At 37.1% G+C, this 72,089-nt stretch overlaps 3 protein-coding genes and 1 non-coding gene across 12 annotated transcripts; 3 read left to right on the forward strand and 1 right to left on the reverse strand.

Moving 5' to 3' along the window:
• The first annotated feature begins 6,535 nt into the window (after positions 1–6,535).
• Positions 6,536–14,292, forward strand: LOC107623653 (superoxide dismutase [Fe] 3, chloroplastic). 9 transcript variants are annotated; one of them, XM_088483613.1, is made up of 11 exons: positions 6,537–6,731; positions 6,781–6,979; positions 7,569–7,756; positions 8,438–8,579; positions 10,215–10,292; positions 10,593–10,784; positions 12,365–12,536; positions 13,509–13,582; positions 13,659–13,685; positions 13,811–13,834; positions 13,911–14,292. In XM_088483613.1, exons 4-11 carry the CDS (start codon positions 8,487–8,489, stop codon positions 14,034–14,036), a joined length of 786 nt encoding a protein of 261 aa, XP_088339739.1. In that variant the 5' UTR covers positions 6,537–6,731; positions 6,781–6,979; positions 7,569–7,756; positions 8,438–8,486; the 3' UTR covers positions 14,037–14,292. The 9 variants fall into 9 exon arrangements, with proteins under 9 accessions (XP_088339726.1, XP_088339730.1, XP_020968839.1 ...); XM_088483623.1 differs by having other exon boundaries at positions 8,473–8,579; XM_088483600.1 differs by having other exon boundaries at positions 6,536–6,979; positions 7,525–7,756; positions 10,212–10,292.
• Positions 14,293–14,430: 138 nt separating this feature from the next.
• LOC107623460 (putative disease resistance protein RGA3) lies at positions 14,431–22,691 on the forward strand. The gene is given in 10 exon segments (XM_088483592.1): positions 14,431–15,751; positions 16,467–16,573; positions 18,202–18,279; positions 18,579–18,770; positions 19,650–20,675; positions 20,677–20,929; positions 20,932–21,588; positions 21,591–21,736; positions 21,739–22,600; positions 22,603–22,691. Coding segments are annotated over 9 exon segments (3,396 nt in total). The 5' UTR covers positions 14,431–15,751; positions 16,467–16,480.
• Positions 22,692–29,197: 6,506 nt separating this feature from the next.
• LOC148581816 (small nucleolar RNA R71) lies at positions 29,198–29,305 on the reverse strand. Its single transcript, XR_015896603.1, has one exon. It is a non-coding gene; the product is annotated as a small nucleolar RNA R71 (small nucleolar RNA).
• Positions 29,306–42,478: 13,173 nt separating this feature from the next.
• Positions 42,479–49,637, forward strand: LOC148581817 (uncharacterized). Its single transcript, XM_088501450.1, has 3 exons — positions 42,479–42,800; positions 42,901–43,596; positions 49,588–49,637. Exons 1-3 carry the CDS (start codon positions 42,479–42,481, stop codon positions 49,635–49,637), a joined length of 1,068 nt encoding a protein of 355 aa, XP_088357576.1.
• Positions 49,638–72,089: the final 22,452 nt, after the last annotated feature.

Here is a 72,089-nt window from a genome sequence, read left to right on the forward strand (position 1 = left end):
TTAAGTTCTAGGGTTTTGGCTAAATATGAATATATGTTATTAGATATGTATTAATTAGAATATTAAAAATATTTATTTATTTATAACTGAAAAAATATTATAAATTCAGCTTGCAATATTACAATTTTAAACAAAAAAATTTCAACAACAAATTCTATTAATTAATTAATGTTAATATCAAAATCTTACACTTAATTTCATACTTTTGATTTTCAGTTTTATTATACACTTTTAAAATAGTAATCAATTAGTTTAATTTTTTTATTAGACACATTCAATAACATACAAGTCAATGTGTTTAATGATGATATATAAAAATTTTTGTGACTGAGTTGTAACTTTTCTTAAAAGATAAAAGATTTTTTAATATTAATAAAAAAATAATGTATAATAATACAAATACTATATATATATAACGAAAAAATCATCACAGGTATAATAGTATTGAAATATTGAAATATATTAATATATTTAGGAATGATCATCACAACTTAATTAAATATAATAATACAAGAATGTATATAAAAAAAATAAAAATATTCTAGTATATAAGAAATTGATCACGATTTATATATAATAAGTTAATAACACAATAAGATTATATATAAGGAATGAAATAATTATTGAAGTACTAAATATAACCACCGCTTAAATGTGCATTAATATTAGTTGATAATATATATATATATATATATATATATATAACGTAATAATTATCATGGTATAATAATATTAAAATATAAAAAAAGTTATTTGTACACTAAAATTAGTCATTAAAATCAGTCACCAATGTATTTGTATATAAATATATGTGTGGTTTAATTTATTTTTAATGTGTATTTATACTCTAAAATATATTTTATACTAATTTTTAATTTTGGTGGTTTATTTTAATGTACACGTAGCATAACCCTAAAATATAATAATATGCAATGAAATAATTATCTCGGCTTAAATAATTATGTAATTTAAACTATAATAATTTTACTAAATGAAATATAATTATGAAACACTAATAATATAAACAAATAATTTTATACTATTTTAATATTTTATAATAATTTTTTTAAAACTAAACTATAAAATAGAAAAACTAATTTTGCATGATTTATTATATAAGAAGCAATTTTTTTTCAAAGATATATTTTTTATTGCATAAAAGAACTTTATACCTGAAGTACATTATGTCAAGACAAAGGAATTTTTCAATCGAGATGTTAAATAAAAATTATCTAATGGATAAATGAGAGAATAAGGGTGGCAAGCGGGGAAGCCCGCCTTTTTTTTTTTTTTTTTTTTTTTTTTTTTACTTTTAACTATTAAATAATATATATAAATGCATAAAAAATCTCTTTTATTTTTTACATTTAACTATTATAATTTCTAAAAGTATAAACAAATTATAATTTTTATATTCACAAACATTAAAGTCTTTGTAATTATAAATATCTAATAAACATAATTATAAACCAAATTTTTATCCAAAACATAATTATAAATATTGTTCCCAAAGTAAAATAAACATAATCCAAAACATAATTATAAATATTGTCTCTAAAACACAATAAACATAATCCAAAACACTCAATTTTCATCTTCATTTTCTTGTAAGTTGGGTTGGAAAAAGATGGATTTTGGTAAAAAAAATTGTAAAAATACTCCCTTGCTAAAAAATACTAAGCCCAGCGGAGAAGCCCGTCCCGCCCCGCCAAAGCCCACGGTTTAGGCGGTGTGGGTTAAGCGGGCTTTTGCTATTTGGCGGTCCCAATTTTTCAGCCAACCCGCCTTTTTTGGCAGGTTACGCGGCCCGACCCGGCGGGTTTAGGTCCGTTTGCCATCCTAGGAGAGAAAGCAAACAATTAAGAGAGAAAGAAGTTCCAAAGCGCTAGTTACTGCTGGGAAGGTGGTTTGAGGAAATGATGTCGCTGGTATTCCTCCTCCAACAATATCGCCTGAGACAGAATTTCGCAGGTTCCTGGCGTTGGTCCTCAAAGACTAAAGCGTTCCGCGCCAACCAAATCTGCCATAGAAGGTAGGGGTGTTCAAAACTGATCCGGACCGATCTAAACCGACCAACCGAACCAAAAAACCGAAAACTGAAAAAACCAAAAAAAAACATTTTGCTGTTTTTATTGCGGTTCGGTTCGGTTTTTGATTTTGACAATGAAAACCCTAACCGAACCGAACCGAACCGGTATATTAAAAAAATCATAAAAAACCAAACCCCCCTCCCCCACTCCTCCCCCAGACTTGACTCTTGAATTGTGACCTAACCCCCCCCCCCCCACCCCCAAATGCAAACCTAGCTCTAGAGGTGGGCAAAAAAATCCATATTTTGGATTTTAAACCACATCCAAACCAAACTATTTAAAAAGAAAAACAGTTTTTAATAAAGAAAACCCAAACTAAATTGGATCCTTTTTATAATTTGGTTTTCAAATCCAAACCATTTAAACAAGTTTAAATCCAGATCCAAATCCATATCCAAATTAAAATCCAAAATAAAAAAAACCCTAATCAGTGAATCCAGTCCACAATCCAGTTTCACACACAACCGTGTCTTTGTCGGTCTTCTCTCTTCGGCTCTTCCCTCTTGGTCTCCGCCGCAGCCGGCACCAGAGCAAGCACCGTGTTGGCTCTTCCCTCTAGTGTTCACCTGCCGGTTGATCATCGTCTGCTTGTCCAAAATCTTACTGCTCAGGTAATAATTTGTCATTCAATTTGGTTATTTGCTTGCGTTCAAGATGCTTCCAAAATTACTCTCAGTTTCATACTTGTTTAGGTCGTTAGTGTTATGAACTGATGCTTCTAAATGATGTAAATGGTGGAGACCCCAAGAGTTTAGGTCAATATTGGGAATATGGTTTTTATTTTGAAACTGAGAATTTCAAATACTCCAAAAATTAGTTTGTGGTTTGGTCAATGATAGTTTCAAATTTTGGTTGATTTTGACTGAAGTTTCAATCTTTTCCCTATTTCTGAATTTTGATTTCTGCCTCCAAAGGAGAAGAAAAGGTGGGTTTCTCTTCCATTTTTTCATTTTGCTTCTTTGAGTTTCTAAATCAATTTTGTTTTAGTAGAATTTAATTTCCCGAATCAAAACTCTTGAGGAGGAAGTGTTCACTGATGATGATAAAGTGTGGGTTGGTCTAATCAATCTTTTATTTATTCATGTCAATTGGATTATCCAGTTATGTATTTTCATAGTTGTTAATGCTCTTGACTGTCTCCCAGGAAGGCATTTCACGATGAGCTCATATGTTTGTTGAGGATATTTCCAATATTGCTTCTGGAAATCCATCATTAGATAGGAGCTCATGTATTTCCAACAATTGTTTCCTTGAGCACATCAATGTATGTTTCAGCTAGAAGCCATAAATAGTTTGCTAAAGGAAGTTATGTATCAATGGCAAATGCCACTTTATATGTACTCATTTCTTGATATGTGCCCCTCCCTGTATTAGGCTTTGTACAGAAGTTTTGTTTCTTTATATTTGTGATTCCACTTCATCTTTGCAAAGTTTTGATTTGAAATTGACTTTAGTATTAATTTTACTTTTAAAAATATTATGGTTTGAAAATTGAATTTCTAAAAACTGGTTTTAAAAGTGGATTTTTTGTTAAAAAATCTGGTTTGGAAATTGGATTTTTAAAAACTAGTTTTAAAACTGGATTTTTGGTTGAAAAAACTGGTTTTAAAACTGGGTTTTCAAAAACTGGTTTTAAAACTGGATTTTTGGTTAAAAAATTTGGTTTTAAAACTGGATTTTCAAAAAAAAAAAAACTGGATTTTAGATTTGGATATAAAAAACCGGATTTAAAATTGGTTTATAGATAAAACCGGATTTAAATTCTAAAACCGGTTTAAAACCGGTTTTTGTTTTCTCAAACCGATTTAAAACCGGTTTCTCTCTTCAATCCAGTTTGGATTTTTAAAAATCCAAACCATGCCCACTCCTACCTAGCTCTAGCTGCTCTCTTCTCTCAGTCTCACACTCTCGCTCTTTGCACTGGAGTCTCGAGTAGGAAGCCCTTCCTCCCATCACTTGGCAGCGCCGCCGAAGACTTCTTCCCAGCGAGCACTGACCCAGCAGCTTTCTTCCCAGCAGCGCCGAAGCCGAAGCCTTCTTCCCAGCGAGCACCGACCCAGCAGCGCCGAACCCTTCTTCCCACCGAGCCACCTAGCACAGCACCGCCTAGCAGTGTTTTCGGCCACCCACAACACAGCACAGCACAGCACCGACTACCAAGCCACCCAACCACCGATTCAAGTGAGACATGGAGCCCGAGCCTCTGAGTCAGGTATGTAATTAAGTAATTTGACTAATTTCTGTTCAATAATCATTGTTCAGTGATTCATTGTTGCTGGCTGTTGTTAACTTGTTATTGTTTTATTTGTTTCTCATTGTTTAGGGAAATTTATTGTTTTATTTGTTTTATTGTTTTACTTGTTATTGATTCACTGATTATTTGATTTCATTGTTGCTAGTTGTTTTCTTGCTGGTTCAGTGTTCATTGTTTTATTTGTTGTTCATTGTTTAGGGAAATTGCTTCTGATTGTTAGTTCATTGATCATTGTTTAATTTATTTGTTGTTATGTTTTTGCTCTTGAATTATTAGACCAAAGAAATTGGATTGATAGATAAAAATGATAGTAAAAAATGATAGTTTGTCCTGTTTGTTATAACCCTTGTAGCTTTGGTTATGATGTATTAGGAAAAAATCTGCATGCACGCTTCCCCTTCCCCTGTATTGGAAGATATCACTGGATCACAACATGCACAAAAATGATATCACTGTATTGTTGCTACGTGCTGTTTACTGGTGGGTGCATTGTTGATTTGATGAATTATTTTATTGTTGGTTTTGTTGCTGGCTTGCTGCCTTGCTGGTTGCTGTTTATTGTTGGTAATTTACTGGTTGCTGTTTATTGCTGGTTGCTGAATTATTTTATTGTTGTTCTGTTTATTGTTGGTAATTTGGTATTACTGGTTATTGAATTATTGTTCAGTGTATTGAGATCAGTGTATTGTTCAGTTTATTGTTGATAATTTGGTATTGCTGGATTGCTGGTTATTGATTTATTTTTCAGTTTATTGCTTGATGCTGGTTATTGATTTATTGTTGAATGTTGATAACTTGGTAATTGGTATTGCTGGATTGTTGCTGGTTTATTGTATTGCTGGATTGCTGCTGGTTTATGGTATTGCTTGATTTATTGTATTTACCCTGTTGTGCTATATATATATATTGGTCTTTTCTGATTGCTGGTTCACTGATCATTGTTTAATTTATTTGTTGTTCTGTTTAAGGAAATTTATTTGCTGGTTCACTGATCATTGTCACCTCTTAATTTGAGCAGATTTGAAGGTTTTTTTTATGACAGTTCCATTGATGGAGTTATCAAGGAGAGCTTTACGGAATAGTTTGTCTTGTTTGTTACACTTGTAGCTTTGGTTATAATGAACTAGGAAAGAATATGCATGAATATGAATATCTTGATAAGAATGGAATAGTTTGTCCTGTTTGTTATATAACACTTGTAGCTTTGGTTATGATGTACTAGGAAAGAATATGCATGAATATGAATATCTTGATAAGAATGGGATGGATTGTCAATTCTTTGAATCAGTGACTGATTCCTTATTTTAAACTCAGTGACTTTGAGATCATGGGGAAAAACTCTAAAGGTGGCTTCAAGACTTTCCTTTTGTTGAAAATTATAGTTGCATTAGTAAAATGATCACAATTCACAAATAGGTAGAAAAGGATGAAGAGGCAATATTTTTAAAAACCGAACAAACCGAATCGAATCAAACCGATTTTAATTGGTTTGGTTTGATTCGGATGGCCTCAATAAAAAAATCGAACCAAACCGAACCGCAGTTTAATTAAACAATTGGATCGGATAACTTTTCTTTCAAAAACCGAATCAAATCGCACCGCGAACACCCCTAATAGAAGGTAAGCCACCTGAGCATTTCTGATTCTGAAATTGGGTTTGGATTTCTCAGCTTTCAGCTTCCATGAATTGACTCCACCAATCCCAAGCTTTTAGGTTAGGGTCGCGGGGAATAGCTGTTCCAAATTTGAAGAACTTTTGTACAAAAGATAATGGCATGCATCGGTGTCTCTGGCGCCGATTGAGGGGACAAATATAAGAAGCAATTATAGATATATAAATATTTAATATATATAATTTCATTTAAATAATATTACAAAATCTAAGTCTTATTCTGTTGTCGTACCAAAAAACACTAGATGAAGATTTTTGGATAATTACTATTGTTATGAAAATCAAATCGAACTGGTCGGTTTAACTTAATTAACTGAGAACTGATCATTAAACTGGTCCGATTAGGCTCGAAAATCATTTAAAAAATTTATCATAAAATCGGTGAATTGGTGGTTAATTGATGAACCGGTAGAACCGGCCAGTTTTTTCAAAAATTTTTGGGTTCGGTAATCCTCTCCAAAACGGTGCCGTTGTGGGCTTTAGAAAGGAAAAAAAGAAAAACGGCAAAAACCCTAAAACTAAAGAAGGAAAGTAACACAGCCACACCCACTCACCCAGCATCAACTATCCTCTCCTCTCTGAAACTACACAGCAATACAGCATCAACTAAACCTAGACCCCAGCCACCCAGCCCTGCAGCCCGCCGCCCGCAGTCACCGCAGTCTCTGCCGCCACTGCAGCCACGAAGCCCCCGCATCAGCCCTCGCAGCTCCCCGCAACCCCCACAGCCTCGCAGCTCCCCGCAACCCCCACAGCCACCGCAGCCCCCACACCCACGCAGCCTCCACCGCCACCGTAGAAGATCCGTCGCCGTCGTAGGAAGCTGTGTCGCCGTGATTGGAAGCTCCCTCGCCGTCGTTTGGAAGCTCGTTGGCCGTCTCCTCTGTTCGAGCTCTCTCTCTCTCTCTCTCTCTGTGTGTGTCGCCGTTGTGTTTCTGCCACTGCCCTTCCTCCTCGCAGCCGGTGAGTACTGTGATAAATTGAGAACATTGAATGCTGTGTAGTTTGTTAAACAGTCACTTTGCTGTTCATAATTTTGTTCATTTTTTTATTCATACTTGTTCATAAGCACTGATAATATTGAATGCTGTGTAGTTTGTGAATTTTGTTCATAAAATTTCTGTTTGCTGTTCATAATTTTGTTCATATTTGTTCATAAACAAATAAACAATGATAATATTAAATGCTGTGTAGTTTGTTAATTTTGTTCATAAAATTTCTGTTTGCTGTTCATAATTTTATTCATAATTTTGTTCATATTTGTTCATAAGCACTGTGATAATTATGTTGCTGAGTTAATTGACTTAATTCTATTCATAAATTTTTTGTTTGCTGAGTTAATTTTGTTTGCTGAGTAGTTTTGTAAGCACTGTGATGAAAGTTTGTAAGCTGAGTTAATTTTTTTTTGGTAAGCACTGTGATATTTAATTAAACCGGTTGAATTCCGATTGAATTCCGGTAGAACCAGTGAACTGTTGAACCATTGACTTTACCGGTTTATTGACCAGTTTGGTTCTCGCAACCTTGGTAATTACTCTTGGTTGTTATCCAGTACCCAGACCCAAGTCCCAACCTTAGGCTGCTGCACTGCTGTGACTTCATCTTCTCCCCTTTTCCTTTGCCAACTTCGCTGCTCCGTTCAACTCCTGCGCCGCCGCCGTCCTGCATTGCTACTCCACGTCTCTGCTCTTCTCTTCGCCGGCGTCTCTCACCTCTCCGGCCATTTCTCCCCTGTCCCTGGTAAGATCTACTGCTCTCTCCTTTTCTGCTTGGATTTTGGCATTTTACTTTATTAATTTGATTTCATGCTACTTAATAATCAGTTTCTGATAATGTAATTTTTCATATTTAAAAATTCTATTTTTTCCCCATGAATTTGATTTTGATTTTTTGATGTTGGTGGCTGTTGTTTTTGTTAATGAATGCGGTTCTAATTTTGTTGGCTATTCTGTTTACAGATATATGATTGTATTTCCAATTTTTCACCATATCTCCCTTTCTGCCATGCTGCGTTCATGCCATTCCTCCTGTGCAATACAAGAAACTCCCATGGCTGTGTAGTGTGTGGTTTATCATTAATTAGAAGAGGCCCTGTTTTGCTTTTTTTTGTTGTTTATCATTAATTAGTGATCTTTTAAGTTATGTGCGTTTAGTTAAGAACTTTGATGGGATGAACTTGAATGTGAAATTTTAGGAATGAAATAGACAAAATATTACTTGGGAATGTGAAATTTTGAATTTTATTGTTATTGAATCATTGAATTTAGATATCTAGAAATTAATATTGATATGTTTTAAAGAGTTTTATTTTATATTTAATTAAATTGGTTTGATGACAGTTCACATGGTTAGACCATTGAACCTTTGAACTAGTCACTTAACCAGTTCACTGACCGATTTGGTTCTTGCAACCTTGGGCAGAACCATATTGATATGCTGTGTGTGTAAATTGCTAGGCAACAAAGTAGCAATGACTTCTTGTTACTTCAGCCCTCTGCATACTACTTGTCATCTCACTTCTACAGGCTTATCTACAAAGTTCAAGATTCCGAAGCTTCACATGGTAAATTTCTTGGGCTAATACTTTATTGTCATCCTTATTTTTAATTTCTCCCTTTAAAATTACTTTAATCACCCAGTATAGCATGTGTTCACACATTAATTGTCAACATCTAGTTTCAGGTAGCATATTTATCTTTTGATTGATGTTTGAAGTTACACCACTTGAACCATATTCACCTTTGATTGAAAAGATGTTTCAGATTATCCACATGAACATGCTTAAACTATTAATCATTTTCTACAAAAATAGAAGGTTAAGAAACCACCATTTTGTGTTCCCCCAAAAGATTCATTTTTTGACAAAATAGTCTCTGGAAAAAAAATTGCCCTTTTGACCCTCCAAAGATGATCTTAATTTTAGAAAATGTACTATTTTTTCCTAACCAATTCATGCATTTGATCCAATTTTTGTAAAAACATTTGCATAATTATTTAAAAGGTATATATAGAAAAATTGAGGTAAAATACTAAAATTCGATTTTTGTACCCTTTTTAAATTTCATTTTAAATGTTTTGCCATTCACATAATAGAAATCGTAAAATTAAATCAACTTAATGTAAAATCACTAAATTTGGAGAATCGAAATATATCATTTTTCTTTCAGAGTAAACTTGAAAAACTCTGTCGGAATTTGATCTTTAGAGCCATTTTAGAGCATGTCTCTTCATATTTGGTGCATTTTGTTCGATAGAGATGATCGTTGAGGAGCCAAGATGTCATTTCCTTCTTTCTGGGTCCATTTTGGAAAGAACTGAAGTTTTTGGGGACCAAAATGGTAGTTTAGTCTCTCCGTTTTATTTTTTGAATAAGTGGTTGACACTTGACATTCAAAATGAATGAAGCAAACTTGCAAGCTACACAAGAAAAGCCTTTAAATACAAAGACTAAAGAAACAAGTGAAAGTAATTAAATTACCAAGCACCCACCAATTTATAATAAAAATGAAGTCAGTTTTATCTAGTTTGTGTCTTATTATATAACCTTCATTAATAAAACCCAATAGAAAACCTAATAATGGAAAAATAGTACACTTCCTATATAATTTTAACGGTAGATAAACCAAAAAACCATATATTTTTCCTATCCTTGTAAACTTTGGTAAGATTTCTTAAGAAGCCTGCGGAATCGCCTAGAGATTCTCAAAAATGCAAATCTCAAACAAGAAACATGACCAACAGAATCACCCAAGGCCTAACATCATCTTATCCAAAGTCTTGCCAAGTAGGACTTATTGCATACTTTCTGTTGGTATTGTTTGGTTTCCAGTCATGGAATTCATGTAAATATGACTTTTTTCTGTGGCTTTGTAAAATTGTTGGCTGCTTGTCGTCTGTCGACTATGTTTCTTCAAATCTCTATATTTTCTTGTGTGAAATGGGATAGGTTGATGATAACTTGTAGACACTATTGGGTAATATCATTCTTTAGGCTAGAAAACTATGAATTGTTAGTGAAGGTTTACGAATATTGTATACTTGGGCAAGCTAAATAGGTATTGGCAATTGCCAAATACTTCTTTTGTATTAATGAAATTGATTTCATGTCATTCCTGATTCCACATGAAGAGCTTCTTCAGTAAGGCAACTTCCTTACCAATTTGTGCTGATATATTCCCTTTCAATTGTATTTAAGCAGAAAAAGAGGTGTCAAGTCTCTTCAAGATCTTCGAAAGTGACTGCATTTTATGGCTTGAGGACCCCTCCTTATGAACATGTAAGTGAATCACTTAGTTACTGGATTTCATGTTTCTATATGAAGATAAATAGGATTTTGGTGCAACATTTACCAAAAAACTAAAAACTAGAATTTCGCCACATATTATACAATAATGAAAATCTCATAATTTACATGAAAAAGAATTAAAAATCCCGAAAATCTTTGTGGCTCTTAGAAATTGGAAGCTTTTAAAACATTTTTCTTCATTTCAAATTACAAATTTGATTTTTGAACTTGTATTTTTTCCAAGTTTTGTTTATTTGTCTTATACTTTTGCACTGCTTCATGCTCATCTAGGATGCACTAGAGCCGTATATGAGTAAGAGGACAATTGACATGCATTGGGGAGAACATCATCATAATTTTATAGAAGGTTTGAACAAACAGCTGGAGAAGGATGATATACTATATGGTTACACCTTGGATGAACTAGTCAAAGTGACTTACAACAATGGCAATCCCTTATCTGAATTCAACAATGCTGCTGAGGTACTGATTAAATTGGTGTCATTTACTCCAAAAAAATTCCCTTAACTTATATTTATCCATAAAAAGGAAAGAAATTTAAGGAAATTAAAAAGATCTAATACGAAGTAGCTATGATAATATACTACATATACAAATGGGAGTATCCCTGAGTAATTTACTAGCACTTTCAGAAACACCGATAGTTTCAGTTTGGAGCTACATAGGTCATAAAGGGACTTCATTCTTCATTCTTCAATACTTGGTCATAAAGGGACTTCATTCTTCATTCTTCTAATTCGCGTTTAGGTGAAATCTTTCTTCTAGAGTGTCACTTTGCAAGCTCGGTAGTGTTCTCTATATTTGGAAATAGGAAATAAATTATAGATAATCAAGTTAGCTTTAAAATGGACCCTTAAACCAAGTCAAATGTATCTGTAGTTGGAGATATTTATAACTGATCATTTGTCAGATTGGTTGGTTATAGCGTGATTTCCTACTCTTACCTTGCTACTATTTTGTCTCCCTAACATAATTCAAAATTGATCTTGTGGTGAACTGAAAGAATGAAGGAATTGTTCTCATCTTCTCATAGTGTCAAAGATCATTTAAATTCGATAAATATGGAATGAGTTATGACTATATTTTGTAGAGTTGTTATTGCCGGTTAAGAATTTACTTAAGTTTGTGTTGTCATACTTTCAAATTTTAAATTAGGTAACTTAGTTTTCATGTGCATCATCTAGGTTTTTGCCATAAATTTAATTAATTAATAATGAATTAATTATTGAATAATTAAACTTATAAATAATCTTATGAAATTTGAATTTCTTTTGCATCTTAAACTTGTGGTTATTAATGATCATTAAACTTTTATAATAACTTTTAATTTTAAATATCTACTTTTATTTATTAAAATTTTATGTTTATTGTGATATTTCTTATTTTTCCTTAAGTTTATCAATAGACTACCTTATGACTTCTAATTTGTTTATTATCATACCAAACATTACAAAATGGGATAATTAACATGGTTCAAAAATTTAGGATGTTACATTAATGGTTTTGGTGGGGGGCATTATTCGATGTCTGAGTCGTTTTCTCAAATCTGTGTCTAGTCCATATTTAAGTTTTTTTATAGATATTTTGGAATATACATATCGTACTTCAAATATTAAATATTTTGTCTTGATCTATATATGATTTTAAAGATTTTCATTCAGTCTTTGTAAATTACACCAGATAATCGACGGACTAATACAACAAAGACAACCTTACATTGAAAAAGAGGGACGAAATGATACCGGAAAAAAGAAACTAACAACTTAGGGGGGAGTGAGGGACCAAAAACATATTTAAGCCAAAATATGCAAACCAAGCAGACACTTAATAATCATTCTTGTTCTTGTTCTTGAACCATTTTCTTTTTGTGGCAACAAATAAGTTGTCAGTCCTATCTGTATGATTAAGCTAATTTTGTTTGTTCATATGATTGATAATAATGAAGAAGCTGCAATTGTGACTGTAAATACTTTTTTTATTTAAACAGAAAAACACACATCATAGCAGTGTCAGGTAATTAATTGTGCCCCTTTCCCGCGCAGGTTTGGAATCATAACTTCTTCTGGGAGTGTATGCGACCAGATGGGGGTGATATGCCCGAGCTAGGTCTTCTTCAACAGATTGAAAAAGATTTCGGATCATTTACAAACTTTAGAGACAAGTTTGTAGAAGCTTCCCTCACACTATTCGGTTCTGGCTGGGTTTGGCTAGTTTGTAAGTCTACTTAATGCTTAAAAAATAATGTGTTGGTTGCACAGAATTCATAAATGATCTTAATATGTTTATATAACCATTGGAGTTCCCCTATAATACATGGGTGGCTATGGAAGGACACAGGTTTTTTAGAAGATTTCAGTTGACAGTAAATAAAGAGAAAAAAAGGATTAGTTTAGCTAGGATCAGTGATATTTTGGAGAGTTGGGGGTCTCTTTGATCATGCTAATCAAGATCCTTAGTCAATAAAAAAAAATAAAAAAAGAAAGAATAAAAAGGAAATATTTCTGATTCCAGTCTAACATTATCAAAGTAAATCAATTTTTTCAAAAAGTAAGATGTTCAAATTGTTTTACTGGTGTGGTTCTTAAACCCTCATTGCCATTATGTAGAATACTTTTGTTTATTATTCTTGATGCAGAGCTAAACTTTCCTTATTCCCAGTTCAAATATGGAACAATTGTTTGGATGATCTGTGTTTGATAGAACTATGTTCAAGTATATTATCCTAAACTATCGAATATTTATAATTTTAGGATTAAGGAATAATCAAAGGAGAAAGATTCACCAAATATTTATTATATGTATTGCTAGGTCAAATAATGTAGTCCTATTGATGTGAGCCCATGTATGCAAACTAAAAGAATAATGCCCTGATAATATGCATTAGGTATATGATAAAACAGAAATCTGAATTTAGAAATCCTAAATTTTATTTTATCAATTAGATGATTAATTGACTTCACATTACACTATAGATATTTTTTTCAATACCCTCTTCCATAAACGTAATGTCATTAGGATTCCATTATCATCCTCCATGCTTAAAATTGTCAAGGTTGTTTGTGAATATGCGTTGATTTAATCTTTTATTAGTTGTCTTTTTCCTATTCTGTTGATACAATTATTTTCCATATATTTTTTCTAATAATGTCAATGATTATTGCTAATATTCACATTTGATTGTTTTAGTGAGGCGAGAAGAAAGACGACTAGCCATAGTGAAAACTGCAAATGCCATTTGTCCAATTGTGTGGGATCACATAGTAAGCTAATTTCCACATTCCTCCAAATTGGTTGATTTATTATTGTCATTCGAACTGATAATATTTTATGATGCAGCCAATTATCAACTTGGATTTGTGGGAGGTATAATCTCTCTTTCTCTCTATCACAACAAAACTTGTGGTCATGAGGATGTACATACAATTACATCGCAGGAACCTTTATGTTTATCATTACTAACTGAAAATACTTTCTTCCCTTTTGTACAGCATGCTTATTATCTGGATTATAAGGTATGTTCATCATGGATTATCACTTAGTTTCCAGGAGAATATTAACTGAACAATTCTGATGCGATTTTTTGGACAGAATGACAGGGTAAGGTATGTGAATGTATTTCTTGACCACCTTGTATCTTGGGATGCTGCATCAATGCACTTGACACGGGCAGAGGCTTTTGTGAATTTAGGGGAGCCTAAAATCCCTGTTGCATGAACTGCTGAAATGGTATATGTGATCCTCACTACAAGGGATTCACCGTGTTCATGATCATGATCGCCCCGTGTGTTTTTTTGCAGTTGTCGATTTTTGCAATTTTAAGTCTACGATTAATGACAACTTGACATATCGGGGTGTATGCGACTTAGAACAGTATAAAAGGGTTTAGGCTACCATTCTATTTGTATGCATGTAATATCTTCTACATATATATATATATATAAGAGTAAATACTTAACCTGGTTGCTGGCCATCTTATTTCTTAAATTGCTGCACGATCATAAATTTGTTCATCCACCCCATAACTTTCTCAGTCTTCGGAATATGTTGAAATTAAGGAGATTGGAGAGGTAGTTTGTCTAATTTGTGTCTATAATATGAATTATGAAGAGTTAATTTTGTATATTAACGAAAAATCTGAGTAGTTGAAATTAGTAATAATTAACATGTGTTTTAATGTTTCCATAGATATTTATTGTAACTTTAAAAGTAAGGTTTTATTTAATTCTTTGTTAAAAATACGGTTACATGTTTTGTCTGGTAGAAATGTTCTAAATTTTGTTTGGTAAACGATAATGTAAAATATTCATAAATTGATAAAAAAAATGGCCACAGCACGAGTATTATTGGCTGAACCAATACTACCTAATGTATCATGCGGGCTCTGATGTCATGGCTTTGGTTCAATTTGCCACTTGAAAATAATATAATTCACACAATCATTAAGAATTAGGATATAACATATATGAGGAGTGCTATGGAGCCAGCAGAATTTGTAATGTGTAGCCATCAATTAGCCATCATCAATATTTTTAATGGTGTGAGATGACATCTAATGGTTAAGTGCTGGTCAAATTTCAATAGAAGTGCTGACCTTCTAGACTTTTCCAACATATATAGTACAAAAACAAAGCAATACCTAGAGCATTCCTCTCCACACTACACTCATGACTATTGCTTTACTTGGAATTGTCATTGGAAACTTGCAAAATTTTGTCTAAAATGAGCTTGCAACAATTTGGGGGGTTGAATCACATACCGTAAAGCTATCTAGTAACCTCAGTTCAATCCATGCAGTGCTTCAAGATGCTGAAGAGAAACAAATTACAGAGCGTGCTGTGAAGCTTTGGCTGCAGAAGCTTTCAAATGCAGCATATGTATTTGATGATATCTTAGATGAATGTTCAATAAAATCCAACCGTCTAGTGCTTAAGGCACATGTTATGTACTTTGCCCGTTTTGTTCATAAAATTCATGTTTGTTGTTCATAATTTTATTCATAATTTTGTTTATATTTGTTCATAAACACTGTGATAATTCTGTTGATGAGTAGTTTTGTCAACACTGTGATAAAAGCTTGTAAACTGAGTTAATTTTTTTTGGTAAGTGCTGTGATATTTAATTAAATCGGTTAAATTTCGATTGAACTCTAGTTGAACCAGTAAATTGTTGAATCAGTGACTTTACCGGTTTATTGACCGGTTTGGTTCTCAACCTTTGTAATTACTCTTGGTTGTTATCTAGTACCCAGACCCAAGTCTCAACCTTAGGTTGCTGCACTGCTGTGACTTCATCTTCTCCCCTTTTCCTTTGCCAACTTCGCTGCTCCGTTCAACTTCTGCGCCGCCGCTGTCCTGCATTGCTACTCCACGTCTCTGCTCTTCTCTTCGCCGGCATCTCTCACCTCTCTGGCCATTTCTCCCCTGTCCCTGGTAAGATTCACTGCTGTCTCCTTTTCTGGTTGGATTTTGGCATTTTACTTTATTAATTTGATTTCATGATAATTAATAATTAGTTTCTGATAAAGTAATTTTTCATATTTTAAAATCCTATTTTTTCCCCATGAATTTGATTTTGATTTTTTGATGTTGGTGGCTGTTGTTTTTGTTAATAAATGCGGTTCTAATTTTGTTGGCTATTCTGTTTACAGATATATGATTGTATTTCCAATTTTTCACCATATCTCCCTTTCTGCCATGTTGTGTTCATGCCATTCCTCCTGTGCAATACAAGAAACTCCCATGACTGTGTAGTGTGTGGTTTATCATTAATTAGAAGAGGCTCTATTTTGCTTTTTTTGTTGTTTATCATTAATTAGTGACCTTTTAAGTTATGTGGGTTTAGTTAAGAACTTTGATGGGATGAACTTGAATGTGAAATTTTAGGAATGAAATAGACAAAATATTACTTGGGAATGTGTAATTTTGAATTATATTGTTATTGAATCATTGAATTTAGATATCTAGCAATTAATATTGATATATTTTAAAGAGTTTTATTTTATATTTAATTAAATTGGTTCGATGACAGTTCACATGGTTGGACCATTGAACCTTTGAACCAGTCACTTGACCAGTTTACTGACCGATTTAGTTCTTGCAACCTTGGGCAGAACCATATTGATATGCTGTGTGTGTAAATTGCTAGGCAACAAAGTAGTAATGACTTCTTGTTACTTCAACCCTCTGCATGCTACTTGTCATCTCACTTCTACAGGCTTATCTACAAAGTTCAAGATTCCGAAGCTTCACATGGTAAATTTCTTGGGCTAATACTTTATTGTCATCCTTATTATTAATTTCTCCCTTTAAAATTACTTTAATCACCCAGTATAGCATGTGTTCACACATTAATTGTCAACATCTAGTTTCAGGTAGCATATTTATCGTTTGATCGATGTTTGAAGTTACACCACATGAACCATAATCACCTTTGATTGAAAAGGTGTTTCAGATTATCCACATGAACATGCTTAAACTATTAATCATTTTCTACAAAAATAGAAGGTTAAGAAACTACCATTTTGTGTTCCCCCAAAAGATTCATTTTTTGACAAAATAGTCTCTGGAAAAAAAAAATGCCCTTTTGACCCTCCAAAGATGATCTTAATTTTACAAAATGTACTATTTTTTCCTAACCAATTCATGCATTTGATCCAATTTTTGTAAAAATATTTGCATAATTATTTAAAAAGTATATATAGAAAAATTGAGGTAACATACTAAAATTTCATTTTTGTACCCTTTTTAAATTTCATTTTAAATGTTTTGCCATTCACATAATAGAAATCGTATAATTAAATCAATTTAACGTAAAATAACCAAATTTGGAGAATCGAAATATATCATTTTTCTTTCTAAGTAAACTTGAAAAACTCTGTCGGAATTTGATCTTTAGAGCCTTTTTAGAGCATGTCTCTTCATATTTGGTGCATTTTGTTCGATAGAGATGATCCTTGAGGGGCCAAGATGTCATTTCCTTCTTTCTGGGTCCATTTTGGAAAGAACTGAAACTTTTGGGGACCAAAATGGCAGTTTAGTCTCTCCGTTTTATTTTTTGAATAAGTGGTTGACACTTGACATTCAAAATGAATGAAGCAAACTTACAAGCTACCCAAGAAAAGCCTTTAAATACAAAGACTAAAGAAACAAGTGAAAGTAATTAAATTACCAAGCACCCACCAATTTATAATAAAATGAAGTCAGTTTTATCTAGTTTGTATCTTATTATATAACCTTCATTAATAAAACCCAGTATAAAACCTAATAATGGAAAAATAGCACACTTCCTACATAATTTTAACGGTAGATAAACCAAAAAACCATATATTTTTCCTATCCTTGTAAACTTTGGTAAGATTTCTTCTTAAGCCTGCGGAATCGCCTAGAGATTCTCAAAAATGCAAATCTCAAACAATAAACATGATCAACAGAATCACCCAAGGCCTAAATTCATCTTATCCGAAGTCTTGCCAAGTAGGACTTACTGCATACTTTCTGTTGATATTGTTTGGTTTCCAGTCATGGAATTCATGTAAATATAACTTTTTTGTGTGGCTTTGTATTATTGTTGGCTGCTTGTTGACTATGTATTTTCAAATCTCTATATTTTCTTGTGTGAAATGGGATAGGTTGATGATAACTTGTAGACACTATTGGGTAATATCATTCCTTAGTATAGAAAACTATAAATTGTTAGTGAAGGCTTACGAATATTGTATACTTGGGCAAGCTAAATAGGTATTGGCAATTGCCAAATACTTCTTTTGTATTAATGAAATTGATTTCATGTCATTTCTGATTCCACATGAAGAGCCTCTTTAGTAAGGCAACTTCCTTACCGATTTGTGCTGATATCTTCCCTTTTAATTGTATTTAAGCAGAAAAAGAGGTGTCAAGTCTCTTCAAGATCTTCGAAAGTAACTGCATTTTATGGCTTGAGGACCCCTCCTTATGAACATGTAAGTGAATCACTTAGTTACTGGATTTCATGTTTCTATATGAAGATAAATAGGATTTTGGTGCAACATTTACCAAAAAACTAAAAACTAGAATTTCGCCACATGTTATACAATAATGAAGATCTCATAATTACACGAAAAAGAATTAAAAATCCCAGAAACCTTTGTGGCTCTTAGAAATTGGAAGCTTTTAAAACATTTTTCTTCATTTCAAATTACAAATTTGAGTCTTGAACTTGTATTTTTTCTAAGTTTTGTTTGTTTGTCTTATACTTTTGCACTGCTTCATGCTCTTATAGGATGCAGTAAAGCCGTATATGAGTAAGAAGACAATTGACATGCATTGGGGAGAACATCATCATACTTTTATAGAATGTTTGAACAAACAGCTGGAGAAGGATGATATACTATACGGTTACACCTTGGATGAACTAGTCAAAGTGACGTACAACAATGGCAATCCCTTACCTGAATTCAAAAATGCTGCTGAGGTACTGATTAAATTGGTGTCATTTACTCCAAAAAATTTCCTTAACTTATATTTATCCATAAAAGGAAAGAAATTTAAGAAAATTAAAAAGATCTAATACGAAGTAGCTTTGATAATATACTACATATACAAATGGGAGCATCCCTAAGTAATTTACTAGCACTTTCAGAAACACCGACAGTTTCAGTTTGGAGCTACATAGGTCATAAAGGGACTTCATTCTTCATTCTTCAATACTGGGATGATGTATATATCTCCACAAAGAGTAAATACTTAACCTGGTTGCTGACCATCTTATTTCTTAAATTGCTGCACGATCATGAATTTGTTCATCCACCCCGTAACTTTCTCTCTCTTCGGAATATGTTGAAATTAAGGAGATTGGAGAGGTAGTTTGTCTAATTTGTGTCTATAATATGAATTATGAAGAGTTAATTTTGTATATTAACGAAAAATCTGAGTAGTTGAAATTAGTAATAATTAACATGTGTTTTAATGTTTCCATAGATATTTATTGTAACCTTAAAAGTAAGGTTTTATTTAATTCTTTGTTAAAAATACGGTTACATGTTTTGTCTGGTAGAAATGTTCTAAATTTTGTTTGGTAAACGATAATGTAAAATATTCTTAAATTGATAAAAAAAAATGACCACAGCACGAGTATTATTGGCTGAACCAACACTACCTAATGTATCATGCGGGCTCTGATGTCATGGCTTTGGTTCAACTTGCCACTTGAAAATAATATAATTCACACAATCATTAAGAATTAGCATATAACATATATAGCACAAAAACAAAGAAATACCTCTTGAGCATTCCTCCCCACACTACACTCATGGCTACTGCTTTACTTGGAATTGTCATTGGAAACTTGCAGAATTTTGTCCAGAATGAGCTTGCAACAATTTGGGGGGTTGAATCACATACCGTAAAGCTATCTAGTAACCTCAGTTTAATCCATGCAGTGCTCCAAGATGTTGAAAAGAAACAAATTACAGAGCGTGCTGTGAAGCTTTGGCTGCAGAAGCTTTTAGATGCAGCATATGTGTTTGATGATATCTTAGATGAATGTTCAATAAAATCCAACCGTCTAGTGCTTAAGGCACATGTTATGTACTTTGCCCGTTTTCATCCCAGGATCATTCTGTTTCATCGTGACATTGGTAGGAGGATGAAAGAGATTACCAAAAGATTCCATGAGATTGATGAAGAGAGGAGGAAGTTTGAGTTGCATGCAGGTGTTGCAGAGAGGCAACAAGAAGATGATCAATGGCGCCAGACGTGTTCTGTTCGAACTGAGCAACACATGTATGGAAGAGATCAAGACAGAGATGAGATTTTGAAGTTTCTTTTAAGCCATTCTGGCAACACTGACGAGCTCTCCGTCTATCCCATTGTTGGTATTGGAGGACTTGGAAAAACAACTCTTGCTCAATGGATCTTCAATGATGATTGTGTAATCAAACACTTTGACCTCAGAATTTGGGTTTGTATTTCCAGTGATTTTAATATAATGAAAATTTTGCAGTCCATTGTAGAATTCATCACCTTACAAAACCCCAACCTCTCTACTTTAGAATCAATGCAAAAGAAAGTTCAAGAGATGCTACTCCGCAAGAGGTATTTACTTGTTCTAGACAACGTGTGGAATGAGGATCAAGAAGAATGGAAGAAGTTGAAATGCATGTTACAATGTGGAAGCGGAGTAAAAGGTTCTGTAATTTTGGTAACTACTCGAAATGAAAGTGTTGCATCCATCATGGGAACATGCTCTATTCATCGCCTCTTACCTTTATCCGAGAATGACAACTGGTCATTGTTCAAACACCATGCATTTGGCAATAACAAAGAAAGTGCAGAGCTTGAAAAGATAGGAAAGGAGATTGTGAAAAAATGTGTAGGTTTCCCCTCTTGCATCCAAAGTACTTGGAAGCCTTCTACGCAACATAAGTGAGAAACAACAATGGCTTGATATAAAGGAAAGTAAGATTTGGAATATATCCGGAGGTGATGCGATCATGCGTGCTCTGAGAATAAGCTACTTTAATTTGAAGTTGTCGCTAAGGCAGTGCTTTTCTTTTTGTGCCATTTACCCTGAAGACTTCCGAATCTTGAAAGAAGAGCTAATTCATCTCTGGATGGCAAATGGGCTTATTAAGTCGGAAATTTGGAGGTTGAGCATGTTGGCAACGATGTGTGGGATGAATTGTGTCAGAGATCATTTTTTGAAGAAGTGAAGGATGATTTATTTGGAAATGTTACATTCAAGATTCATGATTTATTCCATGAACTTGCTCAATCTATTGTAGGGGAAGAGTGTAAGGTTTCTAAGTCTGCAAACTTGAGTAATCTGTCAAGTAGACTCCACCATATAAGTTCGGTAGGCTTGGATGGAGAATCCAAATTCAACATGGGTGCCTTCAAGAAAGTTGAATCCCTAAGGACTTTTATTGAGTTTGATTCGCTTGTTTTGTTTAATTCACATGGCTTGCCACCATTCAATTCTCTCCGAGCATTAAGCATGAGCTCTATGCAACTCTCTGCACTCAAAAGCTTAACACACTTGAGGTACTTAAATATTTGCAACAGTTTGATCATAACATTGCCCAAGTGTATTTCTATGCTGCGAAAATTGCAAGTTCTAAAACTGTATTCTTGCTTTTATCTTCGTTCCTTACTTGAATACTTTACATGCCTACAAGATCTTAGACATCTCTCCATTCAAAGGTGTCCGTCATTAGTATCAATGCCCTCGAAAATCGGTACACTGAAATGTCTCAAGACATTGAGTACTTTCATTGTGGATTCAAAAGCTGGTCTAGCATGGCCGAGTTACGCGATCTTAATCTTGGAGGCAAGCTACATATCAAAGGACTTGAGAATGTCCTCAGTGAAAGTGATGCTAGAGCTGCTAATTTGATTAGTAAGAAGAACCTGAATTGTTTATACTTGTCCTGGGGCGATAATAAATTAATAATGCAGATTCAGAAAAGGTGCTTAATGGCCTTGAGCCTCATTCAAATCTCAAAAGTTTTAGGATGAAGGGATATGGAGGAACACAATTGGCCCCTTGGTTGAGAAATACCTCACTTCTCTCGAGCTTAGTCAGTGTTACACTTCACCACTGCAAAAGTTGTGAGCAACTTCCCCCACTTGCTAAGTTACCTCATTTAACTTATCTTTCTATATGTGGAATGGAAGGTGTGAAACACATCGATGATGACTCGTATGAAGGCTTTGAGGAGAAGGCTTTCAAGTCCTTAAAGAAACTAATGCTACATGGGTTGCCAAACTTGATCTCTATGTTGAAAGATGAAGGAGCAGAGATGCTGCCTAATCTTCTAGAAGTTAGTATTTCATCTGTTCCCAAATTTAAATTGCCATGCCTTCCATCTGTCAAGAATCTTGAAATTCAAGACATGGCTTCCTTCCTAGTAGAAATTGTGCATAATTTGGATCATGTTGAGACACTATGTGTTGAATACTTCCCTAAACTCAAGGCATTACCGGATGCATTGCGCAGCCTCAGCTTGTTACAAACTTTAGAAATCGGATATTGCGATGAGCTCGAGTCTTTCTCATAAAATGTTCTGCAAGGTCTGAGCTCACTTCGAGCTTTGAGCATTCACCGTTGCAAGAAGTTGAAGTCTTTATCTGAAGGTGTGAGACACCTAACTTATCTCCAGTGCCTTGACATCTCATACTGTCCAGAGCTGGTGGATGTACAAAGCAGCATGAATGTGCTAACTACCCTCCACCACGTTACAATCTTCGGCGGGGACCATAATCGAGTTCTTCCAAAAGGCTTGCAGGGTATCCCTTCCCTACAAACTTTGAGTCTATACAATGTAGATTCATTGCCAGAATAGTTAGGAGACATGACTTCTCTTCAAGAATTACGCATCAGTTACTGCCCTGAGTTGAAATCATTGCCAAGTAGCTTTGGACAATTAACAAACTTGCACAAGTTATTAATTGAGAAAAGTCCAATGTTGGAGAAGCGATGCAAAAGGATAACAGGGGAAGATTGGCAACATATAGCTCACATCTCAGAACTCAAATTGGTTTCAGGACACAAAAGGACATTTTGCGGTAAGTTGATCAATATTTTCTTTGTAATTTTCCTTAGCTTTGGGTTAAAATAAGATGAAAATTTTCGTGAACGAGTTCGATAAGTAAATTTGCACTCTACTTTTAATTACTTCTTAATGTTTCCAAACTCCATACTATACACGTAACATTCTTTTGTTGGTCCTGCATACAGAGAAAATCAGGTTTAATTGGAATTCAAGGAAGATTTTATTTCATAATTTGATGAACGGTGATCAGTACCTTTATTTGGATGATGAATTTGACATGATAGCTGATGATCCAAAATTCAATTAAGTTTGCCAAACAAGGAAATATTCTGGTTAGTATTGAGAAGCATGTCTGTCTATTTGTTTATTTTTTTACATTCTGGTATTGAAGTTTTTTATTGTTAGGGAAAAAAAAGGAGAGAAATGGTTAAAAAGAAAAGGAATGATCTTAAGGATCCTCAAATAAAATTGAAAAGGATGACACAAAAATGCACAAAATTTTACATTCTCCACCATTTCAATTACAGCATAATGTGTATATCTTATGACAATGAACATGCCAATATGTGCAGGTCCTCAGAATTTAAATGAAACATGATGTCCTGCATCCTCTGAAAATGTCTTAATAAACCCACATGCTTCCAAAGGCTTCTTCAAGTGCCCTCTTCCTGCTTATTTCCATACTCCATCCTGCAGCCCTTGCACCTCTTTCGGCTCGTAGTCGCATTGTTTCTTCATCATCTGCATATCCCAACATGTCACCACCACCAAGCGGTAAAGGTTGTGGAGCCATGCCAGTGGGTCTTGGCTATCCTGCAAATGTAGGTGCATACTATCCCTGAGGAGCTGCACCAAATCCTGCTTGCAAATTTTGGTTTGCACCAAACTCTGTCATCCCATTAATGCAAAATCTTATGCACTTCACTTCCACTTCCACTCTCCAAATGCTAGAGCTTGTTAAGAAATGATTATTTTATTTTATTTTCACTTCATATTTCTCGACAATTGTTAAGACATAACTACAAATCAAGTGTTTCCTCACTTGATGGATTTGCTATTGGCATTTCTCAACAACCATATTCATTTCCGTTTTTTTATTAAAAAGAAAAGAAAAGAAAACTGATGGGGATTTCTTTATTTGTTTGGGATACAATGATTATTTTACTGTTTGTCAAATATCAAAAAGCCACCCAATTCTAACACAAGGGGAAATGGTCCAACGTCCTACGCGTGACAAGAAGGTGGGCAAAATGGGAGTTAGTACAAGCAATGTAGGTGGTAATGCGCTATATGCAAAAGATACTGCCATGACAGTGCCAGGTACGAGGTTCTCGATCCTTCAACAAGAAGAGAATGATGTCTTGCAAAACAATCATGAGAGACTACCCAATTATGTGGAGAAGGAGAATATTGTTATTTTATCACAATCTCAACCATCTTCTAGAACCTGCCCGAACTCCCCACGAAAGACAACCCAACCCAGAGTTTTACCAGCCCAAAACCAAACCTCAAAACAAGCCCAGAATGCATCTCCATCCCAAAACCCAAAAATGACACCACAACAGACTCCACCTTTGTGTGATGTTCTAACCCAGCCCAACTTTGCTCCTACACATAACCCCGTCCCTAACCAGACTACCTCTAGCCCAACTATGAAACAACATGGCCAAGACAATGACCATGTTCCTACCAACCCTCTCCTCTTAAACCGTTCAACCCTTCCACACCATCATAGTGTAAATTGGCAAATGTCTCAAGATACTTCCCAAGACACGGAAATGAAAGACACTTTTGTGCCAGATTCAGCTATGTTGGATGACAGAAATGAGTACCAGGAACCTAAACCACCCGACTTCAGTTCTGTTGGGACAGATTTTATGCTTGAAGCTATCAATAGTTATGAAGAAGAGGTACGACTGAAACTCCCTCAAATAGTAGACAAACCCATGGTGAATGGAAATATGGAATGTGAGACAGGCCCCACTCTTCAAGAGATAGGAAGTGATGCTACAGTCCCCAAGGGGGACAATGCCTAGTATATATGCTCCTTTTAGCGTTTTGTTGCTTCCTGATAAAGGAAGTTTGATGCTGTCTTGATAGATATTATGATTGTTATTGCGTGGAATTGTAGGGGAACAGTGGTGCATGAAATTGTGATCCTCAACAATGGCGCCAAAGGCTTGGTGCTCCCAAACGTGAATCACACTTTGTCACAACTTCGCACAACTAACCAGCAAGTGCACTAGGTCGTCCAAGTAATAAATCTTACGTGAGTAAGGGTCGATCCCACGGAGATTGTCGGCCTGAAGCAAGCTATGGTCACCTTGTAAATCTCAGTCAGGTGGATTCAAATGGTTATGGTGAATTGATAATAAAAACATAATTAAAATATAAACTAGGATAGAGATACTTATGTAATTCATTGGTGAGAATTTCAGATAAGCGTATAGAGATGCTTTCGTTCCTCCTGAACATCTGCTTTCCTGCTGTCTTCATCCAATCATTCCTACTCCCTTCCATGGCAAGCTGTATGTAGGGCATCACCGTTGTCAATGGCTACATCCCATCCTCTATGTGAAAATGGTCCAATGCGCTGTCACTGCATGGCTAATCATCTGTCGGTTCTTGATCATACTGGAATAGGATTTACTATCCTTTTACGTCTGTCACTACGCCCAGCACTCGCGAGTTTGAAGCTCGTGACAGCTATCCCTTCCCAGATCCTACTCGGAATACCACAGACAAGGTTTAGACCTTTCGGATCTCAGGAATGGCCGTCCATGGGTTCTAACTTATACCACGAAGACTCTAATATATCGGACTCGGTCCCCTGTATTAGATACCTAAGAGATACTCATTCTATCTCATCTTCATGTAGAACGAAAGTGGTTGTCAGGCACGCGTTCATAGGTGAGAATGGTGATGAGCGTCACATAATCATCACATTCATCATGTTCTTGGGTGCGAATGAATATCTTAGAATAGGAATAAGCTTGAATTGAATAGAAAAACAATAGTACTTTGCATTAATTCATGAGAAACAGTAGAGCTCCACACCTTAATCTATGGTGTGTAGAAACTCTACCGTTGAAAATACATAAGAACAAGGTCCAGGCATGGCCGAGAGGCCAGCCTCCCTAAATGGCATATGAATTCGAAAATATAGGGAAAAAGGAACTCCAATTACAATAGTAAAAAGTTCTATTTATGCTAAACTAGTTACTAGGGTTACAGGAATGAGTAAATGATGCAGAAATCCACTTCTGGGGCCCACTTGGTGTGTGCTTGGGCTGAGCATTGAGCTTTACACGTGTAGAGGCTTCTCTTGGAGTTGAACGCCAGTTTGTAACCTGTTTCTGGCGTTTAACTCCAGAATGCAACATGGAACTGCTGTTGAACGCCAGTTTGAGTCATTAATACTCGGACAAAGTATGGACTATTATATATTGCTGAAAAGCCCTGGATGTCTACTTTCCAACGCAATTGAGAGCGTGCCATTTGGAGTTCTGTAGCTCCAGAAAATCCACTTTGAGTGCAGGGAGGTCAGAATCCAACAGCATCTGCAGTCCTTCTTCAACCTCTGAATCTGATTTTTGCTCAAGTCCCTCAATTTCAGCCAGAAAATACCTGAAATCACAGAAAAATACACAAACTCATAGTAAAGTCCAGAAATGTGAATTTTATTTAAAAACTAATAAAAATATACTAAAAACTAACTAAATCATACTAAAAACTATGTAAAAATAATGCCAAAAAGCGTATAAATTATCCGCTCATCACAACACCAAACTTAAATTGTTGCTTGTCCCCAAGCAACTGAAAATCAAATAGGATAAAAAGAAGAGAATATACTATAAATTCCAAAATATCAATGAAACATAGCTCCAATCAGATGAGCGGGACTAGTAGCTTTTTGCCTCTTGAATAGTTTTGGCATCTCACTTTATTCATGAAAGTTCAGAATGATTGGCATATATAGGAACTTAGAATTCAGATAGTGTTATTGATTCTCCTAGTTCAGTATGTTGATTCTTGAACACAGTTACTTAATGAGTCTTGGCCGTGGCCCTAAGCACTTTGTTTTCCAGTATTACCCTCGGATACATAAATGTCACAGACACATAACTGGGTGAACCTTTTCAGATTGTGACTTAGCTTTGCTAAAGTCCCCAATTAGAGGTGTCCAGGGTTCTTAAGCACACTTTGTTTTTGCTTTGGACCTTGACTTTAACCGCTCAGTCTCAAATTTTCACTTGACACCTTCACGCCACAAGCACATGGTTAGAGACAGCTTGGTTTAGCCGCTTAGGCCAGGATTTTATTCCTTTAGGCCCTCCTATCCACTGATGCTCAAAGCCTTGGATCCTTTTTATTACCCTTGTCTTTTGGTTTAAAGGGTTACTGACTTTTTGCTCTTGCCTTTTGGTTTTAAGAGCTTTTGGCTTTTTCTGCTTGCTTTTTCTTTTTCTTTCTTTTTTTCTCGCTATTTTTTTTTATTTTTTTTCTGCAAGCTTTTGTATTCACTGCTTTTTCTTGCTTCAAGAATCAATTTTTATGATTTTTCAGATTATCAAATAACATGTCTCCTTTTCATCATTCTTTCAAGAGCCAACATATTTAACATTCATAAACATCAAATTCAAAAGACATATGCACTGTTCAAGCATACATTTCTAAGTTTGGTGTCTTGCATGTTTTCTTTGCATCAAAATTTTTTTCAAAAATATGTTCTTGATGTTCATCATGATCTTCAAAGTGTTCTTGGTGTTCATCTTGACATTCATAGTGTTCTTGCATGCATTCATTGTTCTAATCTAAAAATTTTCATGCATTGCATCATTTTCATGTTTTTCTCTTTCATCATTAAAAATTCAAAAAAAAAATATCTTTCCCTTTTTCACTCATAAATTTTGAAAATTTGGATTGACTTTTTCAAAAATTTTTAAAATCTAGTTGTTTCTTATGAGTCAAATCAAATTTTTAATTTGAAAACCTTATCTTTTTCAAAATCTTTTTCAAAAATCAAATCTTTTTCATTTTTCTTATTTATTTTCGAAAGTTTTAAAAATATTTTTCAAAAATCTTTTTCTTAATTTTCTATCATATTTTCGAAAATCACATAAAAAATTAATGTTTTGATTCAAAAATTTCAAGTTTGTTACTTGCTTGTTAAGAAAGATTCAAACTTTAAGTTCTAGAATCATATCTTGTGATTACTTGTGAGTCAAGTCATTAATTTTGATTTTTAAAAATCAAATCTTTTTCAAAACTAATTTTAATCATATCTTTCTATCATATCTTTTTAAATCATAATTTTTTTTCAAAAATTTGATTTTAAAATATCTTTTCTAACTTCTTATCTTCTTATCTTTTCAAAATTGATTTTCAAATCTTTTCTCAACTAACTAATTGATTTTTTTTGTTTGTTTCTTATCTTTTTCAAAACCACCTAACTACTTTTCCCTCTCTAATTTTCGAAAATACCTCCTTCTTTTTCAAAAATTCTTTTTTATTAATTAATTATTTTAAATTTTAATTTTAATTGTATTTTTCCTTTAATTTTCGAAAATCACTAACTCTTTTTCAAAAATTATTTTTGAAAACTTCTCTCTCTCATCTTCTTCTATTTATTTAATTACTTACTAATACTTCTCTTCATTTCATATCTCTGCTATCCTCACCCTTGTGTTTGGATTCTCCTCCCTTCTCTTTCCTTACATTACATTCTTTTCTTCTTCTACTCACACAAAGGAATCTCTATACTGTGACATAGAGGATTCCATATTTTCTTTGTTATTCCCTTCTTTGTCATATGAGCAGGAGCAAGGACAAGAACATTCTTGTTGAAGCATATCCTGAACCTGAAAGGACTCTAAAAAGGAAACTAAGAGAAGCTAAAATACAACAATCTAGAGACAACCTTACACGAATTTTCGAACAGGAAGAGGAGATGGCAGCCGAAAATAATAATAATGCAAGGAGAATGCTTGGTGACTTTACTGCACCAAATTCCAATTTACATGGAAGAAGCATCTCTATCCCTACCATTGGAGCAAATAATTTTGAGCTGAAACCTCAATTAGTTTCTCTGATGCAACAAAACTGCAAGTTTCATGGACTTCCATCTGAAGATCCTTTTCAGTTCTTAACTGAATTCTTGTAGATATGTGATACTGTTAAGACTAATGGAGTAGATCCTGAAGTCTACAGGCTCATGCTTTTCCCTTTTGCTGTAAGAGACAGAGCTAGAATATGGTTGGACTCTCAACCCAAGGATAGCCTGAACTCTTGGGATAAGCTGGTCATGGCTTTCTTAGCCAAGTTCTTTCCTCCTCAAAAGCTTAGTAAGCTTAGAGTGGATGTTCAAACCTTCAGACAGAAAGAAGGAGAATCCCTCTATGAAGCTTGGGAGAGGTACAAGCAACTGACCAAAAAGTGTCCTTCTGACATGCTTTCAGAATGGACCATTTTAGATATATTCTATGATGGTCTGTCTGAATTAGCTAAGATGTCATTGGATACTTCTGCAGGTGGATCCATTCACCTAAAGAAAACGCCTGCAGAAGCTCAAGAACTCATTGACATGGTTGCTAATAACCAGTTCATGTACACTTCTGAGAGAAATCCTGTGAATAATGGGACGCCTCAAAAGAAGGGAGTTCTTGAAATTGATGCTCTGAATGCCATATTGGCTTAGAATAAAATATTGACTCAGCAAGTCAATATGATTTCTCAGAGTCTGAATGGAATCCAAGCTGCATCCAATAGTACTCAAGAGGCATCTTCTGAAGAAGAAGCTTATGATCCTGAGAACCCTGCAATAGTAGAGGTAAATTATATGGGTGAACCTTATGGAAACACCTATAATCCCTCATGGAGAAATCATCCAAATTTCTCATGGAAGGATCAACAGAAGACTCAACAAGGCTTTACTAATGGTGGAAGAAACAAGTTTAACAATAGTAAACCTTTTCCATCATCCACTCAGCAACAGACAGAGAATTCTGAACAGAATCTATCTAGCTTAGCAAATTTAGTCTCTGATCTATCTAAGGCCACTCTGAGTTTCATGAGTGAAACAAGGTCATCCATTATAAATTTGGAGGCACAAGTGGGCCAGCTGAGTAAGAAGATCACCGAAACCCCTCCTAGTACTCTCCCAAGCAATACAGAAGAGAATCCAAAGAGAGATTGCAAGGCCATTGATATAACCATCATGGCCGAATCCAAGGAGGAAGGGGAGGACGTGAATCCCAAGGAGGAAGACCTCCTGGGACGTCCAGTGATCAATAAGAAGGTTCCCTCTCAGGAACCAAAGGAATCTGAGGCTCATCTAGAGACCATTGAGATTCCATTAAACCTCCTTATGCCCTTCATGAGCTCTGATGAGTATTCTTCTTCTTCTGAAGAAAATGAGAATGTCACTGAAGAGCAAGTTGCCAAGTTTCTTGGTGCAATCATGAAGCTGAATGCAAATTTATTTGGTAATGAAACTTGGGGAGATAAACCTCCCCTGTTCACCAATGAACTAAATGCATTGGATCAACTGAGATTGCCTCAGAAGAAAGAAGATACTGGAAAGTTCCTAATACCTTGTACCATAGGCACCATGACCTTTGAGAAGGCTTTATGTGACCTTGGGTCAGGAATAAACCTCATGCCACTCTCTGTAATGGAAAAACTAAGAACCCTTGAGGTACAGGAGGCCAATTTCTCATTAGAGATGGCAGACAAATCCATGAAAATAGCTTATGGACAAGTAGAGGACATGTTAGTAAAGGTTGAAGGCCTTTACATCCCTGCTGATTTCATAATCCTGGATACTGGGAAGGATGAGGATGAATCCATCATCCTTGGAAGACCCTTCCTAGCCACAGCAAGAGCTGTGATTGATGTGGACAGAGGAGAGTTGGTCCTTCAACTAAATAAGGACAAACTTGTGTTTAAAACTCAAGGATCTCTCTGTACCCATGGAGAGGAAGCATAAAAAGCTTCTCTCATTGCAGAGTCAACCAAAGCCCCCACAGTCAAACTCTAAGTTTGGTGTTGGGAGGCCACAACCAAGCTCTAAGTTTGGTGTTGAACTCCCATATCCAAACTCTAAGTTTGGTGTTAGGAAGTCTCAACAATGCTCTGAACATCTGTGAGGCTCCATGAGAGCCCACTGTCAAGCTATTGACATTAAAGAAGCGCTTGTTGGGAGGCAACCCAATTTTTATTTATCTAATTTTATTTTTATTTCTATTGTTCTTTCATGTTTTATTAGGTTCATAATCATGTGGAGTCACAAAATAAATCAAAAAAATTAAAAACAGAATCAAAAACAGCAGAAGAAAAATCACACCCTGGAGGAAGGACTTACTGGCGTTTAAACGCCAGTAAGGAGCATATGGCTGGCGTTCAACGCCAGAACAGAGCATGGATCTGGCGTTGAATGCCAGAAACAAGCAACATCCTGGCGTTCAGACGCCAGGAATGCACACTGAGGAAAGCTGGCGCTGAACGCCAGAAACAAGCATAGAACTGGCGTTCAATGCCAGAAACAAGCATAGAACTGGCATTCAACGCCAGAAACATGCTGCATTTGGGCACTGAACGCCCAGAACAAGCATCAATTCGGCGTTTAAACGCCAGAATTGCATGCAAAGGCATTTTACATGCCTAATTGGTGCAGGGATGCAAATCCTTGACACCTCAGGATCTGTGGACACCACAGAATCCCTACATACCTCTACTCACCTTACCTCCTCATAATCCTATATCACCCCTTCCCAAGAACCTTTCACCACTCACATCAATTACTCCCCTAAAACCATCATACAATCCACCTACACCCACCCACTCAAATTCAAACCATCAACTCACCTCCATATCTTCTTCTTCTTCTACTATTCTTTCTTCTTTTGCTCAAGGGTGAGCAATATTCTAAGTTTGGTGTGATAAAAGCATAGCTTTTTTGTTTTTCCATAACCATTGATGGCACCTAAGGCCAGAGAAACCTCTAGAAAGAGAAAAGAGAAGACAAAAGCTTCCACCTCCAAGTCATAGGAGATGGAGAGATTCATCTCAAGGGTCTATAGCTCAGTGGTAGAACATTTGACTGCAAATCAAGAGATCCCTGAGATACCTCAAGGGATGCACTTTCCTCCACAGAACTATTGGGAGCAAATCAACACCTCCCTAGGAGAATTAAGTTCCAACATGGGACAACTAAGGGTGGAACATCAAGAGCACTCCATCATCCTTCATGAAATTAGAGAAGATCAAAGAGTAATGAGGGAGGAGCAACAAAGACAAGGAAGAGACATAGAAGAGCTCAAGGACATCATCGGTTCCTCAAGAAGAAAACGCCACCATCACTAAGGTGGACTCATTCCTTGTTCTTACATTCTCTGTTTTTCATTTTTTTTATGCTAAATGTTTATCTATGTTTGTGTCTTCACTATATGATCATTAGTATTTAAGTGTCTATGCCTTAAAGTAGTGAATATGAATCCATCACCTCTCTTAAATGAAAAATGTTTTAATTCAAAAGAACAAGAAGTACATAAGTTTCGAATTTATCCTTGAACTTAGTTTAATTATATTGATGTGGTGACAATACTTTTTGTTTTCCAAATGAATGCTTGAACAGTGCATATGTCTTTTGAAGTTGTTGTTTATGAATGTTAAATATGTTGGCTCTTGAAAGAATGATGACAAAGAGACATGTTATTTGATAATCTGAAAAATCATAAAAATGATTTTTGAAGCAAGAAAAAGCAGTAAATAGAGAAAAGCTTGCGAAAAAAAAAGAAAAAAAAAAGAAAAAGCAAGCAGAAAAAGCCAAAGCTCTTAAAACTAAAAGGCAAGAGCAAAAATCCAATAACCCTTAAAACCAAAAGGCAAGGGTAAAGAAAAAGGATCCCAAGGCTTTGAGCATCAGTGGATAGGAGGGCCTAAAGGAATAAAATCCTGGCTTAAGCGGCTAAACCAAGCTGTCTCTAAACATGTGCTTGTGGCGTGAAGGTGTCAAGTGAAAACTTGAGATTGAGCAGTTAAAGTCAAGGTCCAAAGCAAAAAAAAAAAAAGAAGAGTGTACTTAAGAACCCTGGACACCTCTAATTGGGGACTTTAGCAAAGCTGAGTCACAATCTGAAAAGGTTCACCCAATTATGTGTCTGTGGCATTTATGTATCCGGTGGTAATACTGGAAAACAAAGTGCTTAGAGCCACGACCAAGACTCATAAAGTAGCTGTGTTCAAGAATCAACATACTGAACTAGGAGAATCAATAACACTATCTGAACTCTGAGTTCCTATAGATGCCAATCATTCTGAACCTCAATGGATAAAGTGAGATGCCAAAACTATTTAAGAGGCAAAAAGCTACAAGTCCCGCTCATCTGATTGGAGCTATGTTTCATTGATAATTTGGAATTTATAGTATATTCTCTTCTTTTTATCCTATTTGATTTTCAGTTGCTTGGGGACAAGCAACAATTTAAGTTTGGTGTTGTGATGAGCGGATAATTTATACGCTTTTTGGCATTATTTTTAGTATGTTTTTAGTAGGATCTAGTTACTTTTAAGGATGTTTTTATTAGTTTTTATGTTAAATTCACATTTCTGGACTTTACTATGAGTTTGTGTATTTTTCTGTGATTTCAGGTATTTTCTGGCTGAAATTGAGGGACTTGAGCAAAAATCAAATTCAGAGGTTGAAGAAGGATTGCTGATGCTGTTGGATTCTGACCTCCCTGCACTCAAGTGGATTTTCTGGAGCTACAGAACTCAAAATGGCGCGCTTCCAATTGTGTTGGAAAGTAGATATCCAGGGCTTTCCAGCAATATTTAATAGTCCATACTTTGGCCGAGTTTAAACGACACAAAAGGGCGTTGAACGCCAGTTCTACGCTGCAGTCTGGAGTTAAACGCCAGAAACACGTCACGAACCAGAGTTGAACGCCAAAAACACGTTACAACTTGGCGTTCAACTCCAAGAATGACCTCTCCACGTGTAAACTTCAAGCTCAGCCCAAGCACACACCAAGTGGGCCCCGGAAGTGGATTTATGTATCAATTACTTACTTCTGTAAACCCTAGTAACTAGTTTAGTATAAATAGGACTTTTTACTATTGTATTAGAGGGGGGATGATTTTTAGTTCATCTTTGGATCATATTGATCACGTTTGGGGGCTGGCCATTCGGCCATGCCTGAACCTTCATCACTTATGTATTTTCAACGGTAGAGTTTCTGCACTCCATAGATTAAGGTGTGGAGCTCTGCTGTTCCTCATGATTTAATGCAAAGTACTACTGTTTTTCTACTCAATTCAACTTATTCCGCTTCTAAGATATCCATTTGCATCCAAGAACATGATGAATGTGATGATTATGTGACGCTCATCATCATTCTCACTTATGAACGCGTGCCTGACAAACACTTCTGTTCTACATGCAAACAAGGCAGAATGAATATCTCTTAGATTACTAATACAGGGGACCGAGTCCGAGATATTAGGATCTTCGTGGTATAAGTCAGAACCCATGGATGGCCATTCCTGAGATCCGGAAAGTCTAAACCTTATCTGTGGTATTCCGAGTAGGATCTGGAAAGGGATGGTTGTGATGAACTTCAAACTCGCGAGTGCTGGGCGTAGTGACAGACGCAAAAGGATAGTAAATTCTATTCCAGTATAATCGAGAACCTCCAGATGATTAGCCGTGCCGTGACTGAACATTTGGACCTTTTTCACAGAGAGGATGGGATGTAGCCATTGACAACGGTGATGCCCTTACAGAAAGCTTGCCATGGAAAGGAGTAAGACTGATTGGATGAAGACAGCAGGAAAGGAGAGGGTCAGAGGAACGAAAGCATCTCTATACGCTTATCTGAAATTCTCACCAATGATTTACATAAGTATTTCTATCTTTATTTTCTGTTTATTTATTATTATTATTCGAAAACTCCATAACCATTTGATATCCGCCTGACTGAGATTTACAAGGTGACCATAGCTTGCTTCAAGCCGACAATCTCCGTGGGATCGACCCTTACTCATGTAAGGTTTTATTACTTGGACGACCCAGTGCACTTGCTGGTTAGTTGTATCGAAGTTGTGACAAGTTATGAATTAAGAGTAGAGCACCAAGTTTTTGGAGCCATTACCAGGGATCACAATTTCGTGCACCAATCATCCCCAGCGGCTCCTTCCTTCTCTGCCCTGGGTTTCATAGTTCCAAAATAACCACCAACGCCGCCACTGCATCTAACCCGCATCCATCTCTCCACAATGCACGCCAGTCGCCACTTCTTCCAGTCGTAATTGCGCTTGAAATAACTCCATCGTTGTGGTCCTACTTTTTCTCTGGGGCGATCTCATTCTCGTACTCCTAGGGAAACATCTCCGCCATTTGTGATGGTAGCCTAGCCATGATCAGAGAAATGGACCAGGACTGACTTGTTTCCGCCACGTTGCTCGTCTGTGATGCTTCTCTTCGAGCGGGGTCCTTCTCATAGTCGTTCCTCCTACAATTGCTGATGCGACCCCACCATTCCCTTCACTTGTCAAGCTCTCTGCCCGGTGCGGCGTTGCTTCTGCCATGATCTCTGCTGATGCAGTTTCTCCCAAGACCATCATGTGTGAATTCTGATTTGGTGGCTTCGGTGGTGGTCGAGTCACCCCTTCCTCCTCTGCCATTTCAAGATCTACGTCCTCCACCTTTCCCTTCGTGATGTCACGGCCTCAACGTTGCTACCTTTACTCAGACCTTCAATTTTTGACGATATTAGTTGCGCCATTGGTTCGCTGTCTTTGCTTGCTGGCGAAGGTTTGGGTTCTAATTTTGAAATTGAATCTACATGTGAAGTTTGAACTTCTGCGTGATCTATACTGTTTGTTAAAATTGGATCTGGATTTGGAAATTGTGATTAATCTATAGGTTTTTGTTGATTCTATAAGAAAAATATAAATAAGAGATCTTAAAAGGTCTTCACCGTCTTTCAGACAAATCACATCTCACTGTTGAGCACCTGGACCTGCATCTGAAAAATAAGAGATATATACGGAATGAGAACCCCCGACCCATGGGTTCCCAGTACGGTAAAAGTGCCAAATAAATACAATGCATTGTAATAAAAACTCACTAAGCATCCTAAACTTCCTTTCACCCAATATTCATCTTATATTCTCGCTAATCCATAAATAGGCAACTATCATAAGGGAATGCTAAATCTAATTCCTCTTCCTCATGCTTCCCAACTATCTATCTCTCCAACAAATCAAAATTAGAATCATAAGCCAAACCATCACCAGTTATTCTGTCTTAGCAATTCTATATCAATACTTTATATCCTCATCTGGAGCAAGTAAAATCACTTCACTGCGTCTACCCAGGGAACTCAAATTATCTCATTCAATAATCATAAGTTTAAATTAATCATATCATTATTCTATCTCAACAAGAACAGCCCTCTGCGTCAACCGACACTGGCATGAGGGACCTCTCAGTTGTACAAACACAAGCAATACAGACAAGTAATACATAATAAGGTACAAGTAGAACAAGTAGCACATAATCAGGTAACATAGTATATATGATATAGCAATCCTAAACAAATAGAAAAACCCAAACAATTCAAACATATGCAAATGATGTATACCTGCCCTATGGCTGATGATATTATCTGTCGGTTATATAGCCAACCCGACACGTCCTGGTAGCTAACCATGGACTGAAACACCCATTGCGGAGCAAGAGGGTTTGAGGTACAACCCCCTTGCTACTACCCGCTCAATCCTGAGCTAGTGGAATAACCACTACTACGGCTACTACCCAGGCGGGTGTTTAGAAGCTCAATCTGGAGCGAGGGGAATCACCACTACTGCCGCTACTATACAGGTGTCACAATCTCTAACCTGGAGCAAGTGGGACGAACCACAACCCTTGCTACTGCCCAGGATCTTAAAATATACATTCATTCCGTTTAAAATCAATCATCGTTGTTATAAAATCTCAAACATTAACCTGGAGCAAGCGGAACGAATCACAACCCTTGCTACTACCCAGGTATCACAAATACACATTCAATCATAATCACCCTTCATTATTACCAATTCTCAAACAATGACCCAGAGCAAGTCGGACGAACCACGACCCTTGCTACTACCCAGGTATTACAGACATGCATTCATTCAAAACTCCATAATTAAACTCATTGATGGAGGAAAATTGTCAGTAAAGAATTTCACAAAAATGTTACGTTGCAAGTATAGATCTAAACCAACAAATTATCCTCAATCAAATTTAATTTGTTTGTCACAAATATAAACCCAATAAAAGTAAACCGAAGTATTAAACCTCGGGTCGTCTCTCAAGGAATCGCAGCGAAGTGTAGTTATTATTTGTTATGGGAAAGTATATTTTTTTTGGGTTTTTGAAATAAGAAACAAGAAAGTAAAATAGCAAGAAAATAAATTAATAACTAAGAAAGCTCTTAACAAGAATTGATAATTAGAAGTCCTATCCTCATTATCATCATCAATTGTAATGGTAATTGCCTTTTGCTTTCACTTAGTTAACCTCTAACAATGAAGGTAAGTCAAGTGAGTAAAATCAACTTAGGTTCACAAGTCCTAATCAAAGACTAGATTTAGTGAAGCCTAAACCAACTAGCAAGTCTCAATTACCAATCAACAAAAGACTTTTTATAACTCAAGAGTCTCTAAATAATCAATCCAAGTTAAGAACATAAAAATCTAAATTAAAACCCCCCAAGCATTTTATCAAACACTTGGAAGGCACAAAATAAAAGCATAGAGAACTAATAAGAGATAATAAAATCTAAGATACCCAATTGCAAGACAATAATAACAATTGAAGAAAGAAGCAATAAACATAAAATACCTCAACTTGCATTAATAAGAAATTAAATGTAACATGAAGAGTTCATAAACTAAATTGGAGATATAAACAAACCAACAAGAGAAGATAAACTAAGATGCTAGAATAATAAAATGAAGAAGAGAAACTAAATTAAAGCAATATGAAAAACCTGAATTTGATGAGAATTAAAACTAAAAGAAACACTAAAACCTAGAGAGAGGAGAGAGTCTCTCTCTCTAGAAAACTATATCTAAAACCTCACTAATGTTGTATTATGATAAGTGAATGAATGATTCCTCCATCCAGCTCCACTCTGCAGCCTCTAATCTGGATTTTCGGGCCTGAAACTCGATAAAAAAGGAGCCCAGAAATCGCTCACAGTGAATTCTGATATCTGCAGCACCTGACGCTTTGTCACGCGTACACGTCGCTGAATTAAATACTAGGTCACGCATACGCGTCGTCCCACGCATACGCATCACTTGTGTCTTGCGTCATTCACGCGTACGCGTCATACCACGCGTGCGCGTCACTGCCAGCTTCCCAAAACCTCAATTTCTTGTGTTCCTTCCACTTTTGCATGCTTCCTTTCCATCCTCTAAGCCATTCCTACCCTATAAACCCTGAAAACACTCAGCAAACATATCACGGCATCGAATGGTGATAAGGAAGAATTAAAATTAGCAAAATTAAGGCCAAAGAAGCATGTTTTCAATCATAGTATAAAATTAGGAAGGAAAATGTAAAACATGCGAATTATATGCATAAGTGTGAGAATAATGGATAAAATTTGATAAATTAAGCACAAGATAAACCCTAAAAATGGGGTTTATCAATCTCCCCACACTTAAACATTAGCATGTCCTCATGCTAAGCTCAAGAGAACCAAAAGAGTGAAGGCAAAATGGTAGAAATTATGCAATGCAACCTATCTAAATGCAAGCTACCTACATGCATCATGCTATTCTAATTACTACCTATCTATATATATAAGCATATATGTGGTCAAAGTGAGTCAAATTTCCAAGAAATGATATATGCACAATCAAGGGCTAAATAAATCACATCAAGCACATTCACAGTTTAATTGAGTTATTTAAAAGAATTCACAAACTTGCAAGACAAGCAATGTTCAAATATGGACATATGAAAATGAGCAATTGAACTCTCACTGGATGTGTATATGCACTCTAATCACTCAGGTGTTTTGGGGTTAAACCACTCAAATCTTTTCTAATCATGCTTTCAAAAATTTTGTTCTTCATCTAACCAATCAACAATTATCTAGTGTACAAATGCAAATATCATGAGGGCTTTTTAAGGTTATAATGGGGCTAAGGTAAGGGTGAGGATATATATATGGCCAAGTGAGCTATCATATGAATCTTTGACTAACCTAAGTTCTCACCTAACACATACACACACTCTATACAATTCTAAAATCAAGCCTAGCCACCCAAAATCTCACTTTTGCATATTTTCACACACTCATGTATCAATTTTAATTCCACCACATATGCATTGATTTTCTTATTGAACTTAACAATTTTCTCTTTTTCTCTCTTTTTTTATTTTTCTTCTTTTTTTTATTTTTATTTTTTTTTCTATATATGAAAGCATAATACATCAATGCATATGGTTTATATAATTTCACATGAGTATAAACCTAAATTCTCAATAATTGTCAATAAAAACAAAGCACATTCTCATCAACCAAAGTTCTCACATTTTCCAACACTTAGTTGACACACACTCACTATCTTAAGCTAACCAAAGATTCAAATATGACAATTAATTATTTTTTCCGCTTAAGGCTAATGATGTGGTAATATAAAGAATAAAAGGGGGTTAAAAAGGCTCAATGTGGCAAACAAAGGTAAATGAAATGGTAAGCTATTTGGGATAAGTGAGCTATAATCAAATGATGGCCTTAATCACCTAATTACATTAAATACACTAAATAATGGACATATAGAATGGAACAAACCACAGATTGCAATCATAGAGAAGAAAACACACAAGAATAAAAATCATGGTTAAATAATGTAACCATACAATTAAGCTAAAAAACTCACAGATTGTGTGTTCTTAGCTCAAAAACCATATTCCAAACTATATATATATCATGCAAGTTTCAAAAAGTTTTAACTCAAATCAATGTGAGTGAAAGTGAAGGTGAAAGTAAAGGATAAAAATGGTTTCAAGGTCGGTAAAGAAGAAGATGATCAAGGTGAAAGTGGAAAGTGAGAGTGAAGGATGAAAGGTGAAGGTGAAAAGTGAAGGTGAAGGTGAAAGTAAAGGGTGAAAAGGGTTTCAAGGTCTGTGAAGAAGATGATCAAGGTGAAAGTGAAAAGTGAGAGTGAAGGATGATTTACAGAGGTGGCTTGAGGTCCTTTTTATAGTGTAAAACCATGATGAAGAGGACACCCCTTGGCCAATGGTTTTAGTCTGACATTTGGCTTACTGCTCTTTCCAAAATATCTTTAGGTACTCCTGTCACCTCAAGTCTTGTCAACTGAAAAGGTAGGAAGTTGATTCCCACACGTTAAACTAAAGCTCCTGACATGTGACATTAGTGAAGGGATATCTAGTTTGGTTTTTTTTCAACTAGATGACACCTTTACACTCCAAATCCAACCAATTCACTTCTACCAATATAGTTCCCACTGAAGAGAAATTCAACTCCTCAATGTGTTCTTTTGGGTTCCATCTTTTTAGCCCAATACCTTTAGGAGGAACTTAACTCTTTTTTGACCATGTTTGTAGGTCATTATAAAAATAATTATGTACAAAAAAGATTTATATTTTTAGTACACAATCATAAGCCCCCATGCAGTTTTTAAGGGTACAAAGTATTCTCTCAAGCTGCATTAAACTTTTTTGTACTCAACAGAACAAAAATAATTAAAAATTTTCTCTCTTTTTTTTTTTGGTTAACATATCATAACTCTAAAGAATCAAATCTCCCCTCTTTTATTGATTTTTTTTGTCATAATGAGATATGTATTTGTAAATATTATAATATTTAAATATAAATATTTCTGTATAATATGAATATAATTATGTACTCATAAAAAAAATGAATAAAAGAATGTTATTGTGCAAATATTTTAAGTATTAATAAAATAAATAAATAAATAAATAAGATTAATAAATGAATATATTCATAATTTATTTGTATGTATGTATTTATTTTTAAAAATAGTGTATGTATATATACATAATATTATTATTATTTATTTATATATATATATAAATAATAATAATAATATATATAAATTATGAATATATTCATAATAAATAATAATAATATTATTATATATATATATATATTATGAAAAAAGAGGATGATTTGATTTAATATAATAATTTAATATATAAGGAAATAAGAAGGGGAGAAACTCTTACCCTTTTAATTGGACGCCTTTTAAATTTGAATACCTGGATTTGGAGAGACACATAAGAAGGGGAGAACACCTGGGAGAATAGGGGAGAGCGTGTTCCTCATCATCTCTGTTAGGGCATTTTTTACACAGCAGCACCACCATCCAAACCCTCTTCTTCAACAATTGGGAGTTTTTCTTAGGACAAAGGACACTCTCATATTCAACATTGCTCTGTCTTCTCACTCTGTCTTCTTACTTGGTAAGACTCTTTTTCTTCTTTTCTTGCTTTTGTCTTCGGTCTTGCTCCCTTTTTTGTCATATAATGAGTACTCCTATTTTCTTGTATGAGATTCTGGCACTTAAATATCTACTATTGTGTATTTGACATTTTTTTTTTCGTATTGTTCTGAACTTTTGTTACTCTGAATTCGTGTCTGAACTCTGATGATCATTTTGTACTCTTTGTTAATCTGAACCTTTATTATTATGTTCTCTGCCTTTGTTCTCATGTAACCCCTCTCAGCCCCATGTATATTGAGTTGCTAATTTTGAAATTAGCTATAGGGATTCTTTGATAAAGATCTTTCACCTTACAACTTGGATGTTATATCCTCATTTGTACATGTTCTCATTTGTATATGTTTCCAATGGCATCACAAAATAAAAGAAATTGAGTTAAACATCATGAGCAATGTTCATCTGCAACTATAAAATAGATATTTAAGAATAAAAATAATTTAATTAAATTTTTTTTGTATAGTATAGTCATAAGTAATTTGTTTATAATTTTTTTCAATTAGAACAAATTATTAGTGTTCCATATTTATATTCTTTCAAAGCTATAAACGTATAATGTCTTGCAATATTTTCATATATGTCACCAAATAAAATATGATATTGTGAGGATATGAGGAGTTAGTGGCCTTATCGAGTAAAGAATATGATGAATGATTTTCATACCTTTGCTTTTTTGTTTCATTTGAGAACTCCTTGGTTGTTTTCTTGACATGCGATGCTCTTTGGCTTTTTTAGAATTTCTTGAGTGTTCTGCAATATTCTCCTTTATATTTTGAACATTTTTGTCATTGGTATTTGCGTGATATTGATGTTTACTCTATTTTGTTGTTGCTGTTCTCCTTCTCCCCCCCCTTTTTTTAGGAATTGCTTCTTTTTTGTTGTCATGCCTTGTGTGAAACTTGCTGAGATAATGGATAGTGACCCAGAGGACTCTAGTAATAGTTTAGGTACTGACTCTTCTGTGAATGATATGGACGATGTTCCTGAAGAATATGCAATGGGATTTTCTGAATCTATCCCCCAACCTTGGGTTAAACCATCAAATAAGAGGGCTACTTTTGTGGATCCTCCTCTGATGAAGAAACCTTTTTTGGACCCTCCTTCTTCTGGCTTGTTATTAGGTATGGATAAAACTATGAAACCCGCCTTTGATTCTTCAGATTGTAGAATTTTTGGTGAATTTGTTGAGAAGCCTTCATATCAAGTGGGTCCTGCTCTACTTTGTTCTCGGTTGAAGCGCCAAGAATTTCCATGGATGTCTTTTAAATCTGAGGCAGCTACTCACATAAATAAGGTTTGGCAAAAGTGGGTGTTCACAGTATTGTTTGAGGAGGGTGGTAGTTTTGTGAGGAGATTAGAATTAGCTGGTGTTGCCGAGGCTATTCGCACAACTACAGGTTGGTTGTTCTCTACCATCTATCCTCATAATTGATTCTTATAATTTCTTTACCTTGTTGCTATATGTTGAAGAAGCACTAATTGATTTCTTCTTGGCAGGCTTGGGTGTTCAGCGAAATGGATATGATATGAGTTTACTTTGGCAGAGGTGGTGTTCTCAGACTCATACTTTTCTGACTTCTTGGGGTGAGTTTTCACCCACTTTGGAAGATGTTGTGGTTCTTCTTCAACTGCCGGTGTTTGGTAGTGTGGATCTCACTCTTCTTCGCCCAGATTCTGATCTACTTAAGCTTGCACGACATCTTCAAATGAGTTTAAGTGATGCTGGTCGATATGCAAAAGAGTTGTCCAAGAGTAGGCATGCTAAGAAATCTTCCTCCAAGGAAGAGCATCCGAAGACTCGTCGGTCCTCGAGAAGAAAAGAGGTGGTTGGCGACAAGCAAGATTCCAAGAAGAAGAAGATTACTGTTAAGTATTCTTACTCTAATTGGTCTCATTATTTCTTTGGTGATTTCCTCAATGGTGAGTTTGTCCCTGCTCCTGCTGTTTCTTCAGATCTTAGGGAAGCTGCTTTTGTTGCTTATTGGTTAAGTAAATATGTATTTTTGGGACCGGCGGATGAGTGTATGAGCCATGGGGTGTTTCTTTTATCCTGCTTGATTGCTAGAGGAGAACGTTTACCATTGGCTCCTATGTATCTCGGCAGCTTATATACGCGGCTTGATCAATTTTTCCAGCAACTCAAGATTGCTCATGGTCGCTTTCCAGTTTTGTCTTTCATTGACGAAATATTTCTTCAACTCTTTCTTTTTGAGCGGTTCTCTCTATTTGCTCCCACCCGTAAGCCCCCTACAATTCTTCCAGATAAGAAGGCAAGTCTTCGTGCTTGAATTTGGGGTTCAGCTCATCCTTCGAAATCTTTGGAGGATGTTATTGACTTGGAGGAAAATTTTTGTTTTCGCCCGTACGTAACCTCTTACCAGCCCGATGCATCGGCTATTCATCGTATATATTCTGCTTGTCTTGAGCATGACCGCAATAATATTTTCACCAGCAAGGATGGGGTTTATGACTTTTGACTTTTGTGTACTTCTCCTACCCCCCTTCTTGGTTTGATTGTTATGGATAGGGATTTTCACTGTGGAGCTTTGATCTGTCCAGTGATCTACCGTCCTGATAGGGTAAGTCGCCAACTAGGGTGGGACCAGGACCCAAAAAATGTGGAGCATATTTTTTCTTCATCGGAAAATTTGATGAAAAAGGTTCTGTTTCAAGAAGAACTCCCGGAGTACAATCCTTTCTTGGTTGTTCCTCTTGACAAGGATGGGGGAGTTACAATGGAGTATGTGGATTATCTTATGTGTATGAAGGAGCATATTAGGCAATATGAGGGTAGCTCCGTCCCTGATATCAGATCATTTGTCCCGGTTTTGATCAAGGATCCATATTTCATGACTGGCAACTTTTCCCCTTCAACTATTACAAGTAATATTTGCTCTTTGCTGATTCTTATTTTTTGTTTCTTCATTTCTTTTTCGTCTCTCTCTCCTCCTTGTGTGTTTGACTGCTGTATTTTTTGTGCTGGTGTTTTGTAGACTTGAACGCTAGGTGTTATAGACATCCACCTTCTTCAAAAAGAAAACCAGATGATTCAGTTGTTACTGCTGAAGTGGTCAAGCGCAGTAAAGTGGAGAGTTCAAATTTTAATGTTTCGAAGAGGTCTCCTACAAAAATACCTGGGCCTTCCATTGATGCTACGCCTTCACTAATTTCTACTGGCTCAGGAATTTCTCCTTCTTCGACAGCAAAAGCTAAAGATTCTTCTGCTGCTGCTTGCTTTGTTAAATCATCGCAGTCTCCTGGTAAGGCTGTGGTTAGCTTATCTAGCAGTGTTGTGAAGCGTATGTCCCATCGTCTTTTGGGTAAACTGAAAATAATTCCAAATGCACCTTCTGATCTGGTAAATGTAGGCGATGAGAGCTCTCTAGAAAGGGTCAGTGGGGACTCTCCTAATTCATTTGTTGTTGGCGACATCCCTGACGAGGGTACTACCCAAGAAGTTGTGCGAGATGGCCTACGAGCAAAAGCAAGTTCTAAGAGAAATGTTGACATTGAGCTGGGTGTTACCTGCCAAGGGGATCCTACTAGACGTGTTGTTACTCCCACCTGAACAGTTCTTCCTGGTACAGGTACAACTGTTTTACTCCACCTCTTTTTTTTTTAGACTTGCATACATGATTTTGTTCATGCTGTTTGTGTGTATGTTTGTATCTTCAGCTTCTCATACTGCTTCTGAGTCCACCTTTCAAGCTTCAAGCACTTCTAAAATCACAAAGGAACTTTTAACTAGTGCTTCTTCTGGTGTGTTCCATTGTATTTCTTTTCATTTGTCAGGCGTGCCAACATTTTATAAGTTCCTGATGAAAAAAGGTTGTTTTGCTTTTCAGTTTCTGTCCGCGATGAGTTTGAGTATTTCAATGGCGATGCGAAGAACTTGTTATCGAAGATTGCATCCCGGGCTCCTTCCTTCTTGCTTCCAAATGACCTAAACTGCCTTTTCAAGAAGCTTGGGTACCAAGCTTTTCTGGACGCATGGGATTTCTTCACTTCACACTCCCTTGCATACTTGCGGGGTGCTCATCAGGATATGGTAGAAAATGATCTAAATAACCTTAAGTTATTTAAATTTAGTGGTCGTTGGCTTGAAAATCTTTCTGCAAAATTGGAGCCTCCACCTGGGATCTCTGATCTTGCTAGAGAAGAATTGTTGTCTAAAGAGCATCACGTTCTCTCTTCTGATGTTTCTGCTCTTCAAGAAAAGGTTAACAAGTTTACATCTGAATTGAACACCATGAAGGCTAGGTTAGCCAGCGTCAGCATGGAGCGAGAGCAATTGGCCAAGCATAAGGAGGCTGCTTCTTCTGTGATTTCTTACAGTGATATTTTGTGACTGTAATAGTTTCCAGCACTTTATTTTGTAAAATATGTAATACTTTGACAAAGTATATTTTTGTCCTACTGCTTCTATGACTTTCATTGTACACCTCTTTTTGGGTGTTATGTTTCCCCTCTTTTTTTAAATATAATATGCATACTCCTCCAGGGGTTTTACCTGCTTGTGTGATCATTTTATTTTGGATACACACATTTTTTTTTTTTGCAGGGGGAGGGTATGATTCTAAGAAGAGCAGGATTATCTACTGCTATTTTTTTCTGCCTCTTTTTTTTTTAGGCAAAGAAAAGGAAGGTACCCATAACTTTCTTGCCCTATTTATGTTCGACTCTTTTTAGGAGCTTGGAGGGTGGGACACTTCACTTTTTGGAACTATTTTGTATTGCAAATTTCTTAAGATGCATCACTCACATTTTTTGAGTGTATGATTGCTAAAGCAGTTTTCTCATGTATTGCAGGATGCTTGCAGAATAATATAACATAAACATTGGCTCTTGATAAAGAAGCCTTTTGGAATTGAAATTCAAACTACTAAAGCTGAAATTAGGCATAGTATTTCTTGACATACTTGAAATTGATGGGGCCAGTGGTTGTTCCATGATCTGGGTCCAGCAGGATACAGTGTCCGTTGGGGTGTACTTCAGAAACAATGTAAGGACCCTCCCATTTGGGAGTCCATTTTGGCAAATACATCTTCCTCATTACTGCGTCTACTGATTTTAGCACCAGATCACCCTCAAGGAACACCCTAGGCTGAACATGCTTGTCGTAAGCTAACGCTAGTCTCCGGTTGTATTCTTCCATCTTGCTTCCCACAACTTCTCTTTTTTCTTCCAATTCTTGCAACTCAGCTTCACGATCCCTTGCCTCGTCTAACAACATCCTGGCGGTGGGCACTTCAATCTCTGTTGGCAGTACAGCTTCAACCCCATAAACCAACGAGAAGGGTGTTACTCCGGTTGTTCTATGTCTGGTTGTTCTGTAAGCCCAAAGAGCAAGTGGTAGGTATTCACTCCAATCTTTATGAGCATCGGTCACCATCTTTGTGAGTATTTTCAAAAGGCTCTTGTTAGTAGCCTCTGCCTGGCCATTGCCTTGCGGGTAGTAGGGGGAAGACTTGTGATGTTTGATTTGGTATTGTTCAAGAACACCCCCACACTCTTTGGTTAACAAAATGGGTTCCATTATCAGACACTAGAACACTTGGCAGCCCGAACCTGTATATTATATTTTCTTTGATAAATCTCACTACTGCTTCAGCATTTGCTTCCCTGACAGCGACAGCCTCCACCCACTTGGTGAAGCTTTCTGTTGCAACTAGAATCCATTTCTTCCCCATTGATGGGGGGTTGATTGGTCCCACAAAATCTACCGCCCATGTATGGATTGGGTATGGTGTTTTGAGGCTGTTCTTCTGCACGCTTGGCGCATGTATCAAGTTTACATGCTTTTGGCATTGTGGACACCTTTTAGCCCAGTTGATTGCATCTTCCTTCATTTTTGGCCAGTAATAGCCAATCCTGATTAGTTCATACCATAAGGCCCTTCCTCCTTGGTGTCTCCCACATACTCCTTGATGGACTTCTTCCAAGACTTTATCTTTTTCTTCATCTCAAACGCATTTTAGCATCTCTCTGGTAAAATTCTTTTTGAACAACTCACCTTTTTGCAAGAAGTAGCGTTCTGATCTCTTCTTCAATCTCTCAGCTTCTATTTTCTCTGAAGGCAAAACTCCAGCATCGAGGTACTCTACGATGGGTTGTTGCCAATTGTGAACATTACATATCTGCATGCTTTCTTTTGTTTCTTGACAAGCCTTACAGGAAGCCTGTAATTCATCACAATGAAACTTCATTTTCGGCCAATAAATACCCCACCTCTGGAGCCTTTGGTACAAACCGGGACCTTCTTCTCCGCAAGTGGCTCCATGCAGTTGTTCTGCTTTTTTTCCCTTCTTCTTCTCCTACACATTTCATGAGGAGTCCATCATTACTTTTTCTAAACATTTGCCCATTGAGGAGGCAAAATCTTCTTGTTTCTTTGGTGATGTTGAGCGTTCTGAGCTGTTCATGTATAGGCGTTCGTCAATCATTGGTTTTTCCTTTCACAGACATCCTTTTTTCTCTGGCAGGACTTTCAGCTACCCGGTGTTCCAAAGCATGTTGTCCATTTTGAATAGTGACTCTACTCCCCAATGTTGCTAAAGCATCCGCATGCTTGTTTTCTGTTTGGGGTACATGCTCAAATGAGATCTTATCAAATACCTTCATCATGCGCCACACTTGCTCTCTGCATAAGGCCAGACTTCTTTCCTTCGTGCCATACCCTCCTAGGATTTATTGTATTATTAGGTTGGAGTCTCTTTTGACATGGAGTTTCTTGATACTAACTTCTTGAGCCATCTTTAGACCGAGCATTAGTGCTTCATAGTCTGCCTCATTGTTGGTGCAAGAGAAATCCAATCGAAACATGAAGGACAGATTTCTTCCATGGGAGTCTGTAAGGACGACTCCTGCCCCTCCTTGAGGATTTGAGGGTGTTCCATCAAACATGAGGGTTCATGTTTCCTCTTCATTGCAAGCATAAATAGTCTCTATTGTTCCTGGAATCTGATCTGGCAACTCTTCAATCGTTGCTTTTTCAGGACAGATTGACAAGAGGTCAGCCAAAGCTTGGCTCTTAATGGTGGTAGGTGTCACCAATTTCACATCATATTCCCTTATTAGGAGTGCCCAACGACTCATTCTTCCAGTCAACATTGGCTTTTCAATTAAAAATCTGAGACCTTCATTTTTCGATACGACTTCTACTTGGTGTGCTTGAAAGTAGTGTCGGTATCTTTGTGAGATGTACACCAGAGCGAGACAATGTTTCTCTGGTGAAGAGTATCTTTGTTCCGGCCCTTTCATGGCTCTGCTAACATAAGCAATGGGTTTCTCTTTGCCTTCACCTTCTTGTGCAATTAACCCACTAACTGCTTCTTCTCCTACCGCTAAGTATACCTTCAATGGTGCACCAGGCTGAGGGGAAGTCATGGTGTGAGTGGACGTGAGAACGTTCTTGATCTTGTCCATCACAGCTTGGTGGTGTTGTCCCCACGTAAAGGTATTCTTCTCTTTCAACAAAGGTCTTAAGGGTCCTAAGAGCTCCCCTAATGCTGGTATGAACCTTCGAATGTACCCCAGCTTGCCTATGAACTTCTGAAGTCCCTTGATGTTTTTCGGAGGTTCCATGTCTTGGACAGCTTTAATCTTATCCTCGTCAGCTGAAATGCCTCCTTTGTGGACTCTGAATCCCAAGAACTTTCCAGATGACACCCCGAAAGCACATTTCATGGGGTTCATCTTGAGTCTATACTTTCTGCATCTAGTGAACACAGCTCTGAGGTGTTCTGTGTGTTGCTTCCCGGATGTTGACTTGACAACCAAATCGTCTACATAGTCTTCTACAAAGTCATGCATTATGTCATGGAATATAGCAGTCATGGCTCTTTGGTAGGTTGCTCCAGCATTCTTTAGGCCAAAAGGCATGACAGTATAGTAAAAATTACCTACGGGTGTTCGAAATGCTGTCTTTTCTTCATCTCCCGGAGCCATTCTAATTTGGTTGTACCCGCTAAATCCATCCATGAAGGAGAACCTCTCAAATCCGGCTGTAGCATCTACCATTCTATCGACATCTGGCAGAGAAAAATCATCCTTAGGGCAAGCTTTGTTTAGACCTCTAAAATCCACGCAACACCGGATCTGCCCATTCTTCTTTTTCACTAGCACTATGTTGGCTAACCAAGAGGGGTGTTGTATTGGTTTGACAAACTTGGCTGCGAGTAACTTTTCGATTTCTTTCTTTACTTGAGCTTCTATTTCATTGGAGAATTTTCTAGGAGCTTGCTTGACAGGAGTTGCTCCTTTCCTCACGGCTAAATTGTGGGTTACCAGGTTTGGATCTAACCCCGGTATTTCATCATAGTTCCAAGCGAACACATCTATGAACTCTGTTAATAATGCTATCAAATCCCTTTTCTCCTTCTCCCCTAGAGTTTTGCACACGAACAAAGGCCTCGGGTGTTCTTCAGTCCCTAAATTAATCTCTTCCAACTCTTCCTCCTTCTGCTTTGCTTCATCTTGGAGTTGGAAAGGGGCATTTTCTATGCTGCTTTGCAGATGTTCTTTTTCTTGTAAACTTAGGATGTCGGGGCCAGGGGAGTTCTGGTAATTTTCCTCCGCTGGACCCCCGAGTTCCTATAGGATACACCACCGATATCCTCCACCTGGGAGAATTTCCTTACGAAGCCCTAGGTCTTCGATTGCTGTTGCTCGTTTTTTGGTGTTTTATTTTGGTGCTTCCTCCATCAGGGTGTCCTTCCGTACTGCTTTTTGTTTGGGTGTTTCGATGGTGCATTCCTGCACAGGCCTTATTTTGTTGACCCCTGGTAATGCAAGCTCTTCATAGAAACTCGCATCCACTAAATGTGCTTCTCCCGCATCAAAGGGTGTTACAGTGGCTGAGATGCTAATATCCTTCCCTCTCCAGCTAGACTTTATGCATTGATGCCAACTTGAAGGAACGCACCGATGTAAATGAATCCATAGACGTCCCAGTAGAATGTGGTAGCTAGAGCTTCCATCCACCACATGAAACTTATTATTGGTCTTTATTGGGCCAACCTCCAAGACAGCATTAACACACCCTCTAGATTTCACACCCACTCCATTAAAAGTATTGAGCCCTACTTGAGTAGGCCTTATCTGATCAGCAGAACCTCCCATTTCTAGAAATATATGAGTGAGTATGATGTTTACCCCTGATCCAGCATCCACCAAGGCCCTTCTGACCTTCATGCCTTCTACCACTGCTTCCACGTACAATGGTTTATTATGGTAGAACTCTCCATTAAATGAGTCAGGGTCCCGAAACACCAGGGCGTTTGCATGGGCCTTTGCTAATCTTGTAAGCTAAGCGTTGATGCCCCCAAAACTTTTTTCATGCTTCTGAATGACTCCTATTAGAGCTCTGACCACCTCTTTCTGAATGTGGGGTTCCAAGCCAAGTTGGTTGAACATGATTCTATAACCTCGAGACTTCAAAAGACCTCTTGTCAAGGTGTCTTCATCCAAGGACTCCTCCATGGTAACCATCTCTTCTGCTTCATCTACGATCTCTGTCAGCATTACCTCTCCTTCAACGCCTATCATTCCAACATCATGTTGAGAAAAAAGAGTGTTTTTCACACCTTCTTGGTTTTGTTCTCCATTTAGGAGTATCTTCCCTTCCTTCACTTGCCTATGAAACATCGTCCTCACCACATAACAATCGGTCAACCCATGGCCCTTATTGCGGTGCACCATGCAATATCTTGGATCTCTCAAGTCTTCAGATGTTGGTGGCTCTCTATCTGTTTTGGGTTTAATGTTTCATCCTCAAACCATCCATTTACGACAACCATGGCTTGAGCTCTGGAGAGAGGTAGTGGGGGTGGAGGACTGTTTTTCTTAACACCCTTAGAATAAGAACTCCTTCTGCCCCTGCCATCGGTGGCACACACTTCCAGAGGAGAAACTTCTTTATATCTCCTTCCATTGCGCTTCATTGCCTCTGTTATGTTAGATGCTCTCTTTAAGAGCTCAGAGAAAGTGTTTATGTTGCTCATAGAAAGATAAATTTGGGATCCATCTTCCATATTTCTAATACACCCGTACACCAATTATGGCTCTGGGAGAGTGTCTATACAAAGTAAAGCTTGATCTCTGTACCTCTTGACGAACGCTACTAATCCTTCTCCTTGTCTCTGTTTCACTCTCCCCAGGTCCATGATGTGCATGGAGGGTTCCTCTTCCAGGAACTTGTTGCAGAACTCCGTCACTAATTGCTCCCAGGTGTTGATGCTACTGGCTTTCAACTTGCAATACCACATGAACGCCCTTCCTGTCAGTGATTTTGAGAACTCCTTGATCCTGAGCTCTTGGTGGTTCCTGAACACCCCGAGATCATCCAAGAATGACAGGATGTGTTCTTTGGCACTTCCAGTACCATCAAATTTACGAAAGGTAGGTGGTTGGTACCCCTTAGGGTATGGTTTTGCCAAAATATGATGCCCGAATGGTGGACTTATCTCCCAAGTGGGTTCACTTGCTTCTCCTTTGCCCTTTAGAATACGTGCCAACTCTCTACGAGTGACTGGGGTGTTCTCGTCTTCCTCCATATTCTCCTGGTTCGCGAATGGAGGCGGTAAGGGGGTTCTATACCTCGTTTGATCTCTAGCCATCATTTACGTGATCAAAGCTTGCATCTTTGTTTAGTTGTCTATCATATAGTTGTACATATGAGCAGGAATGGTTACATGAGTGTGCATGCCAGTGGTACCTCCAGTATGGGGTGTGCAGAAATTTGCATGGGCATGAGCTCCTTCTCCTCCTGCACCCATATTCTGCTGCTCCATGTGTTCCTCTTCTTGGTTGTGCCCGTCCTCATCTTGAGGTGATCCCAAGTTGAGGTTGAGATCCCGAGGAGTTATTGAGCGTCGCTTAGGTGGTTGATTCTGCCCAGGATGAGTAATGCTGGATTCAGCCATCATGTCAAAGTGTTCCTCCCTAGTGGAGTCACCAGATGATTTGGGTGGTTTTGTGAAAAATAGATTAAGTGAAAAATAATAGTTAAGATGAGAGATTAGGGGTAAGTAAACTTGTGAGGAAGACACTTCTATTAATGGCAAATAAGCAATACAAGAACTAATAGTGAGGAAGAGAGGTGGAGAACAAGTGTTGAGACCTCCACTAATGTCACAAGAGGATGAATGAGCTTTGTTTAAAGTGGACAGGAATGGTTTACAGAGACGAGAAGCTCTCAGAAGAGGATGAAGGTGAAGGTGAAAAAGTGAAAGTGAAGGTGAAAGTAAAGGATGAAAAGGGTTTCAAGGTCTGTGAAGAAGAAGATGATCAAGGTGAAAGTGAAAAGTGAGAGTGAAGGATGAAGGTGAAGGTGAAAAGTGAAGGTGAAGGTGAAAGTAAAGGGTGAAAAGGGTTTCAAGGTCTGTGAAGAAGATGATCAAGGTGAAAGTGAAAAGTGAGAGTGAAGGATGATTTACAGAGGTGGCTTGAGGTCCTTTTTATAGTGTAAAACCATGATGAAGAGGACACCTCTTGGCCAATGGTTTTAGTCTGACATTTGGCTTACTGCTCTTTCCAAAATATCTTTAGGTACTCCTGTCACCTCAAGTCTTGTCAACTGAAAAGGTAGGAAGTTGATTCCCACACGTTAAACTAAAGCTCCTGACATGTGACATTAGTGAAGGGACATCTAGTTTGGTTTTCTTTCAACTAGATGACACCTTTACACTCCAAATCCAACTAATTCACTTCCACCAATATAGTTCCCACTGAAGAGAAATTCAACTCCTCAAGGTGTTCTTTTGAGTTCCATCCTTTTAGCCCAATACCTTTAGGAGGAACTTAACTCTTTTTTGACCATGTTTGTAGGTCATTATAAAAATAATTATGTATAAAAAATGTTTATATTTTTAGTACACAATCGCTACTGAAGTGAAATAACAAGTGAAAAGTCATTGAGGCAAAACGTCTTAGCATCTATGCAGCTCAGCTTTGAATTTCAATGATGAAATGACAAATATTTATAATTTCGAAGGAAATGAGCAGAGGGTCATCCCCAAATTTACATCAGCTTCACTTAATCATAATCAGAATTTAAACATGAATTACACAACACACCCAACTTCAAAATGGAACAGCAAACAAACTCAATTAAGTCAACTAAAACGTACTTAAGAACATAAAACAAACCAGCTGAATCTAATCCAAAGTAAACTAACCTAAGCTAAGTCCAACGATTACTCATTGAAGATCTGGTGAAACTTTTCCAGCTCAGACCGCATCCTTATGTTCTCTTCCTGGAGCTCCCAAATTCTGTGATACGGAGGGGTAGACATCTGACCTTCAAGTTCCTCAACGCGCCGCTGCAAAGCTCCCACTTTTCTGAAGTTGTAATCAGAAATTTTCCTTCCGGTCATCGTCAAAACCTTGTCCAGCATTTCAAAGGCAGCAGCTTGCCTTACTTCTGCCTCATCCTCTGAGAAACAGCCGTTCACTACCCAGTTGAGACCATGTTCCGCAGACTGAAGCACAACCCAGTAACCATGTAAATGCTCGCCGTTTTGAGAGTACGACTCACGCCTGGTGAAGACCGGATAATCAAGACGTAACTAACAACAAACTCGAATAAGATACACTTCTATGTCTTCTGTGATAATGAAATCAGTCCCCAATGTATCTCCTTCACCCGCCTTACCTAAAATGCCACAAAAGGTACAACAGTACATCACTCAGAAACATCGAGAACGGACATGCAAATTACCAAAAGCAATGAACATCCACAGCCTAATCAAAGTTTTACCCAGGGCTCGAATCTACCTTTGAGTGATACTTCGTGTTTTGAACGAACCCCGCCTGCTTCCAACCGTTTGCGATGAGAAGCACGTACCTGCATTGTACGAAGCTGAGTCGCTAGAGAGCTACCACGCACAATCGCCGAGCTTCCTAGCAGACCCAACCGTGGCGGTGACGGTGGAGGGGGTGATGGGGGTTCCGGTGGGGGTGGCGGTGCCAATAACACACCCCCAGTATGGAGCCAACTCTCTGCCTCATCAACATTGGCGAATCCCTTGAACTCACAGTCTCTGAACCCATTGACATGCCGCTTACAATCTGCCCATGTCGTGTATATCCCAGGAACTTGTCCCTGCCGTACAGCATAAAGACGGTGCCTTCCTGACTCCATCCTCTTGTTAACGTATTTCAACCTTGGCTCCAGACCAGTTTCAAGAGAAAAGAATGACCTTTATACGGCTAACATTCCCCTGGCATCACCTGAAACAAATCCTACCAAATTTATTATTAAAATAAATTATTCATTATTTAAATATATATTATTAAATTTCTTATCTTTCTATATCTAAACAGGCATATGAAGAGTTTAGCCCACATGAACATGGATCAGACCTGTTAGGCTTTATACACAAATTTTTTTTTAAATAGTAATAATTTGCTTCAGTGGATGCAGCTAATTTTAATAAATAAAACCTAACCAACCACCAAATAGAGACTTTTTAATGTAGATATGAAAAAAAAATTAGTGTAGGACGCAATTATAAACTACATTGATCATCTAATTTGTGTACTCCGAATTGGTTAAATTTTTTTAATACACGTTCGAGATTTAAGTATGTATTTCTACAAAAATACGTTAAAGATTTCATTTTCATACAATTTATTACAAACATGATTAAAGAAATGAAATATTATTGTTCACAAAATTTTGTCATTTTTCGTGGAGTACAGGGATGGATCCAGAAATTTTAATAATGAGGGGCCAAATTTTAATTAATTTTTTCATTTCATAAAAATGATTAACATATAGTTATTACATTTATTTTTTTAAAAGGTTTATCAAGTTATATATATATATAAATATATAGTTTTTTTAACAATTTTACTTTTACTCTAAGATTTATGTAAAAGAATATAACAATATTAATAGTACATTATAAAATTATAAAATACCAATAATTTATAGCATGGTCAGTTAAATTTAATCACAAATTTTATTAATTAAAATTAATTCATTTAAAAATTATAAAAAATTTTGAAAACAAATTATTAATTATTAATTACTTAAAAGACATAGTACCCTTATAAAATACAAGATATAAGATATCTTTAAAAAAAATTAATTTTAGCAACGTAATTTTAAAAGATAAATGAGTATTTTTTACAAGAAAATCATATCTAAAATACGTAATGTGATTATCAAAATATAAATACGTAAGTCATTATTAATTTAATAATATAAATGTTAGATATATTGATATAAAAAAATAAATGATTTTTTTAAATAAATAAAAAAATTATTTCGTAAAAACTAATTTAAAAGGTAATAAAGACTTGATGGTATGATATTAAATTAGTTAAGTAAAAAATATTGGTGACTTAAAAACTTAAGACATAAATCCATCACATAATGAAAAATAATATATATAAAATTATTAAGTTACATACATTTTTTTAATTTTTTAAACACGTATCTCATATATAAGTATAGTTTCTTAAAATTTTGGGGGTCGAGGCTACTACTCGACCCACTTTAGGTCCGTTCCTGGTGGAGTACATATTTTCCTTCTAATTTTTTTTGGTTAACAGCTAATAACACTTTTTACAAACCCTAGGATACTACATACTCGTAAACAAATTAACAAATTTCAAAAATAACAATGTCTCTTTTTTTGGAATATGGTTCTAAAAATTCGCATCAACATTCAATCTCTGAGGCATGTTTTAAAAAATATGTATAATGACCATTGGTATTGTTGGTGTGGTTTTAAATTATTTAAACGCGTTTATCTCGAGGGTAAAATTCAGGTGCATTTCAACCGGCGTTTGAATAATTCGGGGCATTTCTTTGTGGTTAACCGTTTACTTAACCATGTGTCGTAATGAAAATCTTTTGTGATTACTATTTCCAAAAATATAAAGTATATTCTAAATTAATAAATTAACCAACTCATTTTAAAATTTTACATTGCAGCCCTAATCGGGCAGTAAATTTTGTCCAAGGCTAAATACTGGCGTGAGACCGAGAGCGAACAAGTACTGCGAGGGAAAGATGAAAAGGACTTTGGATCACTGAATACGGGATGTGTTAGATATTAATTTGTTGGAATTTGAGAAAGTTCACACTGATGACAATGGTGTTGATATGATGACAAAAGTATTGTCAAGAGATAAGCTTGAAACATGTTGTTTGATCGCCGGAATGGCGAAGGCCTCCACCTAGTCGAGAAGGGGGAGATTTGTTGGGTTTTTTTCTTTCCTTTGTGAGGCCCAAACCCAATATTTTGAGGATGTTTCTTTACACTCATTGTGCCACAAACGTAATTCATATTTTGGGGGTCATTTGAGAAAAAGAGAGTAACCACCAAAGAGAGAAATAAGGGAGAAAACAGAATTTCTGTTTTTGCCCAAAACAGTAAATTTCAAATGCCAGTTTTTCATTTGTTCACCGTTGGATCGGCATAAAATTTAAACTGCGTCTTTTTATCATTGTGTTATTTATTTTGGTCGGTGAAGATGGTGGTTGGAGATTTTCAGAGAGAGAAATTGGCTTCACAAGAGAGAAATTAGGTTTTTCGTTTTTACACAGAGCAGCAATCTTGGAATTGCAGTTTCTCATTCTTTCACCGTTGGATCGACGTGAACTTTGGACTGTAGATTCTTCACATCTTGTTCTTCATTCTGAACGATGAAGATTTTAATTGGAGGCCTCCAGATGGCAAAATTGGCTTCGACAGCAACTCTATTTTTTGGGTATATTTCATCTTCTTGCTTCTTATTTGTGAGCTTTGATGCTTTGATGTTTTGGATGGTTATATGCACGTTTTTGTGCTTTGTTTGAGACTCTCTTGTACCTAATTTGATTATAGTGGAGCTATTTCATTGGTCTGGACGACCCGTGATTTTTACCTCTCACATTGAGGGGGTTTTCCACGTTAAAATCTCGGTGTGTTCTTGTTATTGCTTTACTTGCTATATTTGCTTGTTATAGTTGCTGCCATATTGTGTTGTGAGTGCTTCCATATTGTTCTTGTGTTGGATATTTGTGTTGTTTCCCCTGTTATGCTCTTTCAGGGACATGCCGACACGCAAATTTTAAATCTTACATGACACAGGGACACACATACATATAAAATATAAAGTATTTTTTAGATAAATCGTAATGGTATTTTGATATTTTATTGATATTAAAATATAAATTAACCTTTTTAATTATTTTTAATGTCTTATTTTAATTATATTAAGTATTTAAAATATTTTTTGTTTTAATAAATAATAATATATACTATATCTAAATTTGTTTAAAAGAATACATGTTAAGAATAAGATTGGACACGCTGACACGTGATGATATTTAGGTGTGTTCAGACGTGTCCGGAGAAGAATTTTTTATTTTTTATTAAAACACAGTTGGATACAGCAGACACACATGTCGGACGAGTGTCGGTGAGTGTTGTGTCCAAAATGTGTCCGACACGTGGACACGATAACTCAACAAAGTGTCCATACTTCATAGATTATTACCCATTCCACCCAACCCAATTCGCTAGCTTCACCATAACTTTTAGACTGCATTTGAAGAAGAAATTGAAATTGAGATATTAACTTTCTATGATATATTTGGTGTAAAATATAGATATATCTTAGTTAATATTTTATTTAGTTCAAAATAAATATAGATATAAAATGAGAATACTTATTAAAATATTTTTAGTTATTAAAAAATATTATTCAAATTTTAATTTTTTTCTCAAAAACTTTAATTTCTGTATCTTAATTTTTTAGAAATATTAAAGTGATTACAATTTTATGTCTCAATTAAAATTTTAGTTTTAATCTCTAATCACTAAATGTAATATTGAGTTTAATCTCCCAAGTTCCAATCCCAATCTCTATCAATATACTTTTAACAGTACTCATGTCAATGCTTAGGTTACTCTTAATGTTAGTTTTTTTTTTTTTTAGTAAAGTATCGTTTTTGTCCCCAATGTTTGGAGTAAGTCCCAAAGTTGTCCTTAACGTTTCACTCGTCCTATTTAAGTTCCTAACGTTTCAAAATTGATTCAATGTTGTCCTGCCGTTACAGAACCGTTAACAAAATTGACGGCAGGACAAAATTGAGACGATTTTAAAACGTTAGGGACTTAAATAGAACAAAAACGTTGGGGACAAAAACGATACATCAACAACAACAAAGCTTTGTCCCACTAAGTGGGGTCGGCTACATGAATCAAACGACGCCATTGTGCTCTGTCATGTATCATGTCTACAGAGAGACCGTTTACATGTAGATCTCGTTTGACCACCTCATGGATGATCTTCTTAGGTCTTCCTCTGCCTTTCGCCCTTTGTCCATCTTCTATCTCATCTACCCTCCTGACTGGATGTTCTATCGGTCTTCTTCTTACATGTCCAAACCACCTGAGACGCGATTCAACCATCTTTTCCACAATGGGTGCTACTCCAACTCTCTCCCTTATATCTTCATTCCTTATTTTATCCAATCGCGTATGACCACTCATCCATCTCAACATCTTCATCTCTGCCACACTCAGCTTATGTTCGTGCTCCCCTTTAGCCGCCCAACACTCCGTACCATACAGCATAGCCGGTCTTATAGCGGTGTGATAGAATTTACCTTTAAGTTTTAAAGGCACTTTTTTGTCGCATATAAAACCAGATGCACTCCGCCATTTTGACCAACCTGCTTGGATCCTATGATTTACATCCTGTTCAATCTCTCCATTATCCTGTATGATGCACCCAAGATACTTAAAACTTTTAACTTTTCGTAGGATGTTTTCTCCAATCTTCACCTCTATATTGGGGTTTTCCCTTCTCAAACTGAACTTACATTCCATATATTCCGTCTTGCTACGGCTTATGCGCAGACCATACACTTCTAGAGCTTCTCTCCATAATTCCAACTTCTTATTTAGGTCTTCCCTTGACTCTCCCATAAGGACGATATCATCGGCCAAAAGCATGCACCATGGCACAGGCTCTTGGATATGCTCTGTGAGTACTTCCAAGACTAGTGTGAAAATGTATGGACTTAAGGATGATCCCTGGTGTAATCCTATACCAATAGGGAATTTCTCTGTCACACCACCTTGAGTCTTCACACTAGTTGTGGCCCCATCATACATGTCTTTAATTGCCCGAATATATGCGATCCTTACTCTTCTCTTTTCTAAAACCTTCCATAAGACCTCCCTTGGTACCCTAACATACGCTTTTTCCAAATCAATAAACACCATATGTAGATCCCTTTTATTACTACAATACCTCTCCATCATCCTTCTTAATAGGTATATCGCTTCAGTGGTAGATCTGCCTGGCATAAATCCAAATTGGTTCTCTGTTACTTGTGTCTCTTTTCTCAACCTCCGTTCTATCACCCTTTCCCATAACTTCATAGTATGACTCATAAGCTTAATCCCTCTATAATTTCTGCAACTTTGTATATCCCCCTTATTCTTGTAGATAGGTACCAATGTGCTCTTTCTCCACTCATCAGGCATCTTCTTTGACCTTAAAATCTCATTAAAAAGCACGGTTAACCAGTTGATGCCTTTTTCTCCAAGACCCTTCCAAACCTCAATCGGAATATTATCAGGTCCTACTGCCCTGCCATTTTTCATCTGCTTTAGAGCCTCTTTTACCTCGAAGTCTCGAATCCTTCGATAGTAGTCAAAGTTTTGATCTTCTTCCCTTGTGCATAACCGACCAAGGTTCGGAAGAGTCTTCAGGGACAAAAACGATACATAGAAATAAATTTTACTTTTATCCTTCAATAATATCAATTTTTCACTATACATAATATTCAATTATTTTTTAATCACATCTAAGTAAATTACACTTAATTACATTACTTTCATTATAAATAAATTTTTTTATATTTTAATATTAACTTATAACTTTAAGTGTAAAATTATAAAAACATAAATTTATTTAGAATGAAAGTAATGTAATTAAGTGTAATTTACTTAGATGCGATTAAAAAATAATTGAATACTACGCACAATAAAAAATTGAAATTATTGAAGAATAAAACTAAAATTTATTTCTATGTATCGTTTTTGTCCCTAACATTTTCATCCTATTTAAGTCCCTAATGTTTTAAAATCGTCTCAATTTTGTCCCGCCGTCAATTCTGTTAACGGATCCCTAATGGCAGGACAACATTGAATCAATTTTGAAACGTTATGGATTTAAATAGGACGATTGAAACGTTAGGAACAACTTTAGGACTTATCCCAAATATTGGGACAAAAACGATACTTTACTTTTTTTTTCTTCTGCCTCCTAAGTCCTCTCTAGTATATATTAAAAAAGGAAACAAATTCCTTTTCCCATATTACATGGTCCAATTAACTATGCATAATATCAACATGTTAGTTTTCTCTCTCTCAAATTGAATATTTTTAAAAAACTGTTCCTCCACCGTTAGGCCATATACAATTTTTAAAAATATTCAATTTGAGAGAGAGAAAACTAACATGTTGATATTATGCATAGTTAATTGGACCATGTAATATGGGAAAAGGAATTTGTTTCCTTTTTTAATATATACTAGAGACCTGGAAGGACTTAGGAGGCAGAAGAAAAAACTTGCAGTAACCCACTTAACCCTTCTAGTATTCAAACTTAAGATATTATAGTAAACTTTTACAGCTCCTATTTGTAGCTATCCTGTGTTACTGCTTCCGCAAGTTTCTGCTACTTTATTCTGATCTCTCGTCTAGTACGAGCTCTATTACTTACTTCCTCAAGTACTCAACCACAACTTAGCATGACTAGCATTTCAAATCAACATTTCCAAATCCCTCACTTAGGACCATTCCTTATCTATTTAAATCAAAGGAACTAAAAGTCACGGGTTCAATTCGTTTCACCAAAAATTCAGAAATCAACCAACTACATAACAAACACAACACATCATTCTCAACAAAAAATTATTTACATCACAGGAATTTATCCATTTGTATTAAGACAAATCCTTACTCGGATCATCCGATTTGCTCCTCAGTCTAATATTAAACTCGACATTCCCAGTTTTACTGTACAGGCGGTATTATAAAATCACGCACTGTCCTTTAAGCCTGATTATTGCAATTACCTCAATCTTACTGTCGCAATCGGCCCGCATCCTGACTCTCTCCTTGTTGGCAATTTCTTGATACATGCCCTGGTAACCCGCACTTGTAACATACCCCTAACCCCAATCGGCACGGCCTATTTGGGTGATGACTCCCACATCTCTGACAGCTTGAAACATCAGAAGCAGCCGCTGCCTGTTTTCCCTTACCATTCCTTTGGGACTCCTTACTCGTCGCAAAGTTATTCTGTCCTTGGGGAAAGTGTTGTACGTATCCTCTCTCCTTAAACTCTCGACCCCTTGGTGCGAATCCTTGGTTGTGCTCTCTATGACTTCCTTTCTCCGCAATCCTCTTTTTCACACACTCTTCAGCAATTCTGCTCTTATTCACTAACTCTGAAAATGTTCGGATCTCCATTGGTCCCACTGAACTTAAGATGTCGCTCCGAAGCCCTCCTTCATACTTAATGCATTTCCATTCCTCGAAATCTCCCGGAGCTCCTTGACACATGCGGGAAAACCTGAATAGCTCCTCAAATTTGTCTATATACTCAGATACGGACATAGCACTTTGCTTTAGTTGCAGTAACTCCAATTCCTTGGCTGTCTTGGCGGAATTCGGAAAGTACTTCTTATAGAATTCCACCTGGAAGGCATCCCAAGTGATATGATCATTCCCCTGTTGCAGGAGACGTCGAGCCCCTTGCCACCAATGCGATGCTTCCCCCGTGAGTAGATAGGTAGCGAATTCAACACGCTGCTCTTCAGGCACCAACTGCGCTTGCAGTGCTCGCTCCATGGCCTGAAACCAAGTATCAGCTTCAGTCGGATTGGTGGTTCCCTTGAACTTAGGTGGATTAACCTTTAAGAAGGTTGCCAGTGTCATCGGGCCCTGAGCTTCCCTTCCGCCATAGCCATTATTGTTCATCTGTTGCCCAAGAGCCTCCGCAGTGGCCTGCATAGCAGCAGCCATATTCTCCAACGCCGCCATAAGGTTTATCGGGTTATTCGGGTTGATTTTTGGTTCCTGCGCATTAGTACGATCTCTTTCACGTCCCCGACCGGGTCCACGAGGTGCCGTCTGGTTCCTATACACACCAAACAATCGATATCAAGTTGATCAGTCTCAATATCGGAAGTATAGTGCTTCAAAGTACCAAAGGTACACTCATGGACTTCATGCTAGATGTATCGATTAGATACCCTAACTAGCACAGGCACAGACTCAGAGTATGCATTGAAGCATAAGCAGTTCCATCCCTCAGGCTCACGAGGACGAACAGCTCTGATACTATAATGTAACACCCTAATATTCAAATCCTTATGCTCGAGTCATAAGTCAATGATATTACGGTGGTACGACTCTCAGGTGGATTTTTAATAAATAAATATAGGCAATTTCGAAAGGAGTATTAATCGAGAAGCCTGAAAAGAGTAGAAATAAAATCGCGAAGACGTATCTCTCACGTTTTGACAACAAAAGATAAACCGTGAAGCCGAAAACGATATACGGACAAGGCGTAGAGGAGATTAAGAGATAGATAACAGATAGATATATATAACATACGTAAATAGCCACTAGTCGCGACCCGCGAAGTTTAGGTCGGCTAGGGTACATTATGAAATTAGTTGACAACAGTATATCCTAATCTCTCCCGAAGGAAACATGAGAGCCTCTATAGGCAAATTCAAAGAGTTCAATACATAATATAAACTTTCCAAAACAAAGGTGGAGAGATTCTAATCAAAACACAAAGTAGAGGAAATAAAGATCTTCGCCGTCTCTCAGACGACCCACAACTCACTTCTGGGCACCTGGACCTGTATCTGAAAAATAAGAGATATATACGGAATGAGAACCCCGGGCCCATGGGTTTCCAGTACGGTAAAAGTGCCAAATAAATTCAATGTACTGCAATAAAAACTCACTAAGCATCCTAAACTTCTTCACCAATTATTCATCCTAGGTTCTCGCTAATCCATGAATAGGCAACTGTCATAAGGGAGTGCTAAATTCAATTCATGTTTCACATGTTTCCCAACTCGCTGACTCTTCCACGAATCAGACCCAGAATCATAAACAAAACCATCACCAGTTGTTCTGCCTCAGCAGTTCTATATCAATACATCATCATGCAATCGCATCATCAATTCATCCCATCAAGAACAGCCCTCACACCCACCGACACCAGCATGAGGGGCCTCTCAGTTGTACAAACACAAGCAATACAGGCAAGTAATACACAAACATGATACAAGTAGAACAAGTAGCATATAGTCAGGTAACATGGCATATATGATGTAGAAATCCAAGACAAATGGCAAACCCAAACAATTCAAACATATGCAAATGATGAATGCCTGCCCTATGGCTGATGATATCATCTGTCGGTTATATAGCCAACCCGACATGTCCTGGTAGCTAACCATTGGACAGAAACACCCATTGCGGAGCAAGTAGGTTTGAGCTACAACCCCCTTGCTACTACCCGCTCAACCCAGAGCCAGTGGAATAACCACTACTGCGGCTACTACCCAGGCGGGTGTTTAAAAGCTCAACCTGGAGCGATTGGATTCACCACTACTGCCGCTACTACCCAGGTATCTCAAGCATTGGCCCGGAGCAAGTGGGACGAACCACAACCCTTGCTACTGCCCAGGTATCTCAAACATATATTCATTCAATCTCAATTCATATTATCAACATTCATTGTTACCAAATCTCAAACATTAACTTGGAGCAAGTGGGACGAACCACAACCCTTACTACTACCCAAGTATCACAAATAAACATTTATTCATAATCACCCTTCATTATTATCAATTCTCAGACAATAACCCGGAGCAAGCGGGACGAACCACGACCCTTGCTACTACCCAGGTATCACAAATACACATTTATTCAAAACTCCTTGATTAAACTCGTTTATCATAATCTTCCTTTTCCGTCTCATACCCGGAGCAAGTGGACAACGCCACTGCCTACTACCCGGGGTCGCACATCACATTTCAATATTTTTTCTTTATTATCCATTTAACATATTCATTCATTAATCATATATGCATTTATACTCAGCCATAAACAATAATGGCTTTGCCGTAACCCGGCAATAACTCAGCCATCCGGCTCATGGTCCAATCAAGAACGGGCCATTTATCAATAAATATAGCCCTCCGGCTCATGGCATACACGGTACTTCCACCTTCATCCTCCATATCTCATATAATCATCTTTGATCATCATTGATCATAACTTTTCCCCTTGCTTCACTCGCAAGTTACCACATCCCCTAGCTCCTTTCTCATTGCTAGGCATATCATAATGATTTAATACATAAGAGGTGAGATCGGAGGCTTAGAAGTATGAGATTTGGCTTTTACAACTCAAAAATCAACTTTAGCATGAAAACAGGGCCATGCGTATGCGTCATGCACGCGGACGCGTGGATTGAAAATTTGCCAAACGACGCGTACGCGTCAGCCACGCGTACGCGCGGATACATTTGTGCCCCAGGCACAAAACTGGCACAACTCTCGGGAAAATGGCTGGTTATTTGGTGCAGCGCATCGACGCGCCCGCGCACACCATGCGCACGCGTGGATGGTGCTTTCTTGAAGAACGGCGCGTACGTGCCAAGTGCGCCTACGCGCGGAGGGTCGTTCTGCTAAAAAATTTCTAAGTTAAAAGCTGCAGAATTTACAAATTCAACCCCCAATCTTCCGACGGACATAACTTTCTCATTTTAAATCATTTTTCACCCGTTCTTCAAACGTCATGGACATCCCGGATCCAATTTTATTTCTAAACAGATTTGGCAAAAAACAAAGATCCGTAGTCCAAGTTACGTCCTATCAAAGTATGCCTAAAAACCATGTTTTCATACAAAACCACAAGGTACCATTTTCAAAACAAGCCATTTTCAACTCTTTTCAAAATCAACCAAAACATGCCAATTTCAATCCTTTTTGAAATCAATCAAAATGTACCAAAATCCACATCAAGCCATTCTCAACTCACACATTGACACTTTACCAAAAATTCCCAAAACCACATCCAACCATTTTAACACTTCTCAATCAAATGGCTAAAGGACAAACACAATATCATGTCATACATCCTTCCTCATCCCAATTTCCAATAATACCATTTCCAATCAACCATCATTATACATAATCAATATCATACTCACTATCACGTGATTTCACTCACAAATCAACCTTAATCATTCCCCAAGCATATATCACAACATACATATCTCTAATGCATCATCATACCATCAAGGCATCAATAATCATAATCACATATATGATCACATAATATATCTCAACCGAACCAAACATACCTCATCTACATAATTTCACCCAAAATTACCAAATTCCACACTTCAACTTCTCAAACCTTATTATTCAATAACCAACCTAATCATTCATATATTCATTATCTGAAATTCATCCAATCACTTGTGCCATCATACAATGCACACATCGACTTACCTTTCTTACCTCTTTCTGGCCTCCGGCCCAAAATTCATGGCCTTCGGCCCAATTTTCACAATTTAAATGCATAAACCACAAATCAATACTCATTACCCAGTACATCAAATTCTCAATACACCAAGCATACGAGGTCACACAATTCTCAACCCAATCATTAATTCACATTACATATCAACTATGTATATTAGCACCAACCATTTACACAATCCAAACTTAATCCTAGGGGCATCTAGCCTAGGAATTCTCATCACAACACACGGTACTTAAATGAAACTTAAACCGTACCTCTTGTAGCCAAACCAATTGAGCCTCTTCTTTGGAATTCTTCACCAACCTTAGCTCCAAGCCTTACCAAAGCTCCTCAAGCAATACCAATCTCCTAATTGTGCACCAACATCACCAAATACACTAACATAACCAATATCACATACATACATCATCCTAGGGCTCATAAAAATGACAAATCACAAGGGTTTGAGCACTTCTTACCTCAGCCCATATGAAGTAGGGATAGAATCCACTTAGAATCCATGTTAGAGTATCCCTAAACACCCAAAATCACAAGATTTCAACACTAACTATCCAAAAACGTGTAACAGTGGAGAATTTCGAAAACTGGGCAGAGATGAATAAAATACTCACCACCAAACTTAGATAGAATTGTAGAGGATGAGAAGATCAACGCGTGGCCGCAAACGGCTCGTCAATCGGAGTTCCTTAGCTCAAGTTATGGTGGTTTGAAGATCAAAGAGAGTTAGGTTTTCTCTCTTCTCTTCTCTCTTCTCAAATCAGCGCCCCAACCCTTCTTTTTAGGATAAAATGAGCTGAAATGCTCACAACTAATGTTTATATATGTTGGGTCTTGGGCCCACTTAGGCCCGGTTCACTTATTTTTGCCCATTGGCCCAATTTTGGGCCAAAACCTTTAAGATTAGCGCTCTAAATCGCACTTTAAATATTTCTACCTTCCCTAATTATAATTCCTCATTTCTTAATCTTATTTACCCATAATCAATTTCCTCAGTTGTAGTACCAGACAGATCTCAGCCGGTACTGCCGGTCAAAATTTCACTGCGCTTTTACGCAGAAAATTATATTTTCCGACTCGGAAAAATTCACTGAATCCAAATATCATATTTAAATTATCAAATTCCAATTGCCAAATCTTCCAACCATATTCGCTCCTATTTAACTTATTATTTAACTAATTTCGGTTAGACCGGGTATTACATTCTACCCCCCTAACAGAAATTTTCGCCCTCGAAAATTCCATCCATCACTATCCTCTCCCTCTGCCAAGCCAATTACCACTAATCACAGCTCAACTCCAAGCATAACCTCCAAACTTACTTTCTTATTCTCAAACCCTCGAATTTCTACATGACTTGCTGTTATAAAGTCTCTGACTCATCAATCAAAAACCCCTTTCATTTCTAGAAAGCAAATGAGTTTGAAATAACAATTTAACAAAAATCATGAGAATCCGCTTTTCTTTAATAATCTATAAAAGCATTCGAGACACATCTCTTTCGTTAAAGTTACTCATATCAAAATTATCCTCAAAACCATAACCAGCACTCTTTCAAATTTTTTGGAGAAAAATTTTCAACAGTACCTCCCCAAAAATTGGAGTTCACCACCCGTCACGGGCTCCCTCAAACCAATCTCAGTACTGCATCTGTATTTCAATTTAGTGGCTTTCACATTCGTCTTTCAAAACCAATCATTATAAATCTCAATCTAATTCCAAGGTCACTATGACCAAACATCATGGTACTCATCTCTCAAACACGACAACTCGCACTCTCTCATCATCTAAATCCAACTATGCATCAATGATAATTTTCTCATCCGCTTTAGAACCATCAAAGCTCGCAGCCGCAATCAATTCCAACTATTTGGGGATCATTACTTGCAGTAACCCACTTAACCCTTCTAGTATTCAAACTTAAGATATTATAGTAAACTTTTACAGCTCCTATTTGTAGCTATCCTGTGTTACTGCTTCCGCAAGTTTCTGCTACTTTATTCTGATCTCTCGTCTAGTACGAGCTCTATTACTTACTTCCTCAAGTACTCAACCACAACTTAGCATGACTAGCATTTCAAATCAACGTTTCCAAATCCCTCACTTAGGACCATTCCTTATCTATTTAAATCAAAGGAACTAAAAGTCACGGGTTCAATTCGTTTCACCAAAAATTCAGAAATCAACCAACTACATAACAAACACAACACGTCATTCTCAACAAAAAATCATTTACATCACAGGAATTTATCCATTTGTATTTAAGGCAAATCCTTACTCGGATCATCCGATTTGCTCCTCAGTCTAATATTAAACTCGACATTCCCAGTTTTACTGTACAGGCGGTATTATAAAATCATGCACTGTCCTTTAAGCCTGATTATTGCAATTACCTCAATCTTACTGTCGCAATCGGCCCGCATCCTGACTCTCTCCTTGTTGGCAATTTCTTGATACATGCCCTGGTAACCCGCACTTGTAACATACCCCTAACCCCAATCGGCACGGCCTATTTGGGTGATGACTCCCACATCTCTGACAGCTTGAAACATCAGAAGCAGCCGCTGCCTGTTTTCCCTTACCATTCCTTTGGGACTCCTTACTCGTCGCAAAGTTATTCTGTCCTTGGGGAAAGTGTTGTACGTATCCTCTCTCCTTAAACTCTCGACCCCTTGGTGCGAATCCTTGGTTGTGCTCTCTATGACTTCCGTTCTCTGCAATCCTCCTTTTCACACACTCTTCAGCAATTCTGCTCTTATTCACTAACTCTGAAAAAGTTCGGATCTCCATTGGTCCCACTGAACTTAAGATGTCGCTCCGAAGCCCTCCTTCATACTTAATGCATTTCCATTCCTCGAAATCTCCCGGAGCTCCTTGACACATGCGGGAAAACCTGAATAGCTCCTCAAATTTGTCTATATACTCAGATACGGACATAGCACTTTGCTTTAGTTGCAGTAACTCCAATTCCTTGGCTGTCTTGGCGGAATTCGGAAAGTACTTCTTATAGAATTCCACCTGGAAGGCATCCCAAGTGATATGATCATTCCCCTGTTGCAGGAGACGTCGAGCTCCTTGCCACCAATGCGATGCTTCCCCCGTGAGTAGATAGGTAGCGAATTCAACACGCTGCTCTTCAGGCACCAACTGCGCTTGCAGTGCTCGCTCCATGGCCTGAAACCAAGTATCAGCTTCAGTCGGATTGGTGGTTCCCTTGAACTTAGGTGGATTAACCTTTAAGAAGGTTGCCAGTGTCATCGGGCCCTGAGCATCCCTTCCGCCATAGCCATTATTGTTCATCTGTTGCCCAAGAGCCTCCGCAGTGGCCTGCATAGCAGCAGCCATATTCTCCAACGCCGCCATAAGGTTTATCGGGTTATTCGGGTTGATTTCCGGTTCCTGCGCATTAGTACGATCTCTTTCACATCCCCGACCGGGTCCACGAGGTGCCGTCTGGTTCCTATACACACCAAACAATCGATATCAAGTTGATCAGTCTCAATATCGGAAGTATAGTGCTTCAAAGTACCAAAGGTACACTCATGGACTTCATGCTAGATGTATCGATTAGATACCCTAACTAGCACAGCCACAGACTCAAAGTATGCATTGAAGCATAAGCAGTTCCATCCCTCAGGCTCACGAGGACGAACTGCTCTGATACCATAATGTAACACCCTAATATTCAAATCCTTATGCTCGAGTCATAAGTCAATGATATTACGGTGGTATGACTCTCAGGTGGATTTTTAATAAATAAATATAGGTAATTTCGAAAGGAGTATTAATCGAGAAGCCTGAAAAAAGTAGAAATGAAATCGTGAAGACGTATCTCTCACGTTTCGACAACAAAAGATAAACCGTGAAGCCGAAAACGATATACGGACAAGGCGTAGAGGAGATTAAGAGATAGATAACAGATAGATATATATATAACATAAGTAAATAGCCACTAGTCGCGACCCGCGAAGTCTAGGTCGGCTAGGGTACATTATGAAATTAGTTGACAACAGTATATCCTAATCTCTCCCGAAGGAAACATGAGAGCCTCTATAGGCAAATTCAAAGAGTTCAATACATAATATAAACTTTCCAAAACAAAGGTGGAGATATTCTAATCAAAACACAAAGTAGAGAAAATAAAGATCTTCGCCGTCTCTCAGACGACCCACAACTCACTTCTGGGCACCTGGACCTGTATCTGAAAAACAAGAGATATATACGGAATGAGAACCCCGGGCCCATGGGTTCCCAGTACGGTAAAAGTGCCAAATAAATTCAATGTACTACAATAAAAACTCACTAAGCATCCTAAACTTCTTCACCAATTATTCATCCTAGGTTCTCGCTAATCCATGAATAGGCAACTGTCATAAGGGAGTGCTAAATTCAATTCATGTTTCACATGTTTCCCAACTTGCTGACTCTTCCACGAATCAGACTCAGAATCATAAGCAAAACCATCACCAGTTGTTCTGCCTCAGCAATTCTATATCAATACATCATCATGCAATCGCATCATCAATTCATCCCATCAAGAACAGCCCTCACACCCACCGACACCAGCATGAGGGGCCTCTCAGTTGTACAATCACAAGCAATACAGGCAAGTAATACACAAACATGATACAAGTAGAACAAGTAGCATATAGTCAGGTAACATGGCATATATGATGTAGAAATCCAAGACAAATGGCAAACCCAAACAATTCAAACATATGCAAATGATGAATGCCTGCCCTATAGCTGATGATATCATCTGTCGGTTATATAGCCAACCCGACATGTCCTGGTAGCTAACCATTGGACAGAAACACCCATTGCGGAGCAAGTAGGTTTGAGCTACAACCCCCCTTGCTACTACCCGCTCAACCCAGAGCCAGTGGAATAACCACTACTGCGGCTACTACCCAGGCGGGTGTTTAAAAGCTCAACCTGGAGCGAGTGGATTCACCACTACTGCTGCTACTACCCAGGCGTCACAATCTCTGACCTGGAGCAAGTGGGACGAACCACAACCCTTGCCACTACCCAGGTATCTCAAGTATTGGCCTAGAGCAAGTGGGACGAACCACAACCCTTGCTACTGCCCAGGTATCTCAAACATATATTCATTCAATCTCAATTCATATTATCAACATTCATTGTTACCAAATCTCAAACATTAACTTGGAGCAAGTGGGACGAACCACAACCCTTACTACTACCCAAGTATCACAAATAAACATTTATTCATAATCACCCTTTATTATTATCAATTCTCAGACAATAACAGGGAGCAAGCGGGACGAACCACGACCCTTGCTACTACCCAGGTATCACAAATACACATTTATTCAAAACTCCATGATTAAACTCGTTTATCATAATCCTCCTTTCCCATCTCATACCCGGAGCAAGTGGACAACGCCACTGCCTACTACCCGGGGTCGCACATCACATTTCAATATTTTTTCATTATTATCCATTTAACATATTCATTCATTAATCATATATGTATTTATACTCAGCCATAAACAATAATGGCTTTGCCGTAACCCGGCAATAACTCAGCCATCCGGCTCATGGTCCAATCAAGAACAGGCCATTTATCAATAAATATAGCCCTCCGGCTCATGGCGTACACGGTACTTCCACCTTCATCCTCCATATCTCATATAATCATCTTTGATCATCATTGATCATAACTTTTTCCCTTGCTTCACTCGCAAGTTACCACATCCCCTAGCTCATTTCTCATTGCTAGGCATATCATAATGATTTAATACATAAGAGGTGAGATCGAAGGCTTAGAAGTATGAGATTTGGCTTTTAAAACTCAAAAATCAACTTTGGCATGAAAACAGGGCCACGCGTATGCGTCATGCACGCGGACGCGTGGATTGAAAATTTGCCAAACGACGCGTACGCGTCAGCCACGCGTACGCGCGGATACATTTGTGCCCCAGACACAAAACTGGCACAACTCTCGGGAAAATGGCTGGGCATTTGGTGCAGCGCATCGACGCGCCCGCGCACACCACGTGCACGCGTGGATGGTGCTTTCTTGAAGAACGGCGCGTACGCGCCAAGTGCGCCTACGCGAGGAGG

This window comes from Arachis ipaensis, chromosome B10 (genome assembly GCF_059453495.1).
Source record: "Arachis ipaensis isolate K30076 ecotype BB chromosome B10, ASM5945349v1, whole genome shotgun sequence".
NCBI classification, from domain to species: domain Eukaryota; kingdom Viridiplantae; phylum Streptophyta; class Magnoliopsida; order Fabales; family Fabaceae; genus Arachis; species Arachis ipaensis.

What these genes read in the sequence shown, in the direction of transcription:
- LOC107623653 (XM_088483600.1), top strand. Translation starts at nt 8,487, where the DNA reads ATGACTTCTTGTTACTTCAGCCCTCTGCATACTACTTGTCATCTCACT. An exon ending in TGGCTGGGTTTGGCTAGTTT is followed by an intron (nt 12,537 to 13,508) that starts GTAAGTCTACTT and finishes TGATTGTTTTAG; the next exon opens with TGAGGCGAGAAGAAAGACGA. An exon ending in CAATTGTGTGGGATCACATA is followed by an intron (nt 13,583 to 13,658) that starts GTAAGCTAATTT and finishes TTTATGATGCAG; the next exon opens with CCAATTATCAACTTGGATTT.
- LOC148581817 (XM_088501450.1), top strand. Translation starts at nt 42,479, where the DNA reads ATGAAGAAACCTTTTTTGGACCCTCCTTCTTCTGGCTTGTTATTAGGT. An exon ending in GGCTATTCGCACAACTACAG is followed by an intron (nt 42,801 to 42,900) that starts GTTGGTTGTTCT and finishes TCTTCTTGGCAG; the next exon opens with GCTTGGGTGTTCAGCGAAAT. An exon ending in TTTCATTGACGAAATATTTC is followed by an intron (nt 43,597 to 49,587) that starts TTCAACTCTTTC and finishes TGCGAGTAACTT; the next exon opens with TTCGATTTCTTTCTTTACTT.